General features: G+C 33.4%; 1 long non-coding RNA gene and 2 pseudogenes across 1 annotated transcript; 2 read left to right on the top strand and 1 right to left on the bottom strand.

Annotated features, from left to right (window-relative positions):
* The first annotated feature begins 31271 nt into the window (after positions 1 to 31271).
* Positions 31272 to 34157, top strand: LOC120191638 (annotated as a pseudogene).
* Positions 34158 to 37035: 2878 nt separating this feature from the next.
* LOC120191493 lies at positions 37036 to 37997 on the top strand (annotated as a pseudogene).
* Positions 37998 to 40188: 2191 nt separating this feature from the next.
* Positions 40189 to 50550, bottom strand: LOC120191569. Its single transcript, XR_005522706.1, has 3 exons — positions 50345 to 50550; positions 41494 to 41502; positions 40189 to 40300 (listed from the first exon to the last, which is right to left on the bottom strand). It is a non-coding gene; the product is annotated as an uncharacterized LOC120191569 (long non-coding RNA).
* Between the last annotated feature and the right edge of the window lie 21539 nt (positions 50551 to 72089).

Raw genomic sequence — 72089 nt, 5'->3', positions numbered from 1 at the left:
ATCAACATCCCCAGATCTGATTTTCTCTTAAGAAGAAGCGGAAAAGATTCCCCTAATTTTCAAATTTGATATTCCCTGAGTAATAGTAGAACAAGTCTGCCTTGATTCAATCATCCCTGAGTGACAGTGGAATAAATCAACATACCAAGATCTGATTTTCCCTAAAGAAGAAGCAGAACAAATCTCTCTCTTTTTAGATTTGATATTCCCTGAGTAAAAGTGGAACAAGTCTGCCTCGATTCAATATTCCCTGAGTGATAGTGGAATGAATAAACTTCCCTAGATCTGATTTTTCCTCAAGAAGAAGCGGAACAAATCCCTCTATTTTCATATTTGATATTCCCTGAGTAACAGTAGAACAAGTTTGCCTCGGTTCAATCTTCCATGAGTGACATAGGAATGAATCAACATCCTCAAATCTGATTTTCCCTAAAAAAGAAGCAGAACATATCTCTATTTTCAGGTTTGATATTTTCTAAGTGACAGTGGAACAAGTCTATCTCGATTAATCTTCCCTAAGTGACAGTGGAATGAATCAACATCCCCATATCTGATTTTCCCTTAAGAAGAAGTGGAACATATCTCTATCTTTTTAGATTTGATATTCCATGAATAACAGTGAAACAAGTCTGCCTCGATTCAATCTTCCCTGAGGAATAGTGAAATGAATCAACATCCCCAAATCTAATTTTCCCTCAAGAAAAAGTGGAACATATCACTCTCTTTTCAAATTTTGCATTCCTTGAGTGACAGTGGAATAAGTCTACCTCGATTCAATCTTTCCTGAGGAATAGTGGAATGAATCAACTCCCCCAGATCTGATTTTCCCTCAAGAAGAAACGGAACAGATCCCTCTCTTTTTAGATTTGATATTCTCTGAGTAACAACATAATAAGTCTGCCTTGATTCAATCTTCCATGAGGAACAGTGGAATGAATCAACGTTTCTCGATTTGTTCTAACCTGAAGAAATAGTGGAGCAGATCCAATATCAGATTTCAAAGCATTGTTTCGACCGGGACCAGACGAAAACTCATTGTCTCTTCATCTTTGCCCTATTCCTGTTGACACAAGAATGGGCAAAGAGGGGCAGCTGTAGACACTTGCTTTCATCCCTACATTAGTTACAAAACTCAATCGGCCCAACAGACCTGGGCCCAAATTACATAAGTAGGCCCAATGAACTAATATAAACCCTAAGCTACTAAAATTAGGGTTTATTAAAACCCTAATTTTCTACCCTACTTCCAATCACTACCGTCGCCGCCACTATTCTGGCATGTTCCCGACGATTCAACCACTATTTCGACTGCCACACCATCATCTACAATAAACAAATCAATAAAAAAATTCAAAATCAGCAAAAACCATCATCAACAGTAAATCCAACCAAACCCATAACAAACATTTTGGAAAATCAAATTTTTTGTCAGACTGGGATTCATTTTTAGTGTTTTTGTAGGGAATTTATTTCCCTATGGATTTTAGTCTGAACAAACATGCAAATAAGGAGGGTTTTAAAAAGAAACCAAAAAAGGGGAGGGGAGGTCAGTTTTCGAAAAAAAGACAACGAAAAAAAGAAGAAAAAAAGATAATCTTACCTCGGTTTAAGGATTTTACCAGTTAGAGAGAGATTTGGCTGAGCATTTAAGGTAATTTTATTGTTTTAGGGTTGTGATTTAAGGAGTTCTAGGGCTTATGGGGTTCGATTTAGAGAAAAAAGAGGTTAAGGGTTGGCGATTAGATTGTTTCGAGGGAGGATGACCCCTCGTCAGGGTGGCTTACGGTGGTGGCCATGGCGGTTCATGGCTACCGATCGGTTTTCAGACAAAAAAAAGGGAAAAAAAGAGATATTAGAGAAGGGAGAGGGTCGGTCGAAAATGAGAGAAGGGGAATAGACTAGGTTAACCAAGTCCTTATAATAAGGTATTTATAAGAACCCTAAAATGTGTAGTTTTGGGGGGTTAGGGTTTTATCCTTGCGTCGCATGGGTAAATCACTCGAGTGGGAGCTCTAGTTTTATAACTTTGAGTTTTAGTCCCTAATATAAACTTTCTTATGATTTTAATCTTACCTCTCCTTTTTACGCATGTTCATTTTGGTCACTTTCAGTTGTGTGTTTTATTTATTTCAGATTCTAGCATGTAATTCCAATTTCTTTCATTTCGATTCCAAAATATATGGGCTTATTACACTACCAGTTCTTGTAATGTTTGATTCTTGTATTATATGCTTTGTTATTTATTTTATTTGCAATGGTTGCCATGATCTCTTGTTGGTTTTATAGTTTAATACCTAAAGTCACCATATTTATTATTTTGATCCATCATTTACATATTTGTTAATTTCCCTCAAGTTGTAATATTTTCAAGTATTATTTAACATGAGGAATTTATGGAAATGCGCCTTGACAAGGAGTGTGTTTCTAATAATTGTTCAAAAAAAATAATATCTTTTATATTCGAATGAATTTGTTTTTGTAAATATATTTAACATATGTATTTTATATAAAATTTAAGCAATATTATTTTGTATGGGGAATCCATGGAAATGCCCCTTAACTGACAAGGAAGGTATTTTGAGAATTGTATATGCAAAATAACAACCCTTATATTTTTTTATAAAAAAGGATCATAATTTAAATGTATATTCAAATTTTCCAATTTCAATATTTAGATGACATATAATTGCTTAAGTACTGATTTCGGGCGTTGTAGGGTGCTAATCCTTCCCTATGCGTAATCGACTCCCGAACCCTTTTCCAAAACGAATTTCTAATTAAATGCAAATAATTTTTTTTATATCTTTTAAAATTATTTTTTAAAACTTATTTTAAAAGGTATTTTTAGGTATTCGACCTACCTAACCCAAAGGTTGATGGTGACTCCAAATTTATTTATTTTTCCTTTAATTTAAAACCTCATATTTCCAAGATCAAGTTGGATCGATCTCTTCCATAGGCCCAAAAAGCTTAAGGATCGTTCTGTCGCTTACCGTATCAAACTCTTAAGTAAAGAGTGTCGAAAAGGAAGCAAATAACAAAGAATAAAACAAGGAAGTCCTTGGGTGATGGCGACTTGGAAAGGATTTGTCCAATATACTTGCATTGGAACTAAAAGGGGCATAATGTACCTTTTTGATTGACTCTATGAAATCTAATTTATTTTGGGTAGGTTCACGAAATGTAAGATTACAATTGAAAATGTGATTATCAGAATGTTACATTATTTAACATATTATTAGATTGTTGTATTATTTTGTTTGGTTTTGTAATCGCCATTTTTATTACCCATTTACAAAAAAAACCCAAATCTAAACCTAACTGGAGTCCCAAATCTAAACCCAACCAGAACCTAAACTAAACCAAAACCTAACTAAACCTAAAACCCAAAATAGCCCCAAAACTAGACCCAACTCGGGTCTAACCCTAGCCCCAGGGTAACCACCCAACTCCCCCAACCAGTTTCCACCTTCCTCTACCCATAATACCAGAAAAGCCACTCCACGCACGCCACCACCACCAAGCCCGCACTCCATGCCACTACATCAGAAAAAGTAAGCAAACAAAGGTAATGATCTGATTTGTTTCTCTGTAAATGGATATAAAATCCAAACAAAAACACTGTAAAATCTCTCGATAAAAAAACACTATAACTATTTTTTGAAGCAATAACAACAAGTATTGAAGGTTATTTATTTTTTTGTTTTTTGAATATTCGAATGGCCTTTTTTCTTTTTTTGTTTTTCTTACTGCTCTTCGTTTTTTAAATTTTGAAAACCAACGTTTAATCTCTTTTTAAAAAAAAGTAATAACAGGTAGATTTTTTTATATGTTTCGAATAACAAAAAAATAGAAGCTTTAGTCGAATAACAACAACAGATACATTTTCAGTAGTAACAACACACTAAAAATAAAAGGAATAAGTAGATCTAAGTTACCTGAGTCGGAAGTGTCGCCGAAGTCTGAGGAAGCTGAGGGGTCGAGTCGGTTTCGGGTAGTTTAAGGGGGTTTCAGGTGGTTTTAAGTCCTAAGCTAGGTCTTAAATGGGTAAATCTACGATTTTGGAGATTTTTGGATTATTTTGGGTTTTTCGATCATCGTGTGCGGTTGTCAAATAGTGGGCAGAGAGGGTTTGGGGTGGCCGACAGTAGGCCGACAGAGGAAAGGGGAGATCGTTTATAGGTTTTTTTTGTTTAAAATAAAAAAGAAAAGAAAAGAAAAGGTTGTTATTTATAGAAACAATTTAGGGTAAAATACGCTTTAGTCCCCCTAGGTTTAGTAGGTTTTTCCATTTTGGTCACTTATAGGGACCAAAACTGCTATTTTATTTTTCTTTGTGTGCTTTGTATTTTTTAGCTTATTTACATTTTAGTCCCTCTGATTTTAGCATATTTTTACATTATGGTCACTAGTAGGGCTTAAAATTATAATTTTCCCTTTTATTTGCATGTTATACATATTTTGGTAAAACTATTGTTTGGTCCCTGTAAGTTAGCCATGTTTTTACACTTTAGTCATGTGTAGTGACCTTTTAATTTTTTTAATTTATGTGGATTGATTCTGTATTTTTTCCCTTTTAGGTTTAACATGTTATTTTAGGCTTAAATAAAATGGATAATTATTCTTAGGTCCGTGTAGTTTTGACGAGTTTTTTCATTTTAGTCCATAAACTATTTTTTTATTTGTTTAGATTTATCCATTTAATTTTGATTCATTTTAATTTAGCCCCTATTACATGTTTAATTTATTCTTTTTTAGCATAGTAATTCGATATTTATACAATTTGGTCCTTGTGTATGCTTATTTTATTTTTATATTATGTTTTCTATTTTTTAATTAGGTTATTTAAATGATTCGATACTTCGTGGGTTTAAGCTTTAAATTTCGCTCGTAGATTAGGTTAACACTCAAATCGGACTTAGAAATTAGGACGACACACTAGTTATTAATTAGGGAGCAATTCGAGTCGAGTTTTCGTATAAGATGCCAGATTACTCGAATCAATTGCTCGACTTTTTAAAATTTATTAATCATCAATATTTTCTAAAAAACACACTTTAGGCTTAGTTCCTTTTAATAGGTTAATTTAGATAGTACTTAGAATATTGGTTTACTAATTAGTCAGCAAACTTTAGAAATTAATAATTTAGATCCTTGAACATCTGGTCTCTTAGAACTCATTATTTTAGATCCTTGACCTTTTAGTTCCTGAACTTCAATTAGACCTTTAAGATCGACATAATTAGATAGGTTAAATAGAGCCTCTACTTTTAGTTATATTTCAATATAGTCGTCTTTATTTAAGTAATAATTTAAGTCGGTCCTAGCTTAAATGTTCAAGGGACCATCTCGGTTATTCGATTCAATAATTGGTTAAAAATCAAATAGGGTTAATATTAGAACCTACATTTCTAGGTTTGTGCCTTTAGGTTATCTAGTTTTCATAATTTGACACTTTTAAGATAGAAAAACTTAATTTATCCTTAGTTTAATTAGGATGAATAAAATTTTTTTTGATTGCATTTTTATTTTCAAACCTAAGGAAATGTTCACTTATTCCCACAAGTATGCTTAGGGGGTGACTACTGGTGATTCCCAAAATAGGTCGACATCCTTTTCAAAATCGCATCATGATTTTTGAAATTAAGGCAATGTTCGGTTATTAGGCACAATAGCTGATCTCCCGCATTTATGCTAGGGGATGAAGGCTATCGGCCTTTGTAACCCACTCAGAGCGATGCAGATGACTCGATCCGATCTGGAATGTCACATTAGGTCCACCGGAGCGACCCATTTTAAAACTAATAGAAAATTTAAAACTTTTATTAAAACATGTAACTCATAAAATGATTTATCAATATACAGAGATAAAACAGATTTTCAGACTCATATATAAAACAAAATACAATAACATGCCCCCTAATCACATGTATCATACTCCTCAAGCAACACTGGAAGAACTCCTTTACTGATGTCGATAGAAGCACTTATACGATTCTTTTAACCTGAAAAGGTGAGTAACAGAGTGAGCTTTGGAAAGCTTAGTAATGTAGAACTAGATGCTGAAGAACGTGCAAATATAAATAAACATATATTTCCTTATTGGTTCAGACATATAAAGATTTTTAGGCTGAGATGAGGTCTCACTGATATGTCAGGTAGTAATAGACATAAATTTTCAGTTCAGAGGGAAATATTTTAAATGATTGGGTTAAGGAGATCAAAATAGGTTATCTAGTGTGTTCCCGCAGAACCAGTGAAAAGATACATCTTTTTTAAAACATATTTTTAAAATTCAAAAACCATACTAATTCCCCCAACCGAACACGTCTAAAATGTGTAGGTTCCCTAGAACCATACACCCACCATCACGTCCAGTAAGGCCCTGAGTACAAATTTGAGGAGCCTGCAAGTATTCTTCCTCCATTAATACCCCCCAAATAAAACATGTTCCGTCCATAAACAGATATATCAAAAATCAAAACATAATTCAAGTCAGATATCATAACATAATCTAGGTCAGATATTAGAATAGAATCCATGCCAAGTATCATAACAGAATTCAAATTGAAAATAAGATAAAATATTCATGTAAGGGAACACACTATAGTTTCCATATATTATTCAGAGATATTGGATAATCTTATCGGGCAGAGAAACATGGATCTTCAGTATACTGATAGAATGTCAGAATTTAGAATCATTATTGGAAGAGTTCATTAACTGAAGAAATCATCAGTTATTCAGAATGTGATTTTTGCTGATAAGGAAGAAATGAAGGTTCAAGACATTTACAGGCTGTGTCGTTCTATTGGATTATCGAACTAACTCAATCTAAACAACTCCCATAACTAATGTATGTTGACCCGTCCATTCATTGCCCTTCCAGGTATTCACTCTTTAATAACAACAAATCTTGTCCATAAATCATCTTCTGAGTCATCGCTGAATGGATCTTAAGGAAAAGAACAAATATTCTAATGATCTTTATTTCATTTCCATGTTTCAAATATATCAGGAAATGTCAATGTACTTGATTTTTGGTTCATAACCCAAAGGGATGATGCATCATGTAAACTCATCAAAGTTTCTAGACTTATCTAAATCACTTAATTAATCCCCAGTCATTGAGATTACTTAGTTCATTTGGTAGTCAAGTCTATCCCAGGTACTCCAGAGTTTTCCAAAGTAATTCGGACATTTCTGAATTTTGGATACATATTGTTCTTCAGTTTAGTTCAATTTGGTCTTGGTGGTTGATTTATCTAACGAATATCCAATTCTTAGTACCGAATGCGATCTAGAGTTGAGCTAAGCTGAGTACTTCCATAATTACCATCGACCCAAACTTGAGAAGACGAACATGTATTCAAGTGATATCCATGTCGTTCAGGTACTGACATATCATTAGGGTTGATCGGCTCACTTAAGTTGTTTCTCATAGCTTTTAAGGGTAGTACAACACCCATGTTTATTTGGATTTCTTAATTAATCCAAAATATTTACTTATTCTAGGTCGTAAGGGTATTTTGGTGCTCAATGTTAATTCAATCCTTTCAGAGCTTGAGGATATCCAATCATTCCTGGTCTTAGTGATATTCTTGATTCATTTCTATTCCAGGGGTATTTTGATCATTTTACATATCTAGACTATTTCAATCTTTTCATTCCTTCTGATCTTATTATTTAATTCAAACTTATCATTTATTTCAGTCATTTCTAATAATTCTGATAAAAGAGCACCATCGATAATTTATTCTTCAGGTATTTACTCATTTGGGTCAACACAGACTATTTATACCTCTCAAGGGCATTTTTATAATTTTGTAACCAGATAATTTCGATGTTAAACCCATAGAAAGATAATTTCAATGTTAAACCCTTGAAATTATTCCTAATCAAACTTCTAGTAATTTGTACAAGCCATCTTGGGTTTAGAAATCAGTTATCCAGATTTTCTAAGCAAAACTAGTATTTTCTATACACATCAGTAGTTTCATCAGATCAATATATCTTTACAAACTTCTCATACAACTTACAGGGTCAATTCCTGCATTTTTACAACATAAGGGTATTTTCATAATTTTACCTAATCAAAGTATTCTCATAATTTATCACTTAAACCGTATTCGGTTCGAATCCATCCATAATCAAACAGACATAATAGACCAATCATATACATCAATGTATTTATTCATTATCAACATGTTTCATAAAGCATATAGAGGTAGTAATGTATTACCTCGATTTCCATGCCATACTGATCGACCATTTAAACTATATTCGAATGCCCTTGATCTTGAAATCAACTTCCAATAATTTCTCGGATACATATCAACAGAAATTTCATTAAAAACGAAGCTTAATTGCAAAAAACATATTGAATCAGGTGATAAATCAGTGAAAATAGCTTATCGAGTTTGAATTTAGCGAAACAGACTTCGGAATTGGACTCAGTACGTCGAAAAACATAAAATATGACTTTTTCTAATTTTTTGACTTTTTGGTCAAAGTCAACGGTCGATCAACGATTAATGAGTTGGGCAATCAGGTTTACAGTCGGGTTAGACCGGGTCGGGTTGGACCGGGTCAGCCCATTTCAAAGCTGTCCACCACGCGGTAGACTTGTGCGTGGGGTCGTGCGGTGGTCTACAGGCTCTAAAAAAATCTTAAAAAATTCTTAAAATTATTTTAAGAGATTTTGAGACACTTACCAAGCTCGGTTCACAATTTTGAACAGTGGGGAGCTCGATTATGAAATGTCAGAAACTTTAACTTCCTCACCCCCTCATGTGTCGGTGACGACAGAGACAAGAAGGACACCGGTGAACTCGGAATAATGCAAGGAACACAATTGTGCGGGAAGTGTCAAAAATGGAGCAACGATCGACGACGAATCGACAATTTTCATGGCGGTGGGTTTAAAAACTTCGAAACTTTGAGTTAAGTTTTATGATGAACGGTGATGATTCACGATGAGAAGTTTGAGGGGTTTTGTTCACCGGTCGATAACGAACACGATAGTAGTTTCGGATCGATGAACGGTGGTCGGACGGTGGAGAAATCAGAGCTCAAAGGAGTCGACGGGGGGAAGAGAAAATGGGAAAACATTATGGGAAAACAAACGGGGGAGGGGGCTTATAATTCAATATATAAGTAAAATTGGTAAATTCAAGACTGGGTCCCTAAATTTCCTATACTTCCTAAAAAGGTATACCAACTTCGAAATTTTACACTTTAATCCTCAATTTCTTCCAAAATACCACTTAAATTCAATACTTTATAATTTCTAAAATTTAGCCCCTAAATTGGGGTGTGAAAATTCTCTCATCCTTAAAAGAATTCCGTCCTCGAAATTCATTCAAGTTATAGAAATGCAGAAATGAGGCTTCCATCAGTTCTTCCATGTCTTCCAGTAGCTTTTACAGAAATATCGATCCTCTACTAATCTTTAACTAGTTGAGTATGCATTTTCGTCATAACTCTCACTTATTCCAATAAAAGAATCTGAATAGAATTATCCTTGTGGAATCAATTCAACCTTGGTTACGATAATAGATTCATAGAGCAGTAACATATCTTAATTTTATTTCTGAAGTTGAGTCAGAATTTCTCGGATATGTACCTCTCACATTACTCGTGAGGTATTTTACAGAATTTAGACAGACGTTACTAGTATTCCTTGTTGTGACGGTAGAGTTCTGGTTCAAAGAGGTACAATTGTAGTCTAGGGGTATGTACTGATCAGACATCTTTTGAAATTTGACCGATCGGTCTATTTGGAAAAATTTTGACTCAAACCTAAGCTCTGATACCACTAAATGTAACCCTCTCAGATTGATGCGTGTGACTTGATTCGATCTGGGGAATCACATTAGGGACACTGTTGCGACCCACCGTAAAAGTAGCGAAAATTTAAAACTTTTATTAAAACATGTGACTCATAAAATAATTTATCGGTATACAGAGATAAAACAGATTTTCAGACTCATATATAAAACAAAATAAAATAAAATGCCCCCTAATCACATGTACCATACTCTACAAGCAACGCTGGAAGAACTCCTTTACTAATGTCGATAGATGCACTGGTACGATTCTTTTAACCTAAAAAGGTGATTAACAGAGTGAGCTTTGGAAAGCTCAGTAATACAGAACTACCAGATGATGATGAAGAACATACAGATACAGATAAACATATATTTCCTTATCGGATCAGAAATATACAGATTTTTAGGCTAAGATAAGGTCTCACTGATATCTCAGGTAGTAACAGACAAAATTTTCAGTTCAGAGGGAAATATTTTGAATGATTGGGTTCAGAAGATCAAAAGAGGTTATCTAGTGTGTTCTCGTAGAACCAGTGAAAAGATATAGATTTTTTAAAATATATTTTTAAAATTCAAAAGCCACAGTAATTCCCCCAACCTAACACGTCCAAAATATGTAGGTTCCTCAGAACCATACACCCACCGTCACGTCCAGTAAGACCCTGAGCACAAAGCCGAGGAGCATTCAAGTATTCTTCCTCCAACAATACCCCCCAAATAAATCATGTTTCATCTGTAAATGAATATATCAGAAATCAAAACATAATTCAGGTCAAATATCATAACAGAATCCAGGTCAGGTATTAGAACAGAATCCATGTCAATTATCATATCATAATTCAAATCGTAAATTAGATAAAATATTCATGTAATTAGGGAACACACTAGAGTTTCCAGATATTATTAAGAGATATTGGATAATCTTATCGGACAGAGAAACACAGATCTTCAGTATACCAATATAATGTCAGAATTTAGAATCAATATTGGAAGAGTCCATTAACTGACGGAATCATCAATTATTCAGAATGTGATTTGAGCTGATAAGAAAGAAATAAAGGTTCATGACATTTACTGTAATACCCATAACCCGTATAATTATACCTATACAAATTATAGATGTCACTCGAATTTCTAAAACCATTTTCCAATTCAAAAGCGATTTAAAATTTATTTCCTTAAAATTGTAAATGATATTATAAAAATATCATATCATAAAATTTAAGTTTCATTATAACCAATTTAAATTCAAAAGATTTTTTATGAATAGTGAACAGTACCTGTGAACAGTAATATTGAACAGTGATGGTATCGGTACCTGTAGCAGGGTATCGATACCCCTGAAGTATTCTGGAAATTTTGTTTGAAACGTGGTTACTGTTCACTGCTACTGTAACTTTCAAAAATTACATATAAAATTCATAAAAATTAACCTTTCATCACTATCAATTATCAGTTTGTTTCCAAATTAATTCAACAAAATAAATTGAACATTTTCAAATTACATGCCACTATCTAAAATCAATATCATCATAGGATGTCTTACTGATATTGGAATATACCTCTCGATGCATGATGTCACTTTGAACTCTTTAATCCACTATTGGCTTTTTACCTACGCGTGAAAATCATCACACGCTAAGTATAAACTTAGTGAGACAATTAAAACATTTAACAGAGTAATACAATTCATGCATGATTTTCAATGTCAAAAATCAAATTTCCATAAAATCATTTTACTAACATATCCAATATTTTACCAAGATCAAAATAATATAAAATCTCTTACCATTTATCTCATAAGCTCGTAAGCTTATTTTACCAAAATACTTACCATTTAAATTTCATAAGCTCGTAAGCTTATTTTATCAATATACTTACCATTTATTTCCATAAGCTCGTAAGCTTATTTTACCAATATACTTGTTATTATTCCATAACCATATACCATGGTCCATAAACCGTAGACAATAGCCCAATATAACACCCTGAGGACCCTGGGTATATGAGTAAAATACATGCATTGTAGTGCTAAACCTGCATGCTAATCCGGACAATACACATAAGGTCATGCCCACCACCTATACTAAGCTTACGCTATAGTGCTAATCCGGACATAAACCTACACTTAGTGTCCTTACACACTATAGTGCTAATATAAACCTGCAGTTGCTATACTCTATGGCATGCCAACTATACCCTGTTCCTCAATGACTTACTTGGGCATATAGTCTGTAATACCCCAAAATTTTAGATAATGACCAAAATACAAATTTTGAAAGTTTGATGGTCAAAGTAGAAAAATGGGAAAAGTTTAAGGAATTAAGTGGTGATTTTTACCAAAAAAAATTTATTTCATAAATGGATTTATTTAATGACCAAATTATAAATTTGGTAAAGTTTGGTGATCAAAGTATAAACTTTGGAAAGTTTAAGGACCAAAATGTAATTTTGGAAAATTACAAATAGGTCACGAAAATAAGGAATAAAAATATTATTTTCACATTTTAAAAAATATTGTAAAATAATATTTAATGGTTTAATTTCATGTTTAACTTGAATTGTTTGATTAAAGTGATTATATTACAATTTTTGGAAATTACAAGGGTAAAACGGTAAAGTGGAAGACTAATTTGTTCATCTTTGACTATTATAAGATGATAAGGCTGATATTTCTCTGATTTGGATGGAGATAAGAATAAGTATCTAGGCTCTTTGGTAATTATAAATTTTCATTAAGGTTAAATTGGTATTTAACCAATTTAATGAATTTAATATTCATTAAAGATTAATTAAAGGATATAAGCATGATATCAATCAAATATATCATGTCAAAGTGTTCATCTTCTCCAGCACAAGAACGTGAGAAAGCTTGAAGGTAAGAAAATATTTCATTTTCAATTTTGAGCTAAATCCTTTGGAATTGGAGTTATGTTATGAGATAGGAAAGTGATCTAAGCGAAAAACGCTATCATTTGGTACCATTATTGCTTTCTAATTTTTGTTGGATTTTAATGATCATAAACCTAAGGCTTTGTGTTCATATAAGGGATCATGAAATTGATGATGAATCTTGATGTTTTAGAGGTTGTAGATTCATTTTCAAGTTTGATTGATGGTTATAACATGTTCAATCTTCCTAGAATTAATTCTTCAAAATTCGGCCAAATCATAAGTTGGAGAAATTTGTGTTTTGATGAGAGTTAATTAAGGATTTAGTTGTAGATATGTTAAATGGTTGATTTATTGTGTTTTATGGGTTTTGAAGAGTTAAGTGATTTGAAAGAATTGGTTGTAAGAATTGATGAAGAACTTAAGAATGAAATTAAAGAAAACAGTTTGGATTTTGAATCTGGCAGTAGGTTCGAAAATTCACCAGATATTATATAAAAATAATGTCAAGGTTATTTTTATATATATGTGTTCATATATCGATCTAGTTTTGTTTAAAACAAACGGGTATCAATTTCAAGGTGTATACAAAAAGATATGAATTTTTAACCGAGGAAAGATCAGAAAATTCGGACAGCAGATTCTGTTGATCAACTTTGAAATTCACCATAAATTGTACAGAATGAATTAGAAGAATTTCTTTATATGGATAGATTCGTATTCGAGTCTAGTTTCCAAAGGAATAAACAGAATTTAATTCTAGTGTGTATATCAATACATAATACTGATTCTTTAAAGGTAGTACGAGTTGTCTGAATATGGAAAATTGATGGGTTGTTGTGTAAGTGTTGTATAATTGATGTACTATGCTGGAATTATTGGTATTAAGAATCCAAGTGGTAAAATGGTGAAAGAACATTTTGGGTAAATTGGAAAAATTGGTTACAAGGTTAAAAGGAATTATTACGAGTTAAATATTTTGATAGAGAATGAGTTTCAAATATAGTATGGAGTTATTATGGGATGTATTTATGTTAGTACAATACTAACATATGTATTGTTATGAAATTGTGATTTATACTGATCGTGTTTGATTTTTGATCGAAGTAAATCAAATAGAAAAAGGGTATATTGTGGATCAATAGTGAGGCTCATATATTTTGAAAGACATAAAGTGTCAAGGTGAGTGCAATACATGCATGAAATTATACATGGATGTTTTATACATCATCAGGAAGACTTGCGATAAGTCGACCTTGTTTATATCAGCATGATATATGTCATTTTTATAACTTTGACATGACAATGAAATGTCACGGTTTGAAATCAAAATGCATGATTATGAAAAATGTGATATTTTACCATGAATGTTTTCGGGTATGAACTGCTCAATGTTAAATATTGATAATATACTTTTCCATGGATGAATTAAATAAAATAGACTATATGCCCAAGTAAGTCATTGAGGGACAGGGTATAGTTGGCATGCCATAGAGTATAGCAGTTGCAGGTTTATAATACACTTAGGTGTATATGGTGGGCAGGACCTTATGTGTAATACACTTCGGTGTATATGGTGGGCACGACCTTATGTGTAATACACTTCGGTGTATATGGTGGGCACAACCTTATGTATAATACACTTCGGTGTATATGGTGGGCACGACCTTATGTGTAATACACTTCGGTGTATATGGTGGGCATAACCTTATGTGTAGCACTACGTTGCAAATATTACTCAAATACCCAGGGTCCTCAGGGTTGTATATTGGGCTATAGGCTATGGTTTATGGTTTATTGCTTAATAAATGGTAAGCATGCAAATAAGCTTACGAGCTTATGGAATAAGGGCAAGTATATGGGTAAAATAAGCTTACGAGCTTATGGTACAAATGGTAAATATTTTGGTAAAATAAGCTTACGAGCTTATGATTAATAAATGGTAAAATATTGGTTATGCAAATAAAATGATTTTATGGCAATTTGTTTTTTGACAATGAAATTCATGCATGAGTTGTATTGCACTATTATTGTTATAATTGCCTCACTAAGTTTATACTTAGCGTGTGATGATTTTCACACGTAGGTAAAAAGAAAATAATAAGAATAAAGAGTTCATAACAACATCAAGTATCGATAGGTATATTTCAACATCAGTAAGACGTCCTATGATGGAATTTTATTTAGGTAGTGGCATGTAATTAAAAATATTCAATTTATTTTGTTGGATAAATTTTGGAAATTTTTATAGTGATGAAAGGTTGAATTTTTATGAATTTATATGTATTTTTCGAAATTTACTATAGTAGTTACTGTAGCATATCGATGCACTGTAGCAGTTACTGTAACGTATCGATGCATAATATTAATTCGATGTTTTGATACATCGATGCACTGTTCACGTTACTGTAGTACATCGATACATAAAAAATCTTTTGAATTAAATTTGTTAAAAAAAACAACAACAACAACAACAACAACAAAACCCTATTCCCATATATAATGGGGTAAGGGGGAGGTAGGGTAGTAGGTTGCCCCCAACGCTAGGTTGAGAGCAGCTTCGTAGAGGACCTCTGACAATCAGAAAATTAAAAATAAAGATAAAATTCAATGCATGTATAAATAAATAAATACATAGTTGAATAATGTTCAATATGCAGTCTTCATATGCGCATCTGTAATGGGAAGTCAACTCTGCATATAAATCCCTGCGTAAAAATCTCTGCATATAGACAGAAACGTAAGACCCAGCTAAATTTTAAAAAGAGGACACATGAATAGAAGGATACACAGAAGTCAACTAAATAAAGCTACGAGAATAAATAAAATCAAATGGGTTAAAACCTAAACTAAGGCAACAACTACTCCGCTATCTTAGTTATAAGCCTTCATAGATTCCAATGATAAAAACGTATAAAAAGTAGAATTCATGGAAATTACTACAAAGGCCCTAAAAAAACAGAGTTGATACACCTTATGGATGTGACCCGCACTACTCGGCTACCTTGTTCTTAAGTCTCCATACTTTCCTATCAGAGGTCATGTCCTCGGTGAGGGCTAAATCCTTCAAATTAGATCTCATGCGATCCTTCCACATCCTCTTTGGTCGTCCTCTCCTTCTGGCACCGTCTACTGTAATCGACTCTACCCTCCTGACCGCATCCGACGGTTGTCACCTAAGGACATGTCCAAACCACCGTATCTACCCTCCCTCAATTTTTTGGATACAGGCACCACCCCTAAGGACATCCTAATAGCAGTGTTTGGTGTCATGTCCCATAGAGTCCTACCACATGCCCATCGAAGCATTCTCATTTCTGCAGCCTCCATCATCCTTACGTGATCTTTCTTGATTGCCCAACATTCTAATCCATACAGCAGCGCTGGTCTTATTACCATTCTATAAAATTTTCCCTTAAGTTTTAGAGGCACCTTCTTTTCACACAAAACTCCAGTAGTAGCCCTCCACTTTAGCCATCTCGCCTTTATACGGTGTGTAACGTCATCATCTACACCCCCATCTTTATGTATCATAGACCCTAGGTACTTGAAACAATCCTTTGAGAGGAGAACGTGTCCTTCTATGCATACTTCTACAGCTTCATCATTTTGGTTCCCACTGAAGTTTGAACATAAATACTCTGGCTTTTCAATATTGATCCTTAGACCTTTTTCTTCTAAAGCAGTCTTCCAGGTGGCTAGTCTGCTATTCAGCTTAGTTTTTGTTTCAGCTACTAAGGCAATGTCATCAGCAAAAAGCATACACCATGGGACACCATCTGGTGTCGTACAATAGATGTCGTCCATAATCAAAGCGAAGATGTAAGGGCTAAGAGCCAACCCCTGGTGGAGTCTGATTTCCACCGGGAATGCCTCGTTGTCGCCAACTGTAGTCCTGACGTATATAGTAGATCTACAATACATATCACGAATCGCTCGGATATAAGTAGTTGGGACCCGTCTTGTTTCCAAGGTCTTCCAGATCGTATCGCGGGGAATGTTATCATATGCCTTCTCAAGGTCAATGAACGCCATGTGAAGATCTCTATTTTCCCCTATATTTCTCCATAAGCCGTCGAAGTAGATGAATAGCCTCCATAGTAGACCTGCCTAGCATAAAGCCAAATTAGTTTTTTGAAATCCTAGTAACCTGTCTCAACCTAGCCTCTATCACCATTTCCATAGCTTCATGGTATGGTTGAGTAGTTTGATACCTCTATAGTTGCCACAACGTTGTGGATCTCCTTTATTCTTATAGATTGGTATCACCGTAGACTCTCTCCACTTCTCTGGCATCTTGGCAGTCTCTAAAATAATATTAAAGATGTTGGTCAACCACTTTACTCCCTCTTCTCCTAGGGCCAACCACACAGTGATAGGAATTTGATCTAGACTGACAGTTTTGTCCCTCCCCATCTTTCTAAGAGCCATTTTGACTTCCTCAAACTCTATTCTACTTATAGGGAAGTCATTGGCCGAAGTATGATGGTCGTCTGACCCATCAACGGTACTATCTCTACAGGGAGAGACATCGTCATTAAATAAGCCAAAGAAGTAACCCCTTTTAATATCATGATCTTTCACTAAAAGAACACCATTGTTGTCCTTAATAAACCTAATATTAAAAATATCAATTATCATTTTTAAGAAAATAAATTTTTAATCACTTTTGAAGTGAAAATGGTTTTCGAAATTCGGGTGACATCTATAATTTGTATAGGTATAATTATACGGTTATGGGTGTTACATAGTCTATTTTATTTGATTAATCCATGGAAAAATATATTATCAATATTTAACATTGGGCAGTTCATACCCGAAAACATTCATGGTAAAATATCACATTTTTCATAATCAATGCATTTTAATTTCATACTATGACATTTCAATGTCATGTTAATTTATAAAAATATAACATAATATCATGTTGATATAAACAAGGTCGACTTATCACAAGTCTTCCCAATGATGTATAAAACATCCTTGTATAATTTCATGCATGTATTGCACTCACCTTGACACTTTATCTCTTTCAAAATATGAGCCTCACTATGTTCCACAATAAACCCTTTTTATATTTGATTTGCTTCAATTACAAATCAAACATGATCTGTATAAATCACAAATTCATAATAATACATATGTTAGTATTGTACTAACATAAACATATCCCAAAATAACTCCATAATATATTTGAAACACATTATCTATCAAAATACTTAATACTTAATAATTTCCTTTTAACATTAGAACCAACTTTTCCAATTTACACAAAATGGTCCTTCACCATTTTATCACTTAGAATTTCAATACAAAAATTCCATTTTTGAAATTATTATGAACCAAGTACACAAATGCATAATTACAATAACACTCCCAACAATTCAAAATTTGTATTACAATCACCAAACTTTCTAAAATTTTCATATTCTGACAACTTGCACTACCTTTAAATAATCAGTATTCTGTAATGATATACACACTATAATTTAATTATGTTTCTTCCGTTGAAAACTAGACTCGAATACAAATCTATCCATATAAATAACTCCTTCTAATTCATTTTGTACAATTTATGGTGAATTTTCAAAGTTGACCAACAGAATCTGTTTTGCAGAATCTGCTGTCCATTTTTCTGACCATTCCTTGGTTAAAAATCCATATCTTTTTGTATACACTTGAAATTGATCTCCGTTTGTTTTAAACAAAACTAGATCGATATATGAATACAATAGATAAAAATAACCTCCAAATTATTTTTATATAAATTCTGCTGAATTTGCAAACCCACTGTAAATCTCAAAATCTAAATTGTTTTCTTAAACCTCATCCTTAGGTTCTTCATCAAATCTCACAACCAATTCTTTAAAATCACTTAACTCTTCAAAACCCATAAAACACAAGAATAAACATCCCCTTCATCAACTCAAGATGAATTTGAACATGAACCCTAGTAATATTCATGTCAAAACGTAGAGAATTAAACGTAGAATATTTTTCCTAATCACACCGAAGTGTAATTCTCAACAAGATTGCTTCAAAATTCAAAACAAAAATACCTACCTTGCAAGCTTGGGGGTGTCAGTCGTGGATGAAGAAGAAGCTGAAGATGCTCTGCCATATTTGATATTCTAATGCTAAAATAGATCTAACACATGTTTAATAATATATCATAGAATTGTTTATTCAACACCATAGGAAATTCCATTTTTACCCTTAATAAATCTTCCTATTCACCATAACACCATGCCATCAGATCCTTATCATATTACAAAGTCAAATATGAATTATTTTAACATTTATTTCTGAAATTCCCCTTGAATTTTCAAAAATTGTGTTTTAGTCACTAAATTCCACTGCTTCAATTAAATATGAAAAATTGCACAATTCCAAACCAAATTTCTCTGATCTAAAATATTAAAATAATATTTCCAACAATCTTATAACATCCTTCCAATTTTTGTAAAATTATAATTCGATCTGAAATACCGATTTCCTTGCCACCTTTAACCCTTTCTAATTTTTCTTTACTAAATTTACAAATCCTAAAATATAATTTTTATAAAACTTCACTCTCAAGAGTAAACCATCTATTTATGGAATAAAATTCTTTTTAGGAAATTATCACTTAATTCCCTAAACTTTTTATGGATTTTCTACTTTGACCATTAAACTTTCAAAATTTTCATTTTGGTCATTGACTAAAATTTTGGGGTATTACAATTCTCCCCTCCTTAAAAAATTCGTCCTTGAATTTTAAAACTTTCTATATAAACTCTAATTCCCTTTTATAAGGATTGCACTTTCCATTGTAAATTTGTAACCTTAATTTAAGGTTGTACTGACTGGTAAGACGTGCTCACACCTTAACTGTAAATTTCCGGTTAATTTTGTAAAGATCATGCAAATCATTAGATTTTGAATATGTTCAATCCAATTCTTTAACCTGATATGAAAATATGCAGATATTATTTCTTCATATCATCCTTTCTTTCTCAAGTAATGTCCTCGAAATTATGATTTTGCTAAATCACTTTAACTAGAGAAATCATCTTGTTACGCAGTTCTTTGATTTCTCAAGCTAAGATCCGAACTGGTTCTTCTTTATAAGTCAAATTTGGTCGGATCTTAATTTCCTCTGATGAAATGACATGTGAAAGATCTGATCGATACTTTCTAAGAATCAACACATGAACAATATTGTGTACTTTGTCCAACTCTGGATCTCAATTACCTCTAGAGTTAATGTTAACTGATAAATTATCAGTCTAACTCTTTTTAATATCTCATAAGGTCCAATGAATCTTAGACTTAGTTTTTCTTTTGCACTCAAAACACAAAATTTTGTTTTCAAAGGCGATACTTTAAGAAAAACTTTATCACCTTCATAAAATTCAATCTCTTTTCACTTCAAGTCTACATAGGACTTTTGCCAATCAAATATCATATTGAGATAATCTTTACTTCATCCTCAAACTATTTCAATAAAAAATAGGGTCAACAAGATTTTGATCTTTTAACTCGAACCTATTCAATGGTGTTTGACATTTTCTCCTATATAAAACTTTATACAGAGACATCTTGATGCTCAATTGATAACTGTTATTGTAGAGAAATTCTACTAAATCAAATACTTTTCTTTTCCCATGATTCCTGGAATCAATCACACAATGCACTCAGCATATCTTCTAATATATGAATAGTACTTCCTGACTTACCATCCGTCTGTGAATGAAAGTCGTACTGAAATTCAATCGACTACCCAATTCTTTATGCAAAGAATTCCAAAATCTTAAAGTAAACCTTGGATCTCTATCCGATATAATGGATATTGATACTCCTTGTAATCGAACTATTTCCTTGATATATAACTCTGTATATTTATCCAATGCATAGTTCATTTGCATCGAAATGAAATGTGCTGATTTAATTAACCAGTCACTATCACCCAAATAGAATCCTTTTTATTTGATATCAAAGGTAATCCATTAACAAAATCCATAGTAATTTTTTTTTACTTCCACTAGTAAAATCTTTTCCAAGCATCTACCATCTTTCTTTTGTAGCTCTATTATCCGATATAAAAACATCGGTTTTACTTTTAATTCATCCAATAGTGCGCCATTTTATTTCAACAATAGTCACACATCCATAGCTCACAAATCTATATAAAAGTTTTCCGACTAAGTGCATTTGCTACACATTTGTTTTGCTATATGAAAATCAATGATCAAATCATAGTCCTTTAAAAGTTCTATTCATCTTTGTTGTCTCAAATTGAGCTCTTTTTTTTAGTCAAAAATATTTCAAACTCTGATGATTCATGTAGATGTTGTATCTCTCACCATACAAATAATGATTCCAAATCTTTAGAGCAAAAACAACCGCTGCTAACTTAAGATCATGAGTAGGATAATTCCTCTCATGCATCTTTAATTATCGAGAAGCATAGGCTACCACCTTACCTTCTTGCATAGGTACACAACCCAAACCATTATGAGATGTATCACTATACACCACATATTCTTTGTTCGATTCCGGTTGTACCAACACTGGTGCTTTCGTTAAAATGTTCTTTAAAGCTTTAAAACTCTCTTGACATTTCTCAGTCCAAGCAAATGAACCATCCATTCTCAAGAGCTTGGTCAAAGGAGAAGCAACCATCAAAAAGTTTTTCACAAACCTTCGATAATAACCAGCAAGTCCCAAAAACTTCTGATAGCCAAAACTCACACTTTGACATTTTGGAATATAACTTTTTATCCTTAAGTATCTCAACACAATACGAAGATGAACATCATGTTCTATCTTTGTATTCGAGTATACCAGAATGTCATCAATACAAACCACCTCAAATTAATCTAAGTAAAATTGAAATACTCGATTCATCAAGTCTATGAATGCTACCTGAGCATTTTTCAAACCAAACTGCATTACTACAAACTCGTAGTGTCCATACCGTATTCTGAAAACTATCTTTGGAACCTCTTACTCTTTAATCTTTAACTGGTGATATCCCGATCTAAGATCAATCTTATAGAAAATAGATGCTCCCATAAGTTGATCAAACAAGTTATCAATCCTCAAAATATGATATTTGTTCTTGATAGTTACTTTGTTTAACTATCGATAGTCTATGCATAATCGCATATATCCATTTTTTTATAAACAATACCGATTTACCCCAAGGTATAATATTCGGTCTAATGCATCCTCCATCTATCAATTCTTGCAATTAGTTCTTTATTCTCTTAACTCAATCGAAATCATTTGATACGAACCCATAAATACAAGATCAATGCCCTAATAACCATTAATATTGTATTCCACCTCTTAATCTGGAGGTAACCCAAATAATAAATCTATAAAGACATGGAAAATTCCGAGTTATAGAAATATCATATGATCTTACGTCAGATACTTGAGTATATATCACATTAGCTACAAAAGCTATGCATCATTTTTACATCATCTTAATCGTAACCATTGCTGATATCACTTATTGATGATTTCACTTTTTCATCAATCATTAAAATTTTTAATTTCTCTGCATTTTTCTAAATTAATCGCTTCTTGCGACCATTAATCCAACCTTAATGCAAAGACAACCAACTCATGATAAAAATGATCTAAAACTCGTTAATGATAATCACATAAAATTTATCATTAATATAAACTCATGAATCTTTATCGGACATTCACTATTTGTCCGTCTAACACTTGTATCATGATCGTGACCTATGGGTCTTCCGCTATAATAACACTTGATATCAAGTAGAATTGAATATCTCTACTTTAGAATTCCTTTTTTCATTCTTAAGGAAATCTGTATAACTTTTCCAGATCCAAAATAATGTTTTCGAACAGTTAAAACATTTTCCATCTCAAATGAAAATCTCAATGTTCACATCATTCAATAAGAAAACTTGATAAATTTGTAGCAATAACTTCATAACAGTTAATGCTAAAATCACACTATCAAGTAATTTACTATTTTTCCTCTCACTAGGAATCTGACACTTTTCAAGTTCTTAAGAATCCATCTCAATCTAAACAATATTTTCATTATAGCATGGAATGGTTAGACAATCCATTCTCGTATATTTACCTTCACAAGGTAACTCTATCGAGTTTTATGGACTTGATATATATTCTCAATCCAACTCATAACCATTTGATTCACTAATAATTCAACTTTCTGTAAACTTTTAGCGGAAATCATATTTACCGCTTACTCAAATCAACAATGATTTAAACAATTTAATATTTAGCTTAAATATTTCTCACTTATTTAAGCTTACCTGGATAAACCTCAGAATCATAATAAATTCAAAAATCTCCTCTGGATCCTCATCTGATTTTACTTTTCTTGTAAGCCATTCAAACTTTTTAATCGATTCTTCCAATTTATAAAATTCATTGGAAACTGAAGCATTTCTTCCACAAAATGGAGAAAAATCCTTTATAACATCCACCCATCTAAGGTGTTTTACATAAGTCATGTCGGGTCCCTTTTTGGTCAATTTCAATCTCGAATTTCTTTTCAACATTTTTAACTTTCTAACATTTGTCTTTAATTCCAATATCTGAACATAGTCAGAATCATCATATATTAGTAAAGAATAACTTTACTCCCAATAAGCATCATCACAGTATATATACAGCTATCAGTAACTTTTGACATCCTAGTGGCATGTATACACTTTTTAACTCAAAACAAACTCGGTTTAGTCCTAGAATCGGCTAAACCTGTAGTTCTGATGCCAATAAATGTAACACCCATAACCCGTATAATTATACCTATACAGATTATAGATGTCACCCGAATTTCTAAAACCATTTTCCAATTCAAAAGCAATTTAAAATTTATTTCCTTAAAATGATAATTGATATTATAAAAATATCATATCATAAAATTTAAGTTTCATTGTAACCAATTTAAATTCAAAAGATTTTTTATGAATAGTAAATAGTACTCGTGAACAGTAACAGTGATGGTATCGGTACATGTAGCAGGGTATCGATACCCCTGAATCATTCTGGAAATTTTTCTTAAAACGTGGTTATTGTTCACTACTACAGTAACTTTAAAAAATTACATATAAAACTCATAAAAATTAACCTTTTATTGCTATCAATTTATCAATTTGTTTCCAAATTAATTCAACAAAATAAATTGAACATTTTCAAATTACATGCCACTATCTGAAATCAAATTTCATCGCATGATGTCTTACTGATATTGGAATATACCTCTCAATGCATGATGTCACTTTGAACTCTTTAATCCACTATTGACTTTTTACCTACGCGTGAAAATCATCACACGCTAAGTATAAACTTAGTGAGGCAATTAAAACATTTAACAGTGCAATACAATTCATGCATGATTTTCAATGTCAAAAATCAAATTTCCATAAAATCATTTTACTAACATATCCAATATTTTACTAAGATAAAAATAATATAAAATCTCTTACCATTTATCCCATAAGCTCGTAAGCTTATTTTACCAAAATACTTACCATTTAAATTTCATAAGCTCGTAACCTTATTTTATCAATATACTTACCATTTATTTCCATAAGCTCGTAAGCTTACTTTACCAATATACTTACCATTATTCCATAACCATATACCATAGTCCATAAACCGTAGGCAATAGCCCAATATAACACCCTGAGGACCCTGGGTATACGAGTAAAATACATGCATCGTAGTGCTAAACCTGCACTAAGCTATGTCATAGTGCTAATCCGACAATACACATAAGGTCGTGCCCACCACCTTCACTAAGCTTACGCTATAGTACTAATCCGGACATAAACCTGCACTTAGTGTCCTTACACACTATAGTGCTAATATAAACTTACAGCTGCTATACTCTATGGCATGCCAACTATACCCTATCCCTCAATGACTTACTTGGGCATATAGTCTATTTTATTTGATTCATCCATGGCAAAGTATATTATCAATATTTAATATTGGACAGTTCATACCCGAAAACATTCATGGTAAAATATCACATTTTTCATAATCAATGCATTTTAATTTCATACTATGACATTTCAATGTCAAATCAATTTATAAAAATATGACATAATATCATGCTGATATAAACAAGGTCGACTTATCGCAAGTCTTCCTGATGATGTATAAAACATCCTTGTATAATTTCATGCATGTATTGCACTCACCTTGACACTTTATATCTTTCAAAATATGAGTCTCACTATGTTCCACAGTAAACCTTTTTTATACTTGATTTGCTTCAATCGCAAATCAAACATGATCTGTATAAATCACAAATTCATAATAATACATATGTTAGTATTGTACTAACATAAACATATCCCAAAATAACTCCATAATATATTTGAAACACATTATCTATCAAAATACTTAATACTTAATAATTTCCTTTTAACATTGAACCAACTTTTCCAATTTACACAAAATGGTCCTTCACCATTTTATCACTTAGAATTTCGATACAAAAATTCTAGTATTGAAATTATTATCAACCAAGTACACAAATGCATAATTACAATAACACTCCCAACAATTCGAAATTTGTATTACAATCACCAAACTTTCTAAAATTTCCATATTCTGACAACATGCACTACCTTTAAATAATCAGTATTCTGTATTGATATACACATTGTAATTTAATTCCGTTTCTTCCTTTGTAAACTAGACTCGAATACGAATCTATCCATATAAAGAACTCTTCTAATTCATTCTATATAATTTATGGTGAATTTTCAAAGTTGACCAACAGAATCTGTTTTGCAGAATCTGCTGTCCGATTTTTCTGACCTTTCCTTGGTTAAAAATCCATATTTTTTTGTATACACCTTGAAATTGATCCCCATTTATTTTAAAGAAAACTAGATCGATATATGAACAAAATAGAAAAAATAACCTCCAAATTATTTTTATATAAATTCTGCTGAATTTGCAAACCCACTGTAAATCTCAAAATTTAAACTGTTTTCTTAAACCTCATCCTTAGGCTCTTCATCAAATCTTACAACCAATTCTTTAAAATCACTTAACTCTTCAAAACCCATAAAACACAAGAATCAACATCCCCTTCATCAACTCAAGATGAATTTGAACATGAACCCTAGTAATATTCATGTCAAAACATAGAGAATTAAACGTAGAATATTTTTCTTACTCACACCGAAGTGTAATTCTCAACAAGATTGCTTCAAAATTCAAAACAAAAATACCTACCTTGCAAGCTTGGGGGTGTCAGTCTTGGATGAAGAAGAAGCTGAAGATGCTCCGCCATATTTGATATTCTAATGCTATAATAGATCTAACACATGCTTAATAATATATCATAGAATTTTTTATTCAACACCATAGGAAATTCCATTTTTACCCTTAATGAGTCTTCCTATTCACCATAAAACCATGCCATCATATCCTTATCATATTACAAAGTCAAATATGAATTATTTTGACATTTATTTCTGAAATTCCCCTTGATTTTCAAAAATTGTGTTTTAGTCACTAAATTCCACTGCTTCAATTAAATCTGAAAAATTGCACAATTCCAAACCAAATTTCTCTGATCTAAAATATTAAAATAATATTTCCAACCATATTATAAACATCCTTCCAATTTTTGTAAAATTCCAATTCGATATGAAATACCGATTTCCTTACCCGCTTTAACCCTTTCTAATTTTTCTTTACTAAATTTCCAAATCCTAAAATATAATTTCTATAAAACTTCACTCTCAAGAGTAAACCATCTATTTATGGAATAAAATTCTTTTTAGGAAATTATCACTTAATTCCAAAACTTTTTCCCAATTTTCTACTTTGACCATCAAACTTTCAAAAATTTCATTTTGGTCATTGACTAAATTGTTGGGGTACTACATTTACAGTATGTGTCGATCTATCGGGTAAGCAAATTAACTCAAGCTAAGCAACTCCCATAACTAATGCATGTTGACTCGTCCATTCGTTACTCTTCCAGGTATTCACTCTTGAATATGAACAAATCTGGTCCATAAATCATCTTCTGAGTCATCGTTTAATGGATCTTAAGGAGACGAACAAATATTTTATAATGATCTTTATTTCATTTCCATGTTTCAAATATATAAGTAAATGTCTATGTACTTGATTTATGGTTCATAACCCAAAGGGATGATACATCATGTAAACTCATCAGAGTTTCCAGACTTATCTAAATCACTTACTTAATCCTCAGTCATTGAGGTTACATAGTTCATTTGGTAGTCAAGTCTATCCTTGTTATTCCAGAGTTTTCCAGAGTAATTCGGACGTTTCTGAATTTTGGATACATATTGTACTTCCGTTCAGTTCAATTTGGTCTTCGTGGTTGATTTGTCTAACAAATATCCAATTCTTAGTGTTGAATGCGATCTAGAGTTGAGCTAAGCTGAGTACTTCCATAATTACCATCGAGATAAACTTGAGAAGACGAACATGCATTCAAGTGATATCCATGTCGTTCAGGTACTGACATATCATTAGGGTTGATCGAGTCACTTAAGTTGTTTCTCATAGATTTTAAGGGTAGTACAACACCCATGTTTATTTGGATTTCTTAATTAATCCAAAATATTTACTTATTCTATGTCGTAAGGGTATTTTGGTGCTTAATGTTAATTCAATCCTTTCAGAGCTTGAGGATATCCAATCATTCATGGTCTTAGTGATATTCTTGATTCATTTCCATTCCAGGGTTATTTTGATTATTTTAGAGATCGAGAGTATTTCAATCCTTTTCTTCCATCCGATCTTAATATTTAATTCAAACTTATCATTTATTTCAGTACTTTCTAACAATTCTGATAAAAAGTACCATCGATAAATTATTTTTCAGGTATTTACTCATTTAGAGTCAACACGAACTATTTATACCTCTCAAGGGTATTTTCGTAATTTTATAACCAGATAATTTCGGTGTTAAACCCTTAACAAGAATAAATATAATTTGGATATCCTAAGGTTAATTGATTTCCCGGATAATCTCTGAACTTGAAATTATTCCTTATCAAACTTCTAGTAATTTGTACAAGTCATCTTGTGTTTAGAAATCGGTTATTCAGAGTTTTTAAGCAAAACTAGTATTTTCTATACACATCAGTAGTTTCATCAGATCAATATGTCTTTACAAACTTCTTATCCAACTTTCAGGGTCAATTCTTGTCTTTTTACAACATAAGGGTATTTTTATAATTTTAACTAATCGAAGTATTCTCATAATTTATCACTTAAACCTGTTCGGTTTGAATCCATCCATAATCAAACAGGCATAATAGATCAATCATATACATCTATGCATTTATTCATTATCAGCATGTTCCATTAAGCATAAAGAGGTAGTAATGTATTACCTCGATTTCTGTGTCATACTGATCGACCATTTAAACTCCATTCGAATGCCCTCGATCTTGAAATCAACTTCAAATTATTTCTCGGATACATATCAACAGAAATTTCATTAAAAACGAAGCTTAATTGCGAGAAACGGATCAAATCGGGTGATAAATCAGTGAAAAATAGGTTACCAGGTTCGAATTTGGCAAAACGAACTTCAGAATCAGACTCAGGATGTCGAAAAACATATAATATGACTTTCAAAAAATTTGACTTTTTGGTCAAAGTCAACGATTGGTCAACGGGTCGAGCAATCAAGTCGGCAGTTGGGTCAGATCGAACGGGTCGGGTCGGACCGGGTCAGCTCATTTCAAAGCTGTTCACCACACGGTGGATATTCGCCATGCGCAAGGGCGGTGCTTGGGTACGGGTACGATGGTCTACTGGCTCCAAAAAATTCTACAAAAATTCTTAAAATTATTTTAAGAGATTTTGAGACACTTACCAAGCTCGGTTCACAATTTTTAACGGTGGAGAGCTTGATTCCAAAACATCGGAAACTTTAACTTCCTCACCCCTCACATGCCGGTGACGACGGAGACAAAAAGAACAACGGTGAACTCGGAACGATGCAAGGAACACGATGGTACGGGAGGTGTCAAAAATAGAGCAACGATCGACGACGAATCGATGATTTTCACGGCGGTAGAGTTTAAAAACTTCGAAACTTTGAGTTAAATTTTACGGCGAACGGCAATGATTTACGATGAGAAGTTTGAGGGGTTTTGTTCACCGCTCGACAACGAACACGATGGTGGTTTTGGATCGATGAATGGTGGCCGGACGGTAGAGAAATAGAGCTCAAAAAAGTTGACGAGGGAAGAGGAAATGGGGAAATATTCTGGGAAAACAGACGTAGGAGGGGTTTTATAATTCAACACATAAGAAAAATGGGTAAATTCAGGATTGGGTCCCTAAATTTCCTACACTTCCTAAAATGGTCTGCCAACTTCGAAATTTTACACTTTAATCCTCAATTTCTTCCAAAATACTTCTTAAATTCAATACTTTATATTTTCTAAAATTTAACCCTAAATTGGGGTGTGATAGCCTTAGTAAATGAATACCCTTTTCAACTTGCATATGTAACAATATTTAAATTAAATAAAGTTCAAACTCAAAATTTCTGATTTAAATATAGGGTAATCAACTAGGTACCAATTTTTGGGCGCTTGTGGGGGTGCTAATCCATCCCCACGCGTAATCGATTCCCGAACCTAATTTCTGGATTTTCGCAGACCTTAAAACTTGGTATTTTGATAAAAATAATGTGTTTTATTAAAATCACCCGGTTTTTATAGTGTCCCAATTGCACCTTAAATGATTGGTGTCGACTCCTCACATTTCAAAAATCTTTTCAAAGGAAACCCCCAAGTCGGTATCGATCTTTCCCCTCTCGGGCGAAAAACAACGCCGACAAGTTTGTTTGGCAATAATATAAGATTACAGTGTTTGGTTAAAAAAAATATAAGATAAGAAAAATGTATATTTTATCAAATTGTCCTTGAAATATATTTCCTTTTTTAACAAGTTAAAGTCTCAATATTGAAGTTAAAATATTTACATGAAAACCCATAAAAATAAAATATAATTTTCTATTATTTATAATTTGCATATTTTTTAATAAATTTGTTGACTAATAACTTAATATATATATAGATTTATTTATTTTTTATTTATTTGAAAATACGTAAACATACTTACACCGGTGTAAGTATGTGTTAAGTGCTAACATTTTTATTTTATGCACTTACACCGATGTATGTGTTAAGTAAGTATTACACTTTTTTATTTTATTCATGCTATATGTATGAATTGTACGACGAAACATCATATCGAATTATTTAATAAAATTAAAAAATATAAAAAAACATAATAAGAAAATCTTTTATTATAAGCATCATATTAACAAACTTTTGAAGTAATTAGCAAACTTATATATTGTAATTGTAATTTAATGTCATAACATTTTAGCATATGAGGGAGCAGTGGACAATAAATATCTGTGGCCCCTCATATACTATGTTACTAATGTTCAACTGGGGAGCATTTTTAGTGGCCCATTAAGGTCATTCATTAAGGCCCGTTATGTCCAACTTATAAGAGTTGTTTTGGTTGTTTTAAATTCTACCAAAAATGTCATGGAATATATATTTAGGATGGGTTTTGTATCATAATATAATTGTATAAAAATATAAGTATATTTTATAAAAATAATAATTATATAGTTAGTCATTTATACACCTTTCTAAATAGTATTGATTACCGTAAAATTTTAACTTTAAAACTTAAAAATATTATATAAATATTTAAATGTTTGCTAATAAAATTTATACACCCATTATTAGTTTTTATTTATGGGTGTATAGAAAAAAATAAACTTTTGATTTGGATTAGAATTAAGGGTAAACTACACATCTAGTACATAAACTATCAATTTTAATCCGTTTTAATACCTGAACTTTCAATTTTTTTAAAATCATACATGAGGTTTAATTTTTTTTCATTTTAGTACCTACGATTAAGTTTTGAAAAAATAAAAGTCTTATTATCAAAACACGTTTAGTACCTAAATCATATTAAAGTTTAAAATAAAGGAAAATTTAGGTACTAAAACAGATAAAAAATGATAGTTTAGATATAAACGTACTAAATTTTTAACGATAGAGAATTAAAATGAAATAAAAAAAATAAACTTTAGATATGATGTTAAAAAATTAAAAGTTTAGGTTTTAAATTGATAAAAAAAAATGATAGTTTAGATAATTTACCCTAGAATTAAACGTGAACAACGTAGCCACCGCATCAATGACTCTCTAAGTTATCTTCGTTGGATAATTATTTCACCCTCACACTTACGTGTTTTTTACATTAAATAATATATCAAAATTTTAAGAAAAATATTTATAATATTTTATAAAAATTAATCCAAATTTAAATCCATTCAAGCTTTTAAAATATACAAATATTATAATAATAAAAATTTCAATGAAACTATGATAAAATATATTTTTATAATAATATTTTATAGGGAGTTGTACTTTAATTATATGTCAGAACACGTGTTATATTACAAGACGTAATCCGTTAGGCGCACCTGTCACCTGTGTCTGAATTCTAAACTCTTTAAGTAAAACGTGCGAACTCTAATTAGAAACAAAATAATTGTTCTCGACAAGAATTGCTTTTTCTTATAAAATTTAACGCCGGAGAATTATGATCGGCAGGAGGGTTTTCCAAAAGAGAGTCTGGATTAACGGTCGCCGATGGCTCTTTCCGTCATCGCCTCCATATCCGGTGCCGGCGTCGGAGACGGTGGAGTACTGCAAACGTCAGTTCTCTACCCGCGTTTTGGTGGCGTTTTCATCGCCCAACAATAATCCCGTCAAGGTCAGCTGTTTGTTCATCGACCCAATTTCCATTCAACTTCAAATTTTTGAATTATAAAACTAATTTGATGGTTTTGTTGGATTTGCAATTCTGGTTATTGTTATTAATTGTTAATTAATTTTATCATTGTTGTTGTTCTTGTAGCTGAGATTTTCATATTTGGAAAATAAATTTATGTTTTTTTCTAGTAATGCTGTGGCTGATCTTCCTACGAATGGAATCGTCGATGTGCCATTGGCCCAAACTGGTGAAGGTATTGCTGAATGTGAACTGCTTAAGTGGTTCGTTCATGAGGTGAGTAGGGTTGAATTATTTGTGCTTTAATTCGATGAATTAGGCTTAATTTTGTTTAATCTTGATGGGCTTTTTTTAGGGGGATGAAGTTTATGAGTTTCAACCCTCTGCGAAGTTCAAAGCGACAAAGCGACTATCGAGATTACGAGTCGTTACAAAGGGAGAGTTGCTCAAGTTCTCCACGTTCCTGGAAGCATCGTAAAGGTGAGAATCGCCTGCTAGTTTCGAGCTTCTTTGTTTGATATTTATGCTGATTGTGATGGTAGTCTGTTGTGTGATTTGCTCGGTTCTTGAAGAATCAAACGCCTTATTGAATATAGCAGGTTGCTGGCAAATTTGCTCGGTTCCATTGAACATCGGATTTTCATAGTTCAGTTATGGAAGGAAAAACTTGAATCTGTGTGTTTATCCTTAGAATGTGATGAGGATATTTGATGCTTCCAAGTTTAATAAAATTGCAGGTCGGGGAAACTCTTCTTAAGATGGCTGTTGAGGAAAATCGGATTGAGGAAATCCAGGTACCATTGGTGATAGTCGGTAATTTGGAAAATGAAAAACATTCCGATACTAAACTAAACAAAGGTTGTACTGGTGGGATCCTATCCACACCTGCTGTTCGGAATCTCGGGAAAGAACATGGTATAAACATTAATGATGTCCAAGGAAGTGGCAAAGACGGAAGGGTATTAAAGGAAGACGTACTTAAATATGCTGCCCAGACAGGTATCATCAAAGACCCGTCGTTTACTGCTACTGCTGATCTCGGAGAACTGTTACATGGAGAAATGAGTTCTCCACATGTGTCAGTGGAAGGTTCAGGGAACTATGAGGATACGATCGTCCCCTTAAGGTATGTGGTATTGATATGTGTACTTTAGATCTAGTGGAATTATATTACACAAATATGATCCGCATTGAGCAATGTCTTACATATACATTTATTTATAGTCAAAATGTTAAAAGTCGGTTTAAAACGAGCATCACACAACCACTGTTAGCAATCATGTGAGCAAAATTAGCCGTAAGGCTGTAATTTCAAGTTCGAAGTTGAACTTTGCAGTTTGATTTGAGAGGCACCGGAGGTAGAATTTTATCTTTTTAATACCGAGTTAGAGTTGCTATGATATCGCTGATGGCAGTCTTACGAATGGTCAACTGTTCTTTTGTATTTATGGAAAATATCTATTTGCAAGTTGCCCGACTAAGTTTGCACCAAAAGCATGATGATGATTTGTTTTCTTCTCCAGGGGATTCCAGCGGACAATGGTTAAAACGATGTCAATGGCTGCTAAGGTTCCACATTTTCATTATGTAGAAGAGATTGATTGTGATGCACTTGCAGAGGTTAAAGCTTCTTTTCAAACCAACAATTCTGAACTCGGTATAAAGTTCACGTTCCTTCCGATACTGATAAAGTCACTTTCAATGGCGTTGAGCAAATATCCCATGGTGAATAGTTGCTTCAACGAAGAGTCAGTTGAAGTAATCCTTAGAGGTTTGTAGATTTATTCGGTTCGTTTTTCCTTAAGCTGTCTTCTTGTATGGTTATCCATTGTATCAGTCTCGGTTGCTTCTCTCCCTCAATTCGCCTGACACGAATCATGGATATTCCTGTTGATTATTTTAGGTTCCCATAACATTGGAATTGCCATAGCCACTCCATACGGCTTGGTGGTGCCGACATAAAGAATATTCAGCATCTTTCTATCTTGGAGGTTCATTACGTTTGATTATCATCTATTTAGGGATAGTAATCGAAGCATAATATTGAATAATGTCGTTCTCTTATCCTCATATTGTCGGTAATACCTGTAGTCCTTGTTCTTCGCTGTGCTTTACTGTACTTTATCATACATTCAGATTACGAAGGAACTCTCACGGTTACAACAATTAGCACTGGACAATAAGCTCAGTCCCAACGATATATCCGGTGGAACAATAACACTGAGCAACATCGGAGCCATCGGTGGAAAATTTGGTGCCCCCATCGTCAACTTGCCTGAAGTAGCCATCATCGCAATGGGTCGAATACAGAAACTTCCACGAGTGGCATACGACGGTGACATTTATTCCACCTCAATCATGACTGTAAGTTACAATGACATCATACCGTTCCAACATACACCATGACCTTTCTCTTCGGTGAGATGCAATAATCCGACGATGACATGTGACACGAGATATTCCCTTTCGTTCTCAGGTTAACATAGGTGCGGATCACAGGGTCCTCGACGGAGCAACCGTTGCGAGATTTTGCAACGAGTGGAAACGGTTCATCGAGAAGCCGAGCTCCTCATGTTGCATATGAAATGAATACCCTAGTGATGGTAGAACTTGGCGATAAACCTCAATTTAGAGCCAATAAAATAGTTTCTAATTTCCTATTATTAGTATCAAAGTAATTACTTCCCTATATCAAATAAATTTGTTAAAAGTGAATGAGGAGATTTAATAGTGTTACTCAATTAAACTAACTTCTTAATTTTAATAAAGTAAAAGACCAAATTCTAACAAACTAAAATTGCTGGCTTAATTTGTAAATTTCTGTAAAATAAAAGGATGAGATTTAAAATTAAGTTTGATTTGAATTGTACTTTCGGTTTTTAGGGGAAAACAAAATTACCACGGCTCCGTAATTTGAAGCTTTCTGCAATTCGATTGAGAAACCCAAACTTTTTAATTTCATCATTAAATTCAGAATAGTAAAAATCCTCTGAATATGTTAAATTTTAATTCGATTTAATTTTATACAAAATATTTTAAATATAAGTTTAGAATGAATTGAATGGATTTTATGAATGAGAAAATCGAATCGGAAAAAGGTTTTTTTAAAAGAAATCTTTGTTTTTATTTAAAATAGGAAATATACTAAATTACAATAAATATTTAAAATCATAATCGTAAATTAAACACATAATTATAACAATTTCCTATAACTATTGAAACAAAATTAGCAACGTAAGATCACATAAAGAGTATACTAAAAAAGATTAAAATGTAACTAAGAAAACTCAAACAAAGATAAATACAAATAGACATGATCACATTGGTAAACGAACTACAAAAGGAGATCAAGCTACTGAAAGAAAATCGACAAACCGCAAATCAGACTCAAACGACGTGAAAAACTATTCATGAACGCATAAAGGGTATCAAAATACAATTCGAGAGCCCAAAGCAATAAAGATCAACAACATAACTGATAAACATCATCTTGATCAATCATGATGATGACTAATTAACCCTTAAAAGAAGATAAGTGAAAACAATGACTAAACAATCGAAAAATATACCAAAAGACAAAAGAAAACGTGTCATAAAGGTAGAAAAACGTGTCACACATGCAGACTTATTGAAAATAAAAAAATAAAAAAAATAAAAGGATAATAAAGAATATTGACAGCAACAACCAATATTAAAGTTGATGTCGCCGCTATCAACTAAGACAAAAAAAAAGAGTAACAACTTATCAATGAGAGAAAAATAAAGTGAATTCTATCACGTCAGTAGGATGGTTAATATTAATCCTAAAGATAAGAGTATATTTAAGAAAATAATAAAATATTTTTGACCTAATCCGACCAATAAATGTATTCCCATTATTTGAAAATTTATAAAAAATAATTTATCACGTCAAGGAAAAGAGAAAAGAAATAAAAAATTTACATACCTAATTTTTCTAAAAGAAATATATTAAAATTTTGAATTTTTGGATCCTGATTTATGGTCATTCCAAATAACGATGGTCCTACATCGACCAAAATCACATGATACCCAAAATTTATCCCTATTGACCTCAATGAATACCATCATACTCGTATAAAAAGTAAAAATCAAATTAGAAAAATCAGACGAAGGATGCTTGAAATACGAGATTTTGATTAGAGCATTTTCTTGAAAAAAGATGAGATTTTGATAAGAATATTCCTTTGAAGTGGATGAACACATCAAATTCGATTGTGTTGTCAATATATTAAGTTTTGGTGTTCGTGAAAATCGAATTAAAATATGATGAAAGAAATTGAAGTGAAGGGAATCAAGAGATTCTTTCTTCTGCCTCCTTGCTTCTTCTAAAACCTGTTTTTTTTAACAAGCAATGGAAAAGGGTTAGTGAAGAAGATAACAGATAATGAAAAAAAAAATGGAAGCTTTTTGTAAAAACATCATTTCTTTGGGGACCTGAAAGTAGTTTAACTGGAGATCAAAGCCATAGTCACTGAAGTGTTGAGGTTCAGGAATGTTGAAGATTAGGGACTTGTTTGACATTTTTCTTCTCGGGAAAATATCTCCTTTTTGCTCTATGGATATGAAAATTTGGGGACAAAAATGGTGTTTTGGGTAAGTTAATAAGAAAATGGAAGTGTGTTGGAATTTTGGGTGAGTACAAGGTGGAAATGGCCGTTGGAGAGTGGCAAAATCTTTGGATTTGGGATGTGCCTACTACTTATTTAAAATAAGAATTTATTTTATTTTTATGTATAATTGATTGGGTGGTAAAATATTATTATTATTTCTTGAGATCCTCGGTTTAATCACCAGGAATATCGAAGGTACGAGGTTTTAGTGTTAAAAGGATGAGAATTTATATTTGACCATATACTATTTTGTAATTACCTCAAGTTTATACGTCAGTTAATTGTATTATACATCCTCAAATTATGATTATCTTTATAAATTAGTCTCTAAATTTTTAAATATTCCAATTTTATCCTTAAACTATGACTATCATTCTATCTATTCCTCATTTTAATCCCTAAATCAACATTTCAATTTCATCCCAAATTATATATATATACTAATCACATTCCATGTTAATAAAATCGTTATGTCAAGTTATATTATTATATGTTTGGAAAAAATAAAGTTTAGGTTAGACTATGGTTAAAACTAATTCCATATTTGGATGAATTTAAGGATGAAATTATAATATTTAAAAGTTTGGGATCAATTTAGAATGAGGATCATAGTTTGAGGATAAAATTAGAATATTTAAAATTTTAAGGACTAATTAAGAATTCATAGTTTGAGAATGAAATTATAATATTTCAAAGTTTAAGGATTAATTTTAAAATGAATATCATAATTTGCTCTATATATTTGAAAATTTTAACTTAATGGTATAAAACCCTCAAACTTAATTTATAAGGGCTCAAATCATTCTAACAATAATTTTTTAATTTAATGGTAAAAACGATGGAATGAGAATCCCTGCTAATTTGGTTCCCGCCGACGACAACGGCAACAACGGTAGTAGCTACGCTTTGAGCGGCAAAATCATGCTCGGCGCCATCGTCGTCTTGTTCTTCGTGGTGGTACTCATGTTTGCTCTCCATATCTACGCCCGCTGGTACCTTATCCGCGCTCGCCGCCGAAATTCCCGCAACCGCCGCCGTCGCCGATCTCAACTTGTCTTCTACGTCGACAACGACGCGACTCCCCCCACATCACGCGGCCTCGATGCGCGTGTTCTTAAGTCGCTTCCCGTCTTCACCTACTCCTCTGAAACACATCCGAGTTCCGTCCTTGAATGCGCCGTTTGCCTTTCGGAATTCGAGGAGGATGAATCGGGTCGGGTTTTGCCCAAATGTAACCACAGCTTTCACTCGGAGTGTATCGACATGTGGTTTCGCTTTCACTCCACGTGTCCTCTTTGTCGGGCGGGGAATCCGGATCGAATCTAAGATCCGACTTCTGTACCACGTGTCAGCACGAGGATGGTCAGCCCGTCTCGTCGGCAGTGAGGTTAGGGAGGAAGTTGTTGATTGAGGTCCCGATCGAGGGTTTCGTAGGTGAGTCCACTGGGTGTGACTCGTGGCCGAGTCAATCTTATAAATCACCTATGAGTCGCATGTTATCGTTTACGAGGATGCTGAGTAGAGACAGCAGAGGCAGTAGGACGAGTCCTTGTCCTTAACCGATAAACGCGACTGTATCTGAGTCGGATGTGGAGCGAGGTGTACACGACACTCGGCAAACCCAGAGCTGACTCAGTGAAACAAGTTTTTGGCTGATTTTTACTTTACCGAGACAGTCCACTCGGGCTGTGGGTTATCTGAAATTAAGGGAGAGTACACGTGGCAGATTTTGGGTTGTTGATGGTCGGGAATATTTGATTGTAAAATATTTTGTGTACGTGTATAGGTTTGATTCAATATTTCAGTTAATTTATATTTTTCTTTTGACTCTTCAATTTTATTTTTTATGTTAAAATTCCAACCATTCAATGGCTTTTGAATCTTATTAATACCAATTAATTAATTAATCGAGTAGTTAATAATATTCCTAAATAAAATTGTCATTTACAATTTCAATCGTTGTTCTTAATTTTGATCATCAACAAATTTATTTATTCTATCAACTGACTGACTATATTGAAAAATGCATGTAATATGAGGTAAGTTTCTGGTCGTTTTGTTTCGAAGGTGGGGGTTTATCACTTGATTTGTTCTCGCCAGTTAGAGCGTTCATATATATATATATATATATTTTGGTTTGGGTCTTTTGTGAATTTAGGAGCAGCGTTTTTTTTTTCTTCATGTTATGATTTGTCTTCTGATTACTGGTGTTGTTTCTCTATCTGAGATGTCTAAAGCGTTATGTTGATCTTATTAGTTTCGTGAGCAATGAAGAATGTACGGACTCGGTATGTTGAAGAAGTTGGTTCAGCGGCCGCTGTTCTCAATGAAGTTACTGTCGGGCTAGAGAAGATGCCAGAAAGTCAAATGATGTTACAAAAACACATCACAGAGTCTGCGGGGGGCTTCTTTTAGCTCGATGAATGCTCTATTTGACCATTGTGGTTGCTGAAAAGTCTTTTATTTAGGTTGTGGTTTCTCTATTTGATTCTCATCAAGGAAATACATATGTTGTCGTGCTCTCTTCCTCATGCAATGGTTCAGTGTTAAAATCTTTTGCGGGGTTGTCATTGATCGGTATAGGGATTGTGGCTTGGTGATAGTTGTGTTTAGGAGATTCTTTATTGTTGATCAGATCGTATGTCTATAATCTTAAGAGTGTTTAACGGTGTACTAGTTCTTTTGACAATATTCTTGATTGTGCCTAATTATGTGTACTATTTTCTTCTATATAGGATTAGGAGATTTTAAATGAGGCACACGAATAGACTTAGGTGTATGACTTAAATCCTTTTAATAAAATATATTGTTGAGTGAAAAAAATTCGACACGGTCTTATTCTTAAAAATTCTCAACCCACCTCAAATTCTTGCGTGTCTATGTTTCAAAGGAATCCGATCTTATAAGATTAAATTAAAACTATTTAATTTAGATCCTATGTCCATGATAATTTTTTATCTTGAATTTTATGAACGAAGAAAATAATTTAAACAAAATTTACTTATTTTTCATTGTAAAATTAAATATGACTTGATTATGAATATAATCGAAACACAATTTTACTATAAACATTATATAAACATGTTTTCCGATCTAAAGTCATTTTCTTCTGTTTATCAACGCGGTTTGCTGACACAGCTTATGTACTGAGGGTACTGATTATGAATATAATCGAAACACAATTTTACTATAAGCACGTTTGTCTCACATATGGTGTTAATGTTAAAAGTCTGTTGAAAAAGCTTGAACAAACCCTAATGTACTGAGGGTACTCGTTACAGTCGCACCTCTTAAAAATTTCAAATTTTATTGCACTTTAGATTTTTGTCTTTATATTTCCTATTGATTATCTAATTTTACACACCTTAAAATTTTATAATCGCATCCCTAAATTTTTAATATAACATTTTGACTTCACAGCCCTAATATAAATTTATGCATCTGTCTCTATCTACACCCAAGAAAATTCTCATTATAGGGCGGCTATTGCTTCACATTTAGCACAAAGAATACAGAATGATACAAAGAACTATTGGAACATCCACTTGAAGGAGAAGATAAAGAAGCTTCATCCATCTATGGAACTCCCCAAATGGCTTAGGGATTTTTAGAAAAGCTTGAATAAAACCCTAACTATTGGTTCAAGTTCAAGCACTGCAGCTGCAAATGCTTTAAGCATTTAGAAGATTTCTTAAACGATGTTGTGCTGAAAACGGAGCTGGTGATTTGATCTCGAATGAAGATTTTGAGCTGATTTATAACGCCAATTAATCTAGGGAAAAGCTGTTTAATAATTGATTGTAATGATAAGATATTACAATAAGTATTGCCTTATGCTAGTTTACAGGCCAGGGATCTAGTCGGGAGTGCAGGGAACTCCGGTATTTGGAATCCAGGTATTGGATTGGAGGAAGGCTCCAGGTGTAAAAGTCTTGGCCGTGTCAGTTTTAGATCCAGGTCCCCGGTTCCCCAACTCCACGAAGTAGCCTCTCCCATGCCGGGATGCATCGGAATGTAACCTTCCGGTGTGATGATGTAAGCGATATTGGACTGGATTATGATGACAGTCGCAAGTGGCTTCCATGGTCTGTTGAGGTATGCCTTTGTCAATACACATTTTCGTCATACTAAGATTCAAACTCCTAAAAATATGATAAAATTTTGTTAGGATTCAAACTCCTAAAAATATGATAGAGTTCTACTAAGATTTAAATTCCTAAAGATAGGATCCACAAGCACTATAAATAGCCATTGTAACTCACCATTGTAAGACATGATTTACACACAAAACATAGAGGAAAGCACGGGAAGATACAAAAGCAAAACTATTGTAAAGGATTCGAAAATGAAATAAAAGGTAGCATTTTCTTTTTTCTTTCTTTTGCATGTGCACGTTATTTTTCTTGAGATTTGGTTCGAATAACCCAAAACGTGGGTTGCGCCGATGACCAAAATGGGTGGGGTTTCGAAGTTTCGAACCTAGATCTACCCCGAGGCTTATTTTTAAAAACCGGTTTGATTTTCAGTTAAAGGAGGGGAAGAGCTTTTTAAAAATCTATATTAGTCCCTTTATTTATTATATGGATATTTTATTCATTTATTTTTATTATTCATGTTGTTATTATTATATGTATATATATATATATTAAATTATTTTCAATTTATTTTTTTACTATATTTTATTATTATTATATATATATATTTCTTTAATATTTTACTTATAAGTTTAATATTACTATATATATATTGTAATTATCTTTATCTAGTCGCATATATTTTTTATACTTTTAATAGTTTATTTATATACCTATTATTAAATATATATATTCTTAATTATTTTTATTTGATTATTTCTTTATTTATGTAATATATCTTATAACTTTATATATTTATATTATTTTTTTTATTTTTTTTTTTTTATTCATTATTATTATATTATTATTTAAAAAAAAAAAACTTGTGTCTTTATCATTATTATTATTAAACATTATATTATATACTACTAACCTAGAGGGCCCATTTTTTTGTCTTATTTCTTACTAAAACCCTCCACTTTCGGTGAATTGGGAGGGTAGCTTTTCTATTTTTAAGTATTTGGTGTATATATATAGCTTATTTATTTTATTAATACTTTGATATATATATATATATATATATATATATATATATATATTTATATTTTTTCCTTTTTTCAAATATTACTATATATAATTATTACTTTACTATTTTTTTCTTATCTTACTTATTTATTTTATTTATTTATTTTTCCCTTGTATCTTATTTGTTTTCTTTACCTTGTTTATCTAACACATTTCTCGATTTTTTTTAAAGGATATTTTCAAATCAATCAAGGGTAAGTAATTAGGATCGAAACTTTACCTTTTAATTTAACTTGTTATTTTTCTTAATTAAGACAACTGGAAATTACGTAGTACCGAAAGGGCGGTTCAAGGTGCTAATCCTTCCTTGACCGTAACCGACTCCCGAGCCCGACATATTTCTGGTAAGACGCAGATCATGTAAGAAATAGGGTATCCGATCAACCCATTTATTTTTAAATAAATGATCGGTGGCGACTCTAATCCATATTTTTCTAAGTTGAAGCCAAATTCCGGGGCCCAACCGAAAGACGGTTGCGACAGCTTGGCGACTCCGCTGGGGACGGTAAGTGAGTCAGGCTAAGGTAATTTCCAATTGTCTTTTTAACGAAAAGGGTAAGTTTAAATTTTAAGGTAATATTTCGATCCTTTTTACTTACTTTTGATTATTTTCGAGTAAATAGTTGGACTAATCGTTTTTTCATGATTTCAGCCTTCAAAGTTTTCTTTTTTTCATCTAAAGGCTCTATACCCGAGCTCCGAACCCGTTTTAAGTGGGGGTGAAAGCGACGCCTTCGTGTGAATTTATTCATCGTATGGGCCTAGCAAGTAACCTTCGGGATTCAAATACCTTATGCATTCGTGTGAATTTATTCTCCGTATGGGCATAAGGGAATGTGTCCTCTCGAGTTTAACTTAGTCCACACAAGCTTGTGATGGGTTTAGGACTAAGGGTCTGGTAAGCCCAAGGGGGCACCAGCAAGGAGAACTCGGGTACCTTTTTTTAGAACCTAAACCCGGAGACTACAAGGAGTTAGGGCCCACCCCAAGACCTCATTTCAAACCCTAGGATGCCGGAATTATTTCCTGCTTTACTTTCTGTTCAAAGCATGTGAACTAGAAATTTATGCGGTTAGGACTTGTTCAAAACCAACTTACGGGATGAAGATCATGTCCGGGTAGGAATAATAAGCATGAGGGGTAGATATCATGTGGGGTAGGATTTTTCATTTTTATTATTATTTTGATTTACCTCACTAACTCTTTTTGTTTTTGTTCTCTTTTATTTTGTTTTCATCACCTGCATCATTTAAAAGAGGTGTTGATCCACCAAAAATGTGTTTGTTAAACATAAATAATCTGAATTAATGGATAAAGGGGTTGTAATACAAGAGATAAAAATACAGAGGACAGTCTACAAGGCGACTATGTGTCATATTCAATCCTGAAGGTGTGGTGCCCACAATTGAGGAATATATCACTTTGCTGCTTTATAAAGGACTGAGAATGAATCGGGTCTGCATCAAGCACAATGAAAGACTATCTTGGAAAAACTGACTGTCAGAGGTTGCAGGGGCAAGATGAAGGTTACTAATCTTAGGAGTCCCTTCAGAGATAACAATTACAAAACAATAGCTTGAATTGGAGATCATTGCTGACGAATTCAAGGAACAAACTAATGACTTTACATATTTCCTATCAATCGAGGGCTCCAATGACGCATTCGTTGGGGACAGGCTCAACAAAAGATAGATGCTAGAGATGCAGTCATTCAAGACTTATTGGGCCAGTGCAAAACGTAACTCAACATTGGCACGACCCATCTAGAGAAGCCGGAGTGGTTCGACATGTTATTCAACCAGTGACATACGAATACAGAAGACTAGTCAACATGTCAAAAGCTGTCAGAATATTTTTGTCTCTTAATAGATAAAACACTTTTGTCCCCAATGAGGATTATTCATAATAACAGGCACATTTTTTGGATCAATGCCTCGGATATTTCATGTATCATGCATTTAGACATATTCTGCATTTCGTTATTTTCTTTGCATTCACATCAACTAACGGAAGAATGTCTCAATGAAGGAATAAATACTGGATACACCGCCTCAAGCGTTAGACACACCTCATCCGCATAACACCTGCTTGAAAAAGTAAAAAACAAATGGAGGCCAGAATGGCTCAAATCGAGGAGAACATGGAAAAATTACAGAAAGAACTTGAAGATAAGATAAACCAGATTAGTCTGAGTACTCTGAATACAATCATGAAGAACCAGGAATCTTTGGTTGATCAGATCGTTGCCAAGTTAGTTGGCCTACAACAGACCAGTGCACTTGGGGCAGGTTCACCGGAAGGGGTAACTATACCACCTACCCCACAAGGTGTTGTCTCACCTGAAATCTTACCCGGATTACAAGAGGACTCATATGCTATCAAGGGGAAAGCTATATCTGGTGCAAATATACAAGCTTCCGCGACCAACACTCATCCGGAAGACTATCATGTCCCGGATTTTGACGAGGAGGATAAGGAAAAGAAGATGGAAAAGAAGATCAAGATGTTAGAAGATCAAATGAAGATGGTCCAAGGGGACCATGATTGTTATGGAGTAGATGCAATGGAGCTGAGCCTGGTTCCAGATTTGGTGCTTCCACCAAAGTTTAAAGTTCCTGAGTTTGAGAAGTTCGACGGAACAGCTGCCCTTCAACCCATATCACTATGTTCTGTCGGAAGATGACATGATATGTAGGGAATGACCAACTCCTGGTCCACTGCTTCCAGGAGAACATATCCGGTTCAGCTATCCGGTGGTACAACCAGCTCAGCCGAACTCATATCAAGACATGGAAAGACTTAGCCAAGTCTTTCTTGGAACAATACAAGCATATCAACGATATGAGACCAGACCGAGTTATGCTACAAAACCTGGAGAAAAAGCACAATGAAAAGTTTCCGATAATACGCGCAGCGTTAGAGGGATTTGTCTGTCCAAGTTCATCCACCCTTGGATGAAAATGAAACTAAAAAGCTGTTTTTACAGACCCTGAAGGCACCTTACTTCGGGCACCTGGTGGCAATTACATCGGGAACTTTCTCAGATCTAGTTATGGCTGGTGAGATGATCGAGCTAGCTATAAAACAAGGAAAAATTGAGGGAGATATCAACAATGTTAGTACCTACAACGCCAACAAAGGTGTTACGGTCTCAAGTCTAAAAACTGTTGCAGTTGTACCGTCTAGTACTTCTAAACAAACTCAGAGAGGGCCAAGGAAAGAAAAGATTTGCATCAGTCCAATCCCAATGACATATGAGGAGTTACTCCCAACGCTAGTTGAAAAAATCTTGTGACTCTAGTTCAATCCAAACCTAGAGAGGCCCCATATCCTGAAGGTCATGATATTAACGCCGTATGCAGCTATCATATTGGGAGCTCAGGGCACACCACTGAGAATTGTGGGGCATTGAAACGTAAGGTCCAAGATCTGATCGATTCAGGGGCATTCACTTTCAATATGTAATGGGGCATTCTGATCGAGAGTCATATGGGGCATCCATTAGGAATTTTGTTGCATTATCAAGTATATCATCTTGTTTGTACTTGTTTTTCTTTCGTACTTCTTATGCGTGAACATTTTTAAGTCACTTGACGTTTAAACATTTTAAATAAAATGCTTCATTCTTAGGAGATGAGCAAATTTTAATCTTGAATTGCTTGAATATCACCTCAATTAAAAACTGTTTAATAATTAAGGTTGTAAATCTTTGACAAATGACAAGATTGAACCCTGCAAAACAAAGACCCCTTGGTCCTAATTTAAAAGATACATCAGACTACATATTTTTCTCTTACCGAGCTAAGTTTTCTCTTCTCATGAAGAGTCCATCCAAGGTTTGGTATTCAGACGCGTATTAAGAGCGAACATAATAGGGCAACTAGCACATGAGATTGCAAAACTAATTTGTTTATACCCTTGTTTATGATGTTCAGGGATGATAATGATCTTCACAGATGGAATAGTCGAGTAAGCAAATCTAGTTTAGGTCAGTTGTTTAGAAATTGAACTCTAAAGATGAGATCCCTTGACTTTCAAAAACACCTAGACTATAACAGGTTCTTCTTGACAATCTTAAGAAATTAAATCCGTAAAGCTGAGCTATTCCACTAAGGCAATTGGTTATAGAGGAAACTCGAAAGCCCTGGCTTTATGAATAGATTATGTTCAAACTATGACACTGCTCGGACACTTGGCAATTCGGTGTTTGCTCCACTGCTTTTGTCAGGCCAAAGACTTTGTGATGAGATGAACCCTTCAATGATTTGTCCCTCTAAAGCTGAGCTATTCCACTAAGGCAATTGGTTATAGAGGAAACTCGAAAGCCCTGGCTTTATGAATAGATTACATTCAAATCATGACATTGCTCGGACACTTGGCAATTCGGTGTTTGCTCCACTGCTTTTGTCAGGTCAAAGACTTTGTGATGAGATGAACCCTTCAGTTAAACCTGATAAAAGTGATTATAAGCTGTCCCTATAAAGCAATTGGTTAAACGCCCCAACTTTATGGATTCGGCTAGCCAGACAATGGCAAAATAAATCAAATTCATCTAAAAAGAAATTTTCGGTAATAATAGACTAAGGGAGTTGAGAAACACCTGTTATAGTCAAATTCACATGAGCACTCAAGAATTTCATTTTTTAGACCGATATTTCTGCATTACCTTTATTAGAAGAGCTTATGAAACTTGAACAAATGGAAGATTTCAGAGAACTGAAACAGAAGTGTTCTGAAAGGTCTAGTCATTGATTATGCTAGTTGTGTCATTTTGTTCGCCTCTGATCAAAATACCAAATCAAGAAAGAGGGGCATGCCATGATCTTCATGATAACCAAATCGATGAAACAAACCCACCTCTAGACCAACTTTTCGATCTTGATATTTGTCAAAGATTTGCAGCTATCAAAGATTAAAAGAGTGTTTGACTCTTTTGATATCCAATGAACTCATGTTTTATGATTTGCTTCAATTGTGAAACCTAGAAAGAGGTAACTTTTTCAAAAGTTCTTTTTGATATTTTTCAAAATTTTGAAAATTCGAAAGAAGAAAAGCATTTTCAAACAAGATAAGTTCTCTGGAAGCATATCTTGGAATTCAACAAATATCGCTCCGAAGCTCAAGATCGAAACAGAGGCAAAGGAAACCATCTTTGGGGCAAAATTTGATAAGGGAAGAAAAAATTGTCTTGAGGTCTGCAAGAGTACACCCTGGTGGAAATGAAGACAAATTAAGTCAGAATGAAGACTGCACACGCATCCATTCCCCTCACATCTCAACATATACATCAACACGTACATACATGACACATGAAATTTGCATATTTGAATTCATCATCATGAGCAATAAAAACCTTGATTTTTCCTCCCTTTAGGGCAAATTCAACAGCAAATAAATTTCATTTGGGCATACATCAAGCATAAATCATCAGGATAGTTACATCCATATACATTTTACAGATCTTTTAGGAGAAGATGAGATTAAAAGCCAACTCGATAGATTGAAATATCGACATTCATCTCCAGATTCAACATTTCCAATATAAACTTTGTCTCACTTAAGACAGTCTCATTTAATGCAGATGATTATCTCACTCAAATTTGTTTTTCTTAAAACATACTTTGTCTCACTTGAGACTGTTTTCTCGAAAGAAGATTTATTTCACTCAAGATTGTTTTTCTTAAAACAAGATTTGTCTCGCTTGAGACCGTTTTCACTCGAAAGAAGACATTTCATTTCACTCAAGGCTGTTTTTTTAAGAAGATTTTATCTTGCTTGAGATAGTTTCCCTCGAAACAGAAATTTTTTCTCCCTTGAGACAGTTTCTCTTGAAAACATTTCCCTTGAAATTAATTTTTTCTCTCCTGAGATAGTTTACCTCAAAACAGAAAATTTTGTCTCCCTTGAGACAGTTTCTCTTGAAACATAAACATTGAAAACATTTCCCTTGAAATGATTTTTTTTCTCTCTTGAGATAGTTTCCCTCGAAACGGAAAATTTTGTCTCCCTTGAGACAGTTTCTCTTGAAACATAAACATTGAAAACATTTTCCTTGAATTGAATTTTATCTCGCTTGAGATAGTTTCCCTTGAAACAATTTTGTCTCCCTTGAGACAGTTTCTCTCCAAACATAAACTTTGAAAACAATTTAACGAAATCTTTGAATATGTTTTCCTTCAAACAAATTTTGTCTCCCTTGAGACAGTTTCTCTTGAAATGACACAATTTGCTCGAGAATAGATTTCAACTTCACGACGAAGGATGTCTAGCTCGAAGCCAAACATCCGCGATTTCAACTCCACAACGGAGGATATTGTGACACTCGAGACAACACAAGTTCAACTTCACAACGAAGGGATGACTGGTTGTCAACAAACAACTTCTCAATTTCAGAGCCAATTTCAACTTCACAACGAAGGATATTGGACTTCAGACAACGCAAGTTCAACTTCACGACGAAGGGACCACTGCTTGTCAATAACTTCTCAATTTCAGAGCCAATTTCAACTTCACAACAAAGGATATTGGACTTCAGACAACGTAAGTTCAACTTCACGACGAAAGGACTGCTGCTTGTCAACAACAACTTCCCAATCTCAGAGCCAATTTCAACTTCACAACGAAGGATATTGGACTCCAGACAACGCAAGTTCAACTTCATGACGAAGGGACCGCTGCTTGTCAACAACAACTTCCCAATCTCAGAGCCAATTTCAACTTCACAATGAAGGATATTGGACTCCAGACAACGCAAGTTCAACTCCACGACGAAGGGACCGCTGCTTGTCAACAAAATTTCATTCAGAGTCAATTTCAACTTCACAGTGAAGGATATTGGACTCGAGAGAACACAAGTTCAACTTCACAACGAAGGGACGGCTGGTTGTCAACAAACAATTTCCCGGTTTTAGAGCCAATTTCAATTTCACGACGGAGGATATTGGACTCGGAACAATGCTACTTACTTGGATTTCAACTTCACGACGAAGGATATCCAACTCAAAGAAGGATTATCTGCCATCAAAATTGTCGAGTTCGACTCCATTCAGCTCGATTACACATCAATCGCACTACTTTCCAGTTGCAGTCGGGGTTTTCAAGTCGAGAAGATGACCTGGGTTAGCCGTGTCTTAGTGACAAGCAACCATTTTCAAACAACATAGCTTAAGTCAAGAAAAAGCTATCTGTCAATGAAGATTTCTGAGTTCGATTCCGATCCAAGGTCTTTAAACCGAGTAGAAGACCGAAGGGTAACGGGAAGCCACGTGCTGATTCAAATTCCGAACTACGGCTTCAATTTCATATCATTTCAAGATGAACTCGACTTCACGATGGAGGAGTCATCCGTAACTCAATTCGACAGGGAGTTATTGAAACATCAGAGTTAATTTTCAACTCCACTGAACGAAAAGTGTGTCTTTTAATCTTTGCCCTATCCCCGTTACACGACTATGGGAAAAGAGGGGCAGCTGTCAACACACATTTTCGTCCTACTAGGATTCAAACTCCTAAAAATAGATAAAATTTTGCTAGGATTCAAACTCCTAAAAATAGGATAGAGTTCTACTAAGATTTAAATTCCTAAAGATAGGATCCACAAGCACTATAAATAGCCATTGTAACTCACCATTGTAAGACACGATTTACACACAAAACATAGAGGAAAGCACGGGAAGATACAAAGGCAAAACTATTGTAAAGGATTCGAAAAGGAAATAAAAGGTAGCATTTTCTTTTTTCTTTCTTTTGCATGTGCACGTTATTTTTCTTGAGATTTGGTTCGAATAACCCAAAACGTTGGTTGCGCCGATGACCAAAATGGGTGGGGTTTCGAAGTTTCGAACATAGATCTACCCCGAGGCTTATTTTTAAAAATCGGTTTGATTTTTGGTTAAAGGAGGGGAAGAGCTTTTTAAAAATCTATATTAGTCCCTTTATTTATTATATGGATATTTTATTCATTTATTTTTATTATTCATGTTGTTATTATTATATGTATATATACATATATATTAAATTATTTTCAATTTTTTTTACTATATTTTATTAGTATTATATATATATATTTCTTTAATATTTTACTTATAAGTCTAATATTACTATATATTGTAATTATCTTTATCTAGTCGTATATATTTTTTTATACTTTTAATAGTTTATTTATATACCTATTATTAAATATATATATTCTTAATTATTTTTATTTGATTATTTCTTTATTTATGTAATATATCTTATAACTTTATATATTTATATTATTTTTTATTATTTTCGTTTTTTTATTCATTATTATTATTATTATTACCTTGTGTCTTTTCATTATTATTATTAAACATTATATTATATACTACTTAGAGGGCCCATTTTTTTGTCTTATTTCTTACTAAAGCCCCCCACTTTCGGTGAATTAGGAGGGTAACTTTTCTATTTTTAAGTATTTGGTGTATATATACTTATTTATTTTATTAATACTTTGATATATATATATATATATATATATATATATATTATATTTTTTCCTTTTTTCAAATGTTACTATATATAATTATTACTTTACTATTTTTTTCTTATCTTACTTATTTATTTTATTTATTTTATTTTTCTCTTGTATCTTATTTGTTTTCTTTACTTTGTTTATCTAACACATTTTCGATTTTTTTAAATGATATTTTCAAATTAATCAAGGGTAAGTAATTAGGATCGAAACTTTACCTTTTAATTTAACTTGTTATTTTTCTTAATTAAGACAACTGGAAATTACGTAGTACCGAAAGGGCGGTTCAAGGGTGCTAATCCTTCCTTGACCGTAACCGACTCCAGAGCCCGACATATTTCTGGTAAGACGCAGATCAGGTAAGAAATAGGGTATCCGATCAACCCATTTATTTTTAAATAAATGATCGGTGGTGACTCCAATCCACATTTTTCTAAGTCGAAGCCTAATTCCGGAGTCCAACCGAAAGACGGTTGCGACAGCCTTGTTAACGTTCTTCACCGAAATGTAGTCCTTATCACCGGATATAGTGCAGTTGTGGAGCACGAAGCCGCCTCTTGATTTATCGAACTGTTTCCCCTGTGCAATCACCATGCAGTTTGTCTGGGACCTGGTATTCTCACGATCATCTGGCAGTTTTGGAACACCACCCTGGAGTCGCCGAAGATAAAGTCTATGGTGACGGTGATGACGCAGTCACGGAACTGCATTTCCTTTTGTGGGTATAAAGTGTCTTGATAACCGTTGAAGTGGTAATTGTAGAAGACACCTAGATCGTCGTAAGCTCTTAGGGCAACGACTTGTTCACCTTCGTATCCGGCGGCGTTCTCAATTCCGATGTCCTGGGCTATGATATTCATAGCATTGACGGCTACAGTTTCAGTGTGGAAAGTTGTGATTTTATTCCTTACAACGCTAATGTTATTGGTGATAATAGTCTTGGTCCACCCATCTCCGATGAACAGAACGTTGTTCGCACCCTTGGGGATATCAACCTTCTCGTTGTAAAGTCCGGCCTTGATGTAAATAACAAATCGTTCAGCATTCTTCTTTGGGACTTCAGCCAAGGCCTTGACGATGTTGTTGTATTTTCCACTCCGTCTTTAGCAACCACCACATTATGTTTAATATCGCTCGGTTTCGCCTGGAGGAGTCTCCGATCTTTTCAGCTCGTCCATTTGGGGAAATCACTTTCTTCATCCGACAAAAGCCTACGATGGAGCGAGGTGGTGATGTTACCGATGCTTGAGATTTTGTGGTCTTTAGTAATAGAGGCTATACAAGCCATCATGCCAAGGGCGTTCTTATTTAACTCTTGTGTCGTTTTCAATATATTCTTCATCTTCTAGGCGGCGTCACCGTCTTTTTCCGTGAACGAGTCTATACAAGTCTTCTGACCGGTGAGGGCGCCGCTCAGTCACACCTGGATGCGCAAGAGGATATCACTGATCTTGCTGATGTCTTACTCAGCGAGCTTGTTGAAGGAAGCTTCAAGGTCGTCAATGGCGTAATCCAATACCTCCTTGCAAACACTGAGAGCATCTTTTGTCCCTTTGTCCTTTTCCAAATCCTGGAGCGTCTTTGAAATCACCAACACCTTCTTTATCTCCATTATCGTCGACTGAAACCCAGTCCTTATAAGCTCCTTCGGGTCGCTCTAGTTGGACAATGCAAGGCTCTTTTCACACGTCTCTTTGAAATTGGCCTACAAACGGATTGCACCGTCTTACTAGAAGTCAACGTTTTCTCCGTCTCATCATTCGTATGGAGACCGATGGCAAAAAACACGGCCAGCACCGACGCCACTACCGCCACCAAAACAACAACGACAAAAAGAGCGTTATTCTCCATTCTTTAACAGCTTTTTTTTATCTATTTAAACCCCTAAGAAGAACAAGAAATAAAATTTCTTTTTCCTCCCTTCCTTTCCTAAACAAGAGTAGAAGAAGGAAGGAAAAAAGAAGATTTACTGCAGCTGCGTGGAGCTGCTTATTGAAGATTTTACTGTTGCTTGAATAATCTGCAATTCCAATGCCGTTTTTATTCTTGAAGGAAATCACTATTTTTAGTTAAGAACTCCATTTCTATGGTGCGAAGATCCCTGCGGAGGTGACAATCTGTTTATGGTTAGGGTTTTATGTATTTTGTCATAGCAAAAATACATACAGAATCAAAATAAGAAATAATCTATCATATAAAATATTTATATATTATCAACCAACCTCTCCAACCAAAAAATTAAAGAGGTCATTAAGCCATTTAAGTGACAGAGATATTATTGTTTTTTTTAAAAGTTTCGAGTTTGAGCAACTTCATTTAAAATTATGTGTTTACGCTTTGCTAATGATTAAGAAATTTTTTAAAAGATAATACATTATAATTACCTTAAACTATTAAGAAACCAATTAAAAAAAATTAAAACTACAATAATAGGTTTTCAGTAAAAAGATAAAGCAATATATCTAAGAAGTAAAAAAAATAAAATTAAGAAAAAAATGAATATTAATTAATATATAAAAAAACACCAAAGACATATATAATTTATTAAAATCTAGGGTAGTGTACACAAATGGTCTCCCAATTATAGGGTGCTGTTTTGTTTAGTCCCCCGATTATTAAAAATTAAGATGTTATTTTGTTGAGTCACAGATTATTAAAAGTTACAAAATAATCACTCAATTATTTATATGTTCCAAACTCGTTCTTTTTCATTTAAAAGTTAACGATCCATAAAATACAATTGAAACGGTTCTTAAATAATATTTTATCATATCTCAGTCAACAGGTTAACATCAAGCTCAGACGACTGTCAATTTTTTAATGAAAAAGGATGAGTTTGAAACATATTAATAGTCAGATGACAATTTTGTAACTTTTAATAAACAAATAACTCAACAAAACAATGCCCTATAATCAGTGGACCATTTCATAACTTTTAATATTCGACAAACTCAATAAAACAATACCTTATAGTCAGTGATCATTTATGTATTTTACCTCAAAATCTATAGGTTTATACGAAAGAAGTACAAAATTATTGTGAAGCTTTAAAATTTAAAAATATATAGTACACGTTATTTAATTAAATTTACTAATTATTTCATCAATTTATTTTCATGTTATCAAATGAAAAATTAGGTATTTAAATTTTTATTAGACATGATAAATAATTTTAATGAAAATATAATTAAAATTATGATATTACAAATCAAAACAATAGTTTTTTTAAAGACTAAACAATAGTTTACTTAAATATAATAGTAAGTAAATAATATTGAGATATGATCATAAATATTTACATTATATAGATATAATTACATCTAATACAAAATAAACTCAAATTCGAATTTGACATGAGGCTGAACTTGAAAAACTCTTATATAAAAAAGTCCCAAACCCAAAAATTTCAAACTCGAAAAGATAAGAACTTGGAGAAGCACGGAATTGAAAAGTATATATCTTAAACTCTAAATCCTAAACTTGAAATAAACTTAATTAAAAAATATGAACCCACCCAAATTGGCCTAATTATCACATATAATTATAGTATTAGATTCAACAAATTATAAATTTTAATGAAAAGATTAATACAAATATAAATTTAATGACTATCAATATAGTTTACACTAAAATGAATATCTTAAATTTAACCCGACGACTAATTTTCAATCCTTTCATTTTTAACATTATTTTGGTTTTAATAGAATTTAATACAATTTATACCTATGATACTTAATTCTTTAATCATTTATTAATTTTTCATTAAGCTAACTTTATTAACTTTTTAGTTTCATGCACGAATCAAGCGACCTTGGTGATAAAGAAATTGTTGTTCCTTGAAATCCCAGGTTCGAGCATCATGGATGCCTAGGGTGTGAGCGTTCAATGCCAAATGGTTGAGAGTTATCTTTGAACAGATACTACCTTGTACTTACCGTTTGCGTTTTGTGAGTATTAAATATGGACGAGAAATATGTGCAAGTATACACAATCAAACACGTAATACAATGATGAGTGAGTATTGTCTCCACATGGATTGGTGGAAATTTATAAGTTCAATCAAAGAAAAGAACCACTTTATCTAAGTATAGTTAGTGTGATGGTAAGACTAATAAGAATGCTAAGGCAATGTGAAATGTATATTGGTGGGGATGGAATGATAGTGTGATGTGGCAGCAAATGGAGGTGTCGTGGCAAAAAGGATGGAAATGTCGTACCAAAATAAATTGCGTGTAGTGAAATCAAATAAAAATAAAAAAGCAAAACAAAATGTAAACACTGGATTTGAATAAAATGACTTGATAATCCTCACACAACAAGCTACTACTAGAATGAATGATAGGATTTGATAATCCTCACACAACAAGCTACTACGAGAATGAATGATAGGATTCACTTAGGAAACTTAAGCCTATCTTCTCATGATGGTCTTACTTCTGTGTCTTACTTGCTCGACAGAGTTTACTAAGGGTGCCCTATGCTATCTCTAATCAAGGGACTCGACAGGTTGAGAATGTCATGGCAATACCTCTTGGCGTTAGTTGTTGCATGGATCCCATCAGTTTAAATCAACAGAACATGTCACGACAATGCCACACAACGTTAGAACTAGCATCTAACCTCTTGACCGAGCACTACTCCTTTTAGTCAATTGAAATCCTAGCCTTATGTCTAAAGGTGGATTAGGTCTAGTTACTATCTAAAACCCATTGCTTATGTTAATCCTCCTTAGTTTCTCCCGAACACTAAAGATGAGTTACTTAGTTTCTTTCGAACACAAAGTAGTCTCCTAAGGAATGGTTACTCTCATAGCTCTTAGAACCTTAAGTCATTAAGCACCATAAGCAAAACAAATAAAAATGTAAAGAAAAATAACCATCCATTAAAGAAAAACTTAAGAATCCATAATGAAATCCCACTAAATAAAGCTAGTTAATGGTGGGGTTCGAATATTCCATGAAACAAAGAATAAAATTCATTTGTTTCATACAACCAAAATATGATAAGTGATAAGAAAAAAATAGTAAAGGGATGGAGGAAAAGCCTTCGATGCCTGCAGTCAGAGCTTCCCTTGGCCACCACGAACTGCCTTAGCTTGCTAGCTCCTCTCGGACGCCTAGCTCGCCACTTCTTCAGGCTTGCTAATGGAGAAACACCATGGAAAAGATTAAGAGAATAAAAAAAGGAAGTTTTTTCTTCCAGCATCCTCTCCTCTATTTGCTCAGAAATTTAAGCTCAAAGATCTAAAAATCAAGTCTCTCAAATTTGGTGACCTCATTTCCTATTTATAATGGGGAATAAACCTAGGGATTTGTGTCAAAATTCCCATGATACCCCAAGGCTCATTCCCTTCACGTGAGGGGTGGTACAAAGGTGCTAGTGGTCCCTCCTAGGTGGCTGGCACCAGAGAGCATGTTCAGACAAGGACAGTTGGCTTTTTTATAAAAATATATTATTTTGTCTTTTCTTCTATATAAATGCTGTACGAGTTGTCGCGACATTCGTATTCTGCTCAACATTCCCAATTTGTCACGACAATTCTTCTCATGCATCCTTGCTCCAAAATCCTGCACATCATCAAACAAAGCACCTTCCTCATAATGCAACAATGTTTTCAAAATAAAATGCCACGAAAAAATATATTTCCACCACATGCAACTATATGCTCCTAAATACATCTATATGATCCTATATGAGCCTTTAGATAATCAATAATTTTGAGTTAATCGATCGATGGAATAGGGGGGTGAATTGTCAATAAAAAATTTCGGTGGAAGCTTTTGCAGAAAATTAAAAATATTTGCACAGCGATTTAGAGTGGTTCGACTTTCTCAACCAAAGTCTACGTCCACTACCTTAGCTATCCACACTAAGGATTTTCCACAAATTCACTAATTTGTCTTTCTTTTGAGGACAAAGAGTAACCTACAACTCCCTCAAGAATTATACCCCAAATTCTTAAGAACACTCTTTTTCAAAGAGAAATACACAAATTTCGCAAACTTACAAGAAAACCTCACAAGGTAGATTGTTTGCACAATTCTAGAACAAAGAAAGAACACTCAAGAATAATACAATTGAGTACAAGTAGAGTTCTTCAAAGCAAAATGAATATTGAATGAAAAATAGGCTTGAAGTGCTCAAACAATGAGTTTGATGCTTTCTCTTTGATTCTATCTTTTCTTTTGTTGATTATTGTTGATCAATGGCTCCTAAGCTTGTTTAAATACTCCTTGGATCACTTCTGAATGTTGGGGATCATTAGTGGAGTCAATAGAGCCGTTAGTGTGTGAAAACAATTAATAAAATAGATGGAAGCGTATGGTGCATCAATGCATAAACAGAGTGCATCGGTACACTATGTGTAAAATTCAAATATTTCGACCATTGGAAGACTTGGTGCATCGATACACTAGGGGTGCATCGATGTATAAAATACATTCGATGTTTCAAACAAGCCTGGAGTGCATCGATGCATGCCTTGTGCATCGGTACACAAAATGCATTCGGTTTTCAAAATATTCAGGAGTGCATCGATACATGCCTTGTGCATCGATACACAAAATGCATTCAAAATTAGGTGTGCATCGATGCATAATTGAGTGCATCGGTACATCACTTTGTAAAATTGATTTTTGGCTTGTTTTTGGTTCGAAATACTTTTGTGAAAATTGTTTCAAAAAATATTTTAAGTATAAAACACAATTTTACACTTTAGTAAGGATTAAAATTGAACTTTGAAAGATTTGGAGTAGTATTTTGATATTCGAATAATTATATCGAATATAGTTAGAAAATCATTTGTAAAATCTTAAAATTCATTTAACTTAATTTGTTATATCGAAACATCAAAATGTTTTCAACAATCTCCCCCTTTTTGATATAGCAAAACATTTGAGTAATTTTAAGATTTGTTTAAGAAAATTATTTTTGAAATCAATTTTGAAAATTACTCCCCCTTACTATGATACATCTTCTCCCCCTTTTTGTTAAATCAAAAAGGCTCGATTAAAAAAAATTGAAACATAGCCAATTGATATTGATAAATATAGTTTAAGCTACTAAGATCACAATCAAGAGAAAGATTAGCCATTATTTCATAATTCAATATTCATAAATAAATATTTGAGAAATCATAATATGTATAGTTTTCATGAAAACAACACAATTAAATCAAAAACATCAATAGTTTATAATCATACTATAATCAATGCCCGATATAATGTTCATCTAAAACTAATCTAAACTAGTTCTAAAATTAAAATTTGATAAAATAGAGGTTTTTGGAAAATTACCTTGAAAAATTCAGATTGAGTGGAATGTGATGATGTTTTGCATGATTTAATGATGTTAGCAGGATTTGGAGAAGTAATATGAATGATTTCCAATCAAAAACTTAGGTTTTGGAGAAATTTTGAGAGTGAGGAGAAGGAGAGGAGCGGCGGTAGTTTGAGAATGTTTAAGAGAGTTTGAGAGAAAATGAAGAAGAAATAGGGTTTTTAACAAAAAACCCGACAGATGCATCGATGCATGGCCTTGGGCATCGATGCACATTCAAGGAGTGCATCGGTGCATCTTCATGATGTATCGATGCACATTCAAAGGGATGCATCGATGCACTTTCATAGTGATCGATGCATTATGCAAAAAAGTCAAAAATCTGTTTTAAACACTCAAAATACCAAATTAATTGGCTCTAGTGGTATTGGCAACTCATATATTGAAAATTAATCATGTTCAATCAATAAATTTTATCCTTAAACTATATTTGAACATAAAATTAATTTTCACTAAGAATCATAAACTCCCCCTAACTAATAGCAAAGAATGCAATGAAAAATCATTATTATTATAAGCATTTTTCATTCATTCTTAAAAGTGCTAAAATTAATTTAAACACTAAGTGAGGAAAGGTCAGTTAAACCTAATTCTCTCCTAAGTGTCCAAAATCTTTCTTCGTCTAAAGGTTTTGTAAAGATATCTACTATTTGGTGCAAAGTATCAACAAATTCTAGAACTATATATTCCTTAGCAACATGGTCTCTAATGAAGTGATGTCTTATTTCAATGTGCTTAGTTCTAGAGTGTTGGATGGGATTTTTAGTGAGACAAATAGCACTAGTATTGTCACACTTGATAGAAATGGTACCTACTTCAATTCCATAATCAAAAATTGTTGTTTCATCCATAAAACTTGTGCACAACAACTACCGGTTGAAATGTATTCCGCTTCAGTGGTAGATAATGCAACACAATTTTGTTTCTTTGAAAACCAATAAATGAACATATTTCCAAGAAATTAGCAAGCTAAAGCTAGAGTCTCTAGGATACCAAAGTCCTAAACTAGGAGTGTCCTTAAGGTATCTAAAGATTCTCTTAACAGCTAGTAAATGTGATTCCTTAGGACATGATTGACATCTAGCACATAAGCAAACACTAAACATAATGTCCAGTCTACTTGCGGTTAAATAAAATAAAGAACCAATCATTGACCTATATAATTTAACATTCACACATTTACCTCCTTCATCTATTCAAGCTTTGTAGAAGACCTCATTGGAGTTACATGAGATTTCCCATTTTGCAGTCCAAACTTCTTGAGCATATCCTTGACGTACTTAGCTTGATTGATGAAGATGTCGTCTTTTCTTTGCTTGATTTGAAGTCCCAAGAAAAATGAGAGCTCCCCCATCATACTCATCTCAAATTCACTTTGCATTAGCTTAGAAAATTCTTGTCAAAGAATATCATTAGTAGAACCAAATATTATATCATCAACATAAATTTGAACTACTAATAAATCTTTACCTTTATGCTTTAAAAACAATGTAGTGTCAACCTTCCATTTTGAAAACCCTTTTTCGATTAGAAAATTTGACAATCTTTCATACCAAGCTCTAGGAGCTTGTTTTAAACCATAAAGTGTTTTTGTCAATTTAAGAACATGATTTGGAAATTTTGAATCTTCAAAACCAGGAGGTTGCTCCACATACACTTCTTTTATAAAACCATTTAAAAATGCACTTTAACATCCGTTTGATATAATTTAAATTCATTGAAACATGCAAATGCTAATAACATTCTAATTGCTTCCATCCTAGCTACGGGAGCGTATGTTTCATCATAGTCTATGCCCTCTTCTTGAGTATACCCTTGAGCAACAAGTCTAGCCTTGTTTCTCACTATATTACCACTTTCATCAAGCTTATTCATAAATACCCATATAGTACCTACAGTAGATTTATTAATAGGTCTTTCAACTAATGTCCATACTTTACTTCTCCCAAATTGATTTAACTCTTCTTGGATAGCCATAATCCAATGTTCATCATTTAATGCTTCTTTAATATTTTTAGGCTCTATGCATGAGATAAATGTAACATAATTACAAATATTTCTAAGAGAAGATCGAGTTGTTACCCCTTTGGATGGATCACCTATTATTTCACCATCCTTGATATAGTTGTACTCTCTTGGGTAAGGTACTTCCCTTTCTTCAATGGTTAGATTCTTGAGGGGATCATGAATTTCTTCATCTTTTGTTTCTTCCTTTGATGATGGTTCTCCAACGTCATTTCTAACGTCATTTGCTTGTGTAATACCTATATCATTATCAACAAAAGAATCCTTCCTTGGAAGGGGATTATCATCGAAAATAACATGTATAGACTCTTCTCACTACTAGAAAAAAACCCCTTTAATGACGCGCATTACGCATCATCTATGAGTGCAGATGACACACAAATGCCTGTCGTTGAAGCCACCGACATGAATCTTAGATGACGCGCAACTGTGTGTCATAAATCTATGACACCCTTTTATAACATGCATTTATGACACACATTTATAACGTACATTTATGACTCACATTGAGCGTCATTAAATCCCCCGTCATAAATGAAGATGACACACATTTGTGTGTCATAAATTTATGACACGCATGTATGACTTACATTGCGTGTCATTGAAGCCCCCGTCATAAATGAAGATGACACACATTGTGTGTCAGTGTGTATATGCATTAAGTTGTTTTCCCATAATTATCAGTATAAATAAAAGAAATTAAGCACATTTTAGTTAAACATATTCAACATAACATAAGAAACATGATAATTATGGGAATTTACAATGTAAAAGGGACAATCCAACCAACTGGTAGTTGCAAATCAAAGAAAGCCATATGGCTTCAAATTAGGTCGTCATTGTTCTTAGACTCTTGGAACATAGAAACATGGTCCAATATTTTACAATAAGAATATAATGACTAAATAGAATAGAAAATGGTACCATTTAGCTTGAAGGATTTTGTTACTACATCAATTCTCATGTTTCTGGGAGTGAAGAAACCTAGAATCTTTCTTATTGTCTCCTTATCCCATAATTCATAGACATAGTCTCCAAAGATAACATGTTCCGGTGGATAAACAAGAAAATTTTCTATAACAAAGAAAAAAAGGAATAGTTAATGGAATGCAACAGCAAATACCAGAAATACCAGAAGAAGATATTATATGTGTACTTTAGTACACATGACAAAACATATACAACATCATGGTTTAAGCAGCAAAAAAATTTCTTAATGAATAAACCAGAAACTAAGATATAAGCATTGTTTATCTCTTATATGGTTCTAAACAAGAAGGGAATATTATCAATCATATTAATTTCAGGGTATTAAAATCTGATATCAGCATAATAGTAGTACTAGTAATAGTTAAGCATATTGAATAAACTTGAGGGGTTAATATTGGAAATTGAAGCAAATGAAAAACACTATCTACATTCACAGACTAATTAAGAATCACTTATCATTTATAAGGCATCAAAGTTGTAGACCGTTCACATTTTATTCATACATACATATGCATCCTTTTCTTTGTTATTATTACTTCCGTGAGAAACCTCCTACTTAATCATTACGATAATGCAGAATTATATACCATGACCAAGAAGATTAGCCAAATAATCTTTTGGTTTCTTCATATACTCTTACAAAAGACAAGGTAGTGCCCAGCTTAACTCAAGGATATGGACATCCTTCACTGTCTTCAACCTATAAAGTTTTCCAGTTCTCTAGTAAGGACTTTTCACCTTAAACTCTGGCTTCCCTTGAGAACCTTGTTTCACACTCTGGCTTCCCTTAAGAACCTTGTTTCACACTCTGGCTTCCCTTGGAAGGAAGAAGTAAATTAGAAGGCAATTTTCGCCACTTAATCTTCACATTGAGCCCACTGGATCTTTACCCTGACACAAAAGAAACAAAAATTGTATTTGCTTGGTTTAGGACAGCTATTGCGAGTTGTGACCAAGTTAAAACCAAGACAATTAATTTTCTTTAATACATGCATTAGGATCCAAAAGAAGTGAGTTACCCCATAGTATCAGTAGAAAATATTATTGGCTTCCCAAGAATCGGTTGCATCCTGTTATTAACACAATGAAAGTGAGAAATTGTGGAACTACTACAGAAAACGGAAGAGAGAATCCCACAGAAAGGATAGAATTTGTGGAATATATAAATATCAAAAGACTACTAATAAGCAACCTAAAAATAATGTACTGATTAATTAGTAATCACAACCTAGCAAAAGCAAACTGAACAATCGATGATGAAAATAGATTACATCTTTGAACGAAAAAACTTGAAAAAGGCCAGAATTAGAAAGAATGAGATGATGTTCTTGCATTTAATTATTCTGGTTCTGTGGTGGCATCCATTAACAGTAAACAATATAAAAAGTTCATGAGCAAACCTTTAAGTCTTCGTCAAGGGTGTACCAACCATAGAAAATCTAAGATATGCATGTTAGAGTTCAATTTGCCAAAGTTGAGTAACAAACACTAGAAAGACAAAATAAAAGTGGCTTCTATTACTGCCAGTTATAACCAAAAGTGATTTCAATCACAACAGATATTAAGTGTGGACAGAAAAAAAACAGATCAATAAATATATAACATATCTCGTATTCTTGAAACTCAAAACTTCCAATGACAACAACGCTTGCTACATGATTAGGAGGGGGACGAAGCAGCCCTTGATCTTCTTCCCACGTTAATTGCATCTCTATAAAGTCTTCATTATGAATTCTTAGACGCTTACTCTTTGAACCTAGCATGATATTCTTCCTCTTTCTGGAAACTGCTACTTTGGCTTCTAATGATTCCTTTGTTATGTGTCCTGACTTATCAATTTTTGACCATAAGCTAGGATCTACCATTTCAGCCTGGTTTATGGATAAAACGTTACGTGAACCTGAACTATTTTCAAATAATTGTAAAGTATATCAGTAGTTTTATCTTTTAAGGCACTGACATCTCCATGCATAGAAATTCCATTGCTAGTTTTGTTTTCATTGATCACCTGAAATAAAAATACATTGAATATAGTTTTTAGAAAGACCAACAATAAGTTTTACCATAACTGAAGTGTAATTGTATCCTGAGAATGAACTAAAAACAAGGAGAACAAAAGCACTCATATGAACCAGTTCTATTACATTTTATCTTAGCTGCCGAGCATATAGATGCACAATCAAAATAGATGCAGAACTTGATCAGATGCTGAAGCAGTTGAAGCCTTTCTGAAACACATGATCAACTTCCCTCCAGGCTCTAACCGACTAAATGTTACTGCGGAAACAATATAACTATGAGTTTCAAAATAGATGCAAGTATAAAATGATAATGCATGATCATAGAGAGAAAAAGCCACGGGCATGTAAGAAAGATAAAACAAATGAACGAGAGTGTGAAACAGAACTATAAGGTGGAAGCCAGAGTTTAAGCCGAGAAAGGGCCTCAGATTCAGGGTTAAGGGAGAAAGTGAGGAATGAGGACAGCACAGATGGCTTCAACTTCCTTCTTAAAGACATAGTAAGTCTTATAGCCCATAAAATACAGCGAGCTTCACAGTCATATGAACTGGTCTCTATCAGAGAAGCAATTTCCTTCAAATCTAACATAAACCTAGAAGAATTTATTCAAATCTGAGAAATCCCACAAGTTCTCAGTTCAAAAACATTAAAAAATAGAAAATCAAATTCTACCACCAGGCGTAAAAAATATGCGTGCGAGATGGGGAATGAGTGTTATAGATGCATAGATGGAGTGAGCTTACGGTGCAAAGTGGATGGAGAAGAGGAAGTAATGGAATTGGAAGGAGTTGGTTGTTCTTTCATCTCCACATCTTGAGTCATTTTTGAGAACCTGAAACAATTTCAAATAGAAATGAAACGTAAAAAATAAGGGAAAAAAGGTGAAATTTCGATTATGGAGATGCTTCCAAGTAAAGGGAAAAATAAGCTGGAAAGGATGAAAATAAGAGGGAAAATTAAAAGACGACTTTTAGAGATGACACACAATTAAAAAGTGTACTCTGTATTTTTTCAAATTTTTTGGATTATGACTATTAAATATGACATACATTATTGTAAGTCATAAATCGTTCATATTTTAAGAAACATGACATTTTTTTATGACACAGTTTTTTCAAGTCATAAATTAGTGTGTGCCATCGTTCGTGTGTCATTAAAGGTATATTTTCTTGTACTGTCTACAACTAAAGTTATTTTATTAAATACCCGATAAGCTTTAGAATTTAAGGAATAACCCAGAAAAATTCCTTCATCACTTTTAACATCAAATTTTCCAAGATTGACTTTACCGTTGTTTAAAACAAAACATTTACATCCAAAAGAATGAAAATAGCTAATGTTAGGATTTTCATTTTTAAACAGTTCATATGGAGTTTTCTTCAAAATAGGCCTAATCATTGCTCGATTAATAGCATAATAAGCGGTATTTGTGGCTTCCGCCCAAAACTATTTTGGCAAATTATTTTCACAGAGCATGGTTCTTAGCCATTTCTTCTAAAGTTCGATTTTCCTTCAATAACTTCATTTTGTTGAGGAGTTCTAGGTGCTGAAAAATTATGGCTAATACCATTAGAATTACAAAACTAAGCAAATCCAAGATTTTCAAATTCAGTACCATGATCACTCCTAACACTAGTTATGGAGTAACCTTTCTTGTTTTGGATTACTTTTGAAAACCTGATGAATTTTTCTAATGCTTCATCTTTAGTACTTAAGAATATAACCCAAGTATATCTAGAATAGTCATCTACCAAGACAAATTCATATTGTTTTCCACCCAATCTAGTAGTCCTAGATGGCCCAAAAAGATCTATATAGATCAATTGTAATACTCTACTAATTGATACATTATTAATGGACTTAAAGGAGGTTTTTCTATGTTTTCTTTTAGCACAAGCATCACAGATTTTATCATTATCAAATTTTAGTTTACGCAACCCTTGAACTAAATCTCCTTGAATTAACCGTTGCAAAACACTCATACTAGCATGTCCTAATCTCCTATGCCATAACCAACTATCATGCTCATCCTTAGCAATTAGGCATAAATTAGTCATATATATGAGTCTAAATGCACCATGTAAATGTTTCCTATTTTATGACCAACAAGCATAATCAAAATAGATGCAATGTCAATCAATTTTGCAAACACTTAATTTAAAAATAAGACATTGTATCTTTTGTCCAATTCATCTAATCAGATTATGCTTTAATCCATTCACATACAAAACATTATGCAATATTGATTATTGAGATTAAAAGCACATGCATAAAGTTTTTGAAAATGTTATACATTAAAACTTTATAATATTTTAAAAAAAATCTATGCATAAACATTAAGAAAAATTTAAGGTCAAAATTTTACAAAACCAAAGTTCTTGAAAAATCGATATCAATTGTCAAAGATATATCAATTACATTTTAAAAAACAATTTTGACCAAAAATTAATATGATGAACTAGAATTTATAAAACATTCCCAAAAATTACTATGTTCATCATACAATATTTTTCAACATACATGAGATAAAACATAATCATTTAGAATTATTCAACATTTAAAACCTAATGCATGCATAAAATAAATGAACAACCAAATAAAGTAAAAACATTAAGTTTAGAGGTTACCTATTCCTTTTTCATGTGTGGCTAGAGCATCTTGAATATCATCATCTTCATCACCATTGCTCCCACACACCTACAAGAGACATTTAAGTAGATTTTGGTATCCAAGTTGCTTTGGATCCTTGAACATTAGTTTCAATGCCCCTTGTTCCTTTTGGAACCCATACTTGTCTAATTTTAAATTGTTTTCCTTTCTTTAAAGGACAAGTATGTTCCTTATGACCATGATAATGACAATGTGAACATATTGTCATTATTGAACTAGATGAATTATTTAAAATGATATCTTTTTCTTTTGTTAAACATTCAAGCTTAAATTTCAAATCGAAATTTTCTTTTTCAATACTTTCAAATTTCATTTTTGAAAGCTCTAAATCCTTCTTCAAGATTTCATTTTGATTTTCAAAATCCATTTTCGTTTCTAGAAGAAGTTTGTTTAATTTGAAAATTTCTTTTTCAAATTTTATTTTTGAAATCTCTAACTCCTTTCTCAAAATTTCTTTTTGATTTTCTAAATCTAGTTTGGCTTTCAAAAGAAGATCATTTTAGCTATAAATTTAGAAATCAATTTATTGTATATGGAGTTCATGGTCTCAAACTCCGAAAATAATTCATCATAAGCATCTTGTAACTCATTAAAAGATTTTGAATTTAATCTATTTGAGTTAGAAGATACCTTTGGCTTTGTGAGAGCTAATAGAGATATCACCTTTATTGGTTCTTCTTCTTCCTTTTGTCTATAGATCTCCTCAAGCTTATCCCACATCTCCTTGGCATTTGAACAAGAAGAAACTCCTTTATATACATTAGGATCAATTGCACAACACAACATATGCATAGCCTGTGTTTTGTTGAGCTTTATTCTGTCCTTGATCACTCCACTTCTTTGCCTTCTTCGTAGGAGAGGAATATCCTTTCTTGATTATCATCCAAGCTTCCATATCAAATGTTTGGATAAATATCATCATAAACTTCTTCCAACGACGTTAATTTGTTCCATTGTATTGTGGAGGCACGTCATTTGGTCTGGATTCTTCCATGGAGAATGAACCGAAAGTGGACACCATCTTTATCGATTTAACTCTTCCTGAATCTACTCAAGAGGCAGTTAAACCTTCAAATGAGTCAAGCTCTGATACCAATTGTTGAGTTAATCAATCGATGGAATAGGCCAAGAGGGGGGTGAATTGGTAAAAAAAAATCGGTGGAAGCTTTTGCTGAAAATTAAAAATATTTGCACAGCGATTTAGAGTGGTTCAACTTTCTCAACCAAAGTCTACGTCCACTATCTTAGCTATCCACACTAAGGATTTTTCACAAATTCACTATTTTTTTTCTTTTGAGGACAAAGAGTAACCTTACAACTCCATCCAGAATTATACCCCAAATTCTTGAGAACACTCTCTTTCAAAGAGAAATGCACAAATTTCGCAAACTTACAAGAAAACCTCACAAGGTAGCTTGTTTGTACAATTCTAGAACAAAGAAAGAACACTCAAGAATAATACAATTGAGTACAAGTAGTGTTCTTGAAAGCAAAATGAATATTGAATGAAAAATAGGCTTGAAGTGCCCAAACAATGAGTTTGATGCTTTCTCTTTGATTCTCTCTTTTCTTTTGTTGATTATTATTGATCAATGGCTCCTAAGCTTGTTTAAATACTCCTTGGATCACTTCTGAACATTGGGGATCATTAGTGGAGTCAATAGAGTTGTTAATGTGTGAAAACAATTAATACAATAGGTGGGAGCGTATGGTGCATCGATGCATAAACAGAGTGCATCGATACACTATGTGTAAAATTCAAATATTTCGACCGTTGGAAGACTTGGTGCATCGATACACTAGGGGTGCATTGATGCATAAAATACATTTGATGTATCAAACAAGCCTGGAGTGCATCGATGCATGCCTTGTACATCGGTACATAAAATGCATTCGGTGTTCAAAATATTCAGGAGTGCATCGATGCATGCCTTGTGCATCGGTACACAAAATGCATTCGAAATGAGGTGTGCATCGATGCATAATTGAGTGCATCGGTACATCACTTTGTAAAATTAATGTTTGGCTTGTTTTTTGTTCGAAATACTTTGTGAAAATTATTTCAAAATATTTTAAGTATAAAACACAATTTTACACTTTAGTAAGGATTAAAATTGAACTTTGAAAGACTTGGAGTAGTATTTTGATATTCGAATAATTATATCGAAAATACTTAGAAAATCATTTGTAAAATCTTAAATTTCATTTAACTTAATTTTTTATATCGAAACATCAAAATGTTTTCAACAAATAACTTAAGTGAAAAGACTCTAAATATAGTCTTTTTACGGAGTTATCACACCCCAAACTTAAGTTATTACTTGTCCTTAAGCAATGGATAGTAGTAAGCAAAATAAAAATACCATGGCTAAGTTCAGGTTCAAGCTAGTCATATAGATAGAATTTCATCCCTCAGAACTGTTGGCTTCAACACGCTAGATTAGTCTGAGAAATCAAGTACTGTTCCCTAAGCCAAGATCCTTTGTATGTGTATGCGTAATTGTATCTAGTCCATGCTTAATAAATCTAGAAAATTTCTAGTCAAGTTATTTTGTTTTTGTACAACATTTATTAGTCACTTAAATACAAGTTTACTCCCACAATATTTTATTTTTCTCTTTTTTATTAAAATGCTATGTGTCAGCTCATCACACCTACTGTTCTAGACTTGACAATGAGGTGGAGCAAACACTTCATTCCCTAGCCTATTGGGCAGAGTCATCCTGTAACTACTTTCATTCACTCATATATTGTGGCTGCCATTTATTTAAATGCAATATCCAGGCAATGTCATGGAAGATCGGAGTGTCCCTCTATAATGATGCCGAAGCATTTATTTGTAATTTCATTTTTTTCTGATCATGTGGGGTTATCATCATTCAAGGTCATTATTAAATTTTTATGCCAAGACATGCAAGAGTTATCTTATAAAAAATTTATAAGTTCCTTAAGCATAGAAAACATACAATCGTGTATCAAAAAGTTACAAACAAACAAGTCCTAGAGATGGTTCTATCATTTTCAATAGTCATGTGCATTCAATTCTAGCCATAAAGAGTTCATCATCATCAGAAATAATTAATTTATTCCAAAAAACTAACTTAAACACTTACTAATGTCATGACATATTCATTCTACTAATACTATCATGCAATGACTTATTAAAAACCATACCTCCCTCAAACTTGAGAGAAGCATGTCCTAAATGCTAAATAAAAACTAAGTTAAAGCTAAACTACATACTATGCAAAGCAATGAAAGATACCTTGACTATTTATGGTGTTGATTCTATGGCGACTGTGCGACGCGGGTGCTTACGCAATGGTGTGGGGATGGAGTGTTATGAGTCTGTTGGTGGTACAGTAGGAGTGTCCTAATGCATTCAGGGATTAGGGTGAATTGAGGCTCCTCACGTTCTGATACATTCTTCAAATGACGTCGACTCTTGCATAGTGGGAATTGCAACGACATGTCCAATTATGCAACATCGTGCGGCTGTACTGGCTGGGGTAGTGATGTCAGGGTCGGTAGTTGGGGCTCAGTATCTTGTTGCTCGGTTGCGGGCATGGATTGGGTTAACATATTTCGGCTCTTGCTCGTTAGCTGGATGGGGAGCATTTGATGATGACGTGGCATTCGCAGAGGTACACAAAAGTGTATCAGGGAAGACTGAGGATCAAAAGCTACATGCGAAAGGAGCTCCATGAAGGCAGTTACCAAAACCTCTTCCCTTCGCTTGACATAGGCAAAAAAGGTCATCAGGTTACTGGTCAGATTTGCCACTTGATCCTGGGTCCGCTTGGCCACCTCCTTGAAAGCATCTATATTTGCCATGGCATCTTGGTTTGCATCAGCTTAGGAAGTACCATCTTCTTTCTCCTTGGCATTTTTTTCTTTGAATCCAAGCAACCTTGGCAGATTGGCCTTTATAATACCTGATAGCCAGGGTAATATTTCATCAAATTGGTCCTCGACCACCTTCTTTTTTATGACAGAGTGTCGTGATGAGGTTTGGAAATACTAGGGCACTTACGGATCGCTTTAAGCAAGTACGAACTTTCTCTACAATGATCTTTCCTACATCAATGGAGCACCCAACAAATATTGAGTGTAGCATAACCATCCTCGGTAGTGAGACAGTGGTGCTATGGGTAGTGGGGTGGGGCTTATGCTTCATAAAATAGTTCCACAACATAGCTCTTAGTTACAACCTCTCGTGATCCACCAATTTTCGGCTTGCTTGCTGCCCATTCCATTTTGTATTTTAAGAAGAGGTCCTCTAAAACGGCATGATAAATCTCATTATTTGCCTTCTTTTCAAACATGGTGTGGCTATCAATAATATCCTGCAATTTAATGTAACAATTAATAGCCGAAGGGGTAAAACTAATAGAAATACCTTGAACCACCATGACATGTTGGTTAGGGTCGGCAATGTTGGCATAGAACTCTTTTACAAGAGATGCATTCACGCTCCCTGGATGCCTAGAAATTTGTGCCACTTGTGTTAGTTGAAAATGTCCATGACATCACCTCCAAGGCCAACATCTTCATCATTGGAGAAGAAGAAGCCTTTCTCAAACAAAACCTGGGGGTTCTTAAGCCCTTGAAACCGTTCATGTGCAACTTTGTCGATGAAATGTGTTGGAGACGAAGGAGTCGATCTTGGAGGACGTGAGTGCACCATCATTTGGTTGTCAAAGAAAGAAAAGAGGAAAAAACTTGAAGCTTTTGGTGGTTATAGCATGTAATTGAATGAGGGAAGGAAAATAAGAAGATGAAGTTGAAGTGAGAGAGAGTAAAATAAAAGAATGAAAATAAAAGGGGAGATGGAGTTATATAACGGGTGGATGGGGAGTAGTTTGAAGAAAAAGAAAAATAATTCATGCAAAAGTAAAAACCCAAAAAGAAATTTTTTTAAAAGTTAAAAGTTAAAATTTCCCTATTATTTTGTCTTCTTGTTGCCCATTCGTTTGTCCTTAGCCGTATTTTCCTCACATGCCATTTGTATGGGCCTCTAAAAAATAAAAGAAATAAATAATGTAATTGAAAAATAATTGAGTATATAATAAAATAAAATAAATTGCATGTGTTATTTATTCACAGAAGTAAATCTAAAATGTTGTGGCATCTTCAAATTACTACACATGAAAACTCATACATCTTGTAGGAAGAACACAGATTTATCACGCAAAGGCGGGGCTCATTAGTAAACTTTCACGCTGACCATTGTCTTTGAAGATGGTCACATCATCTATATTCCTTATATCAATAGCTCCATGAGGGTAGACATGGTGAACTTCAAATGGTCCTACCATCGTGACTTTAGTTTGCCTGGAAAGATCTTCAACCTCGAGTTATAGGAGCACCTGAAGGGTAACATGAAAATACCTTGGCAAAAGCATTCGATCATGCCACTTCTTAGTATTTTCCTTGTAAATCTTGGCATTTTCATATGCTTGTGCTATAAACTTTTCAATTTCATTCAGGTTTAGTAATCTTTGCTCCTGACCTAGTTGCGCACCAAAATTAAGCTTCTTGATATCCTAATATTCCTTATGCTCTAACTCCACATGTAGGTTGCATGCTTTCCCATACACTATCTTGAAAGGTGACATGCCCAATGGCGTCTTGAATGTCATTCTATAAGCCCAAATTTCTTCATCAAGCTTCGGGGACCAATCCTTCCTCCTAGGATTTACCACATTCTCCATGATTTACTGTCACACTCCATATCTTTGCAATGCCTTAGTAATTATCTTGTTATCAAAATGAGTGCCTTCATTACTAATGATGGCTCTACGTTCTCCAAATTGTGTGATGATGTTCTTGTGAAGGAACTTGAGCACGATATTAGAGTCATTCCTTGGTGTTGCAATCGACTCAACCTATTTGGACACATAGTCCACCGCAAGCAAGATATATAAGTCTCCAAAAGAAGATGTGAATGGTCCTATTAAATCAATGCCCTACGCATCAAAGATCTCGATCTCTAGAATATTTTGTAATGGCTTTTCATGTCATCTGGAAATGTCCCCAATGCGTTGGCATCTACCACATGCTTTACAAAATTCATGAGCATCTTTGAACATGGAAGGGCAATAAAAGCCTGATTGAAGGACCTTAGCAGCAGTCCTTGCACCTCCAAAATGGCCTTCATAGGGGGCTATGTGACAATGGTGTAGAATGTCCCTTTGCTCCTCCTCAAGGACACAACCTCGAATCATTTGGTTTACGAATTGTTTGAATAAATATGGCTCGTCCCAAAAAATAGAACTTGTCATTATGCTCGAACTTCTTCCTGCCATGGCTGTTCAACTGAAAAGGTAAAATACCACTAATAAGAAAGTTGACTATGTCAGCATACCATGTAATTCTAGTGGCATATAAATTTCTCATCAGGGAATTCTTCTTGAATATATAAATTGTCATGACATTTTGAAATGCTCTCTTGCTTAAAAAGGTGATATGTAACCTAATTCTCTATACCTTTTTATCTATTACCTCCAAGTAAAATCTGGCAATAGTAGTATCCATCTAATGAGTGTAGGCTTGACATTTTTCTTGTTCACTAAGTATTTTATAGTTAAGTGACCAATGTGAATAATAACTTTGTTGCCTATCAAGTATGACCTAAACTTGTCAAATGCAAATACCACAGCAAGTAGTTTCTTCTCGGTGGTAGTATAATTCAATTGTGATTCATTCAAGGTACGTCTAGCATAATATATAACATGGAAAATTTTATCTCGACATTACCCAAAAACAGCTCCCACAGAATAATATATTAGCTCAAAAGGTGACGTGCAATCTGAGGAAACCACAATGGGCGCAGAGATAAGTCTTTGTTTCAGTTAAGTGAATGTGCAATAGCAAAATTTATCAAACACGAATGGATGATTTTGCTGAAGCAGTGAGCATAAGGGCTTGAATATCGTGGAGAAGTCCTTGATGAATCTTTTATAAAATCCAACATGTCCAAGGAAACTCTAAATGCCCTTGACAGATATTGGTGGGGGTATCTTCCTAATCACCTCGATTTTGGCTTTGTCCACTTCAATGCCCTTATGAGAGATCTTATGGCCAAGCACAATGCCTTCGGTTACCATGAAGTGACACTTTTTCCAATTCACCACGAGGTCGGCCTCCTCACATTGTTTTATTAGCTTTGCCAGATTGCCTAGGTATTTCTC

Source organism: Hibiscus syriacus, unplaced genomic scaffold (genome assembly GCF_006381635.1).
Source record: "Hibiscus syriacus cultivar Baekdansim isolate YM2019G1 unplaced genomic scaffold, ASM638163v2 tig00116970_pilon, whole genome shotgun sequence".
Taxonomy (NCBI): Eukaryota; Viridiplantae; Streptophyta; class Magnoliopsida; order Malvales; family Malvaceae; genus Hibiscus; species Hibiscus syriacus.
This window is presented reverse-complemented; position numbering and strand designations above follow the sequence as displayed.